This window comes from Lonchura striata, chromosome 5 (assembly GCF_050655825.1).
Source record: "Lonchura striata isolate lonStrDom1 chromosome 5, ASM5065582v1, whole genome shotgun sequence".
Classification (NCBI taxonomy): Eukaryota; Metazoa; Chordata; class Aves; order Passeriformes; family Estrildidae; genus Lonchura; species Lonchura striata.
In genome coordinates this window covers 56,413,072-56,485,160 of record NC_140707.1, presented here as the reverse complement: position 1 = coordinate 56,485,160, position 72,089 = coordinate 56,413,072, and the positions used below count along the sequence as shown (strand labels likewise).

The 72,089-nt window shown below is 44.4% G+C and overlaps 1 long non-coding RNA gene and 1 other non-coding gene across 2 annotated transcripts; both read left to right on the top strand.

Moving 5' to 3' along the window:
* The first annotated feature begins 29,285 nt into the window (after positions 1-29,285).
* LOC146767386 (uncharacterized) lies at positions 29,286-64,922 on the top strand. The gene is made up of 2 exons (XR_014955729.1): positions 29,286-59,569; positions 62,424-64,922. It is a non-coding gene; the product is annotated as an uncharacterized LOC146767386 (long non-coding RNA).
* TRNAT-UGU (transfer RNA threonine (anticodon UGU)) lies at positions 29,431-29,503 on the top strand. Its single transcript has one exon. It is a non-coding gene; the product is annotated as a tRNA-Thr (tRNA).
* Positions 64,923-72,089: the final 7,167 nt, after the last annotated feature.

The following is a 72,089-nucleotide window of genomic DNA, read 5'->3' as shown; positions in this document are numbered from 1 at the left end:
TTGTGGCCCACATGCAGGAGCCAGCCCTTGGTTCTGTCCTGATAAAACCTAGCAAGTGACCTGAGAGCTATACTAAGGGACCAGCTATGTGTCTTCAATAGCAGCTGGTGCTGTTTTCTATGAAATGCATCTACAGAAAGAGTAAGCAGTTGCATGTTGTCTCTGCAGTAGTGGTTCTCCCTGCAGTAGTGGCTATCTCTGTCAAGGAATCCAAAAGTTAAATTATTTCCTCAGACAGATATATTCAAGTCCAAAGCACCAGCTACAAAACTAGTCTATTGCAAAGCAGAGGCATTCCTCAATTTTCCTGTTGGAATTACTCAAGGCACTTAAAATAATTCATACCCCAAAACAAAAGAAGCTTGCTTTAGTGTTTTCATTTGCTACAGTATTATTGCAAACACACAACAGAACTCTGTTGAGCCTTCCTCCTACCATACCCCCCAATGGAGGCACTCCATGGCTCTTGGCTTTCAGTGCTGTTCACCTGCTTCTCACAGCTGTACCCATTGGGGAGGAGGCTTGGCTGCAGCCCTGTTGTGGCGCGGCATGCGCTCCTCTCGCCGCGGCACTCCGAGCCGTGCCGGGCTGGGCGGTGAGGGAAGAGAACGGGCGGCCGCTTCCCCCTGCAAGCTCTGCAGTCTCAGTTCGTGGCACGCGGGGACAGACGAAGGTGACACGGGACTTGGGGGTGAACAGGATGGTTTTATTCAGCAAGCCCCAAGACCCCCTTGAGAGGGGGGGCAAAGGTTTTATAGAAGAACTCAGGAGGACTGGTATAGGAACAGTAACCAATAAGGGAATAGCAGGGGAGGAGTTTAGGGCAGAACTAACATATCATAAACCTATCAGGGGAAACAGGGGAGTGGAATAGTACAAATGGATCAATAGAGTGTTGAGCCTCACTAAATAGACAGGGAAAGGTCTGGAAGCTGAGGAGGGGGCTAGGATGAATGACAGGGAAGGTTCCAGGGAAAGGGGCAGGGAAAGGGAGGATTGACCACTTGGAGATGAGGGGGTTAGGGGAGAGCTAGGGAAGACTGACACTGGGGAGAGGAGGAGACTGGGGGGTTGGGGCGGGGGGAAACAGATATTAAACAAATACTAAATGAAAGAAAAACACACCACCGCACAGCCCCACTCCCAATTACCACAAAAATCTCCCCCCACCTTTTTGTTTGTTTGTTTGCTTGTTTTTGGTTTTGGTTTTGTTTTTGGGTTTTTTTGGGGTTTTTTGTTTGTTTGTTTTTTGTTTTTTGTTTTTATTTAATAAATCTACTATTTCTCTACAGGACTCTTGCAGAAGAAATTGTAAAAATGGTACAAGTATCTCTTTTGTAGATTTCACTAACTCTGGAATGTGTCCATGTACTGACCTTGATTCACTCCTTCAGGACAGGAATTCAGGTAAGAAGGAGTGAACAAATCTTCCATCTCTGACTCCAGTTTTAAGCTCCAGTTAACCTGCTCTTGCTGTGTCTGGTTATAGCAATCAAATTATTAGTAAAAATATTATCTGGGCTTATTTGAATCAGTGTAAATGACTGATTAATACTGTTATAAGAACACAGTAGCTCCAGCAAGAAATTAATATGGGTTTTTCCCCATGAAGTACACAGGAAATTTACATGGATTATTAATCAAATAGGGAGCATTTGGCACCTTTCAGAAGGAAGCGAGGTTGGTAACAAAGCTCCTTTCACAGAACATGAGATTGATTTGAGTTGCAGGAATCAGCTTGTGAATTCTTGTTGGCATCATGAACCTGATAACTTCACACATACTTCCGATGGAAAGGTGTGCAAAAGCTGCACTTTGCACACTTGCTGGAAGCTGTACCAAGGGACTGAGGACTGAAAAAGAAAATTAGTGTGAAGGTTCAGATCTGGAGAGGAACTAGATTTGCCTGCATGGTGCATTCACAATTGTGACCAGTTTTGGGCTTCTGTGTACGCAACAGACATGGACTTACCGTGAGCCCAGCCAAGGGCCACAAAGATGATTCAGGGATTAGAGCACCCTCCATATGAAGGAAGGCTGGGACAGCTAGAACTGTTAAAAGAGAGGCTCAGGGGGAATCCATTTGGAAACAATCCTGTGCCATGTGCTCCAGGAAAACCTTGCTTGTGCAGGGAGCAGATGACCCACCGTGATCCCTTCAACCTGACCCTTTCTGTGATTCTGTGATCTTACCAGTGCATCTAAACACCTGATGGAAAGGAATGAAGGCAAGGGAGTCAGACTCTTCCCAGTAGTGCTCAGTAAAAGGGGAACATGGGCACAAGTTAAGCCACATCGAATTCAAACGGAACACAGGATTTTTTTATTTTTTTTTTTTAATTGTAAGGGTGGTCAAACAGTGGCAAAGGTTGCCCAGAGAGGTAATGAAACTCCATTTACGGAGAGCTTTGAAACCCAGCTGGACACTGTCCTGGGCAATTGGTTCCAAATGACCTTGCTTGAGCAGCGGGGTTGGACTAGATGATATCAAGAGGCTGCTCCAAACTTCAACCATTCTGTGATTCAAAACCTTTATTCAGTTGCTCTTTAAATTCAGCTGGTACATGCCCTGTCATCCTGTGTACATTTGCATCCAACAATCACTTTGCCTCTTTTCTCCTTGCAGTGCTGCCAGTGGAATGCCAGGAGCCCAAAGTGTGCTGCTCCTCCCTATGCACAGCATCTCAAAGGTACCTAGTTCCTACCTCTGCTGATGCACACAAGTGCTTCAGTATTCAGAAGCTTCAGAACCTGGGTACAGAAGATCACAAACACATGGTACACTGTGTTTTAAAAACAGGGATTCTTTTCTTAGCCCAGGGCACTGTTTTGGGGCCCCCAGCATAAGGCACGCAGGGATCCAAGCAAAGCTTCCTTGGAAGATGTAGGCAGGTGGATAATGCCCACCCCCTTTTCTTTCCACATGCCCTCAATCCCTGCTGGGACACTCACGCTTCCCATTCCAGCTTGGCTGGAGCTACCGGGTATGATCATCAGTCAATCTGCCCCTACGGGGATGGAATATCCAGAAAATAAAACAACAAAGTGAAAAAACAGATGAACTTTATTCAAATTGAATACTCCAAAAATCTAAAAATATCGGGTGGGAAATCTACATGGGGACAACCTAAGACCTAAACGAACTTGATAATATCTTAGAACTAGAAAGCTAAGGAAAACTTCATCTTGGGAAAAAGGTTTTGGGGAACTTATGGGTATCCTATGGGGAGCTATTGCTAACAAAGGGGATTCTCAATAAAACCTACAGTCTAAAACCTACATGCCCCAGCTCTGCTCTGCCAGCCGAGAGGTGAGCTAGAGCTGGGGACCTCAGAGCTGGGGGGAGAAGTGCAGCCGCCTCTTCTTCCACAGGCCCCATTTGGCTGTGGTCTTCTGCCGGCGCCTCTGTGGAGAGCTGAGGCGCAGGCACAGCCGCAGCAGGGCATCGTGCTGCCTCAGCAGCTGCAGCAGCTCCTTGCTGCAGCCGCGTCCCTGGCAGCAGCACTGCCCTGCGCAGACCGGGGGGCTCTGGCTCTTCTCCTGCAAGACACAGAACGGGGAGAGTGTGGCGATGAGCCATCTGGCCATCACTTGGGACGCCCCAGGAGACACTCTGGCCTGGCCAGGCTACCCAGGGCTGAGGCTGCAGGGAGAAGAGCTCTGAGCAGCTCAGCTTGGTGTCCCTGGGGCTCAGCCCCCAGCCCTGATTCCCTCCCTGGGCTGCAAGTCCCCCTCTGCCTTGGGGCCTTGGGCAAAGTACTGCCAAGAGGGCCAGGACCCTTGGGATCTGACCAGCTTTTCCCCTCCATGGCGGCTCTCAGGCCTCACCCGACGCAGGCTTGATTCAAGGCCTTCTTTCATGCTTACCCCTGCCCTCATCCCAGCTGCCTGACACCCTTCCCTCACCTCTCCCCACCAGCTCTTCAGCCTGCTGCCGAGGTGCTCCACAATCGCTGTCAGCAGCAGCTCCACAACGGTGGCCACCACGGCCTCTGCCACCACCGTGACCCACCAGGGGGTCGTCTCAGGGCTGGTGGCTGGCTGCTCCCTTTCCTCAGGGAGCGAGGCCACGGTGCCCTTGTGCCCCTCAGGGTAGCTGGACGGGCTGAGGGGCAGGGCCAGTATCAACAACATGCTGATGCTAAGTGACAGCCGGGAGCCGTCGCCAGCCATGGTGCTGCTGTGGCGGGAGCCGTCACCTCAGCACCACTCTGGCTGTGTCTCCCCACTGGCTACTGGGCGTTCTCTGGGCACCGCAGCGACAGGCTGGGGACAGTTCCACGCCACCCTGCCAGCCCCAGAGGCTGTGATGTCACAGAACTGTGGAATCAAGTGCCCTGGGAGGATCCATGCCCAACATGGCAACCCCAGCAGAGCCCTGAGGGCCACGCCCGCTCTTTCCTTGAGCCCCTCCCCCAATGGGGACCCCACCACTGCCCCAGGCAGCCTGTTCCCATCTTATTATGCCCCTCTCTGGGCAAAAGTTCTTCCGACTGTCCAACCCACACGTCCCATGTCCCTGCTCAAAGTCTTTGCTGGCATTTGCTCTCTCATGTCCTTCCCATCTCTGAGAATGCTCAGGCACCGCCTCATCAGAAATTGCCTCTAGGCAGGAGAAGAGGCTTGGCCCATGATTGCTGCTCAACCTTCTGGCCATCCCAAGGGGCTGCTTCTTCTTAATCTTTGATGTCTCTGCCATCTTGGCAGTCGGAGCACCCTGCAGGCCCAGAGACGGCAGTGGTGCTCAGTGAAGCCTTGGTGGCAGCGCCAGCTGGAGCAAGTGGCCCTGGCACAGGAGGGAGCTGGAGCCCTCACACAGAGCCCTGCAGGAAAGAAGGACTGGCCTGGAGCTGCAGGGGGTTCTTGTGGCCCACATGCAGGAGCCAGCCCTTGGTTCTGTCCTGATAAAACCTAGCAAGTGACCTGAGAGCTATACTAAGGGACCAGCTATGTGTCTTCAATAGCAGCTGGTGCTGTTTTCTATGAAATGCATCTACAGAAAGAGTAAGCAGTTGCATGTTGTCTCTGCAGTAGTGGTTCTCCCTGCAGTAGTGGCTATCTCTGTCAAGGAATCCAAAAGTTAAATTATTTCCTCAGACAGATATATTCAAGTCCAAAGCACCAGCTACAAAACTAGTCTATTGCAAAGCAGAGGCATTCCTCAATTTTCCTGTTGGAATTACTCAAGGCACTTAAAATAATTCATACCCCAAAACAAAAGAAGCTTGCTTTAGTGTTTTCATTTGCTACAGTATTATTGCAAACACACAACAGAACTCTGTTGAGCCTTCCTCCTACCATACCCCCCAATGGAGGCACTCCATGGCTCTTGGCTTTCAGTGCTGTTCACCTGCTTCTCACAGCTGTACCCATTGGGGAGGAGGCTTGGCTGCAGCCCTGTTGTGGCGCGGCATGCGCTCCTCTCGCCGCGGCACTCCGAGCCATGCCGGGCTGGGCGGTGAGGGAAGAGAACGGGCGGCCGCTTCCCCCTGCAAGCTCTGCAGTCTCAGTTCGTGGCACGCGGGGACAGACGAAGGTGACACGGGACTTGGGGGTGAACAGGATGGTTTTATTCAGCAAGCCCCAAGACCCCCTTGAGAGGGGGGGCAAAGGTTTTATAGAAGAACTCAGGAGGACGGGTATAGGAACAGTAACCAATAAGGGAATAGCAGGGGAGGAGTTTAGGGCAGAACTAACATATCATAAACCTATCAGGGGAAACAGGGGAGTGGAATAGTACAAATGGATCAATAGAGTGTTGAGCCTCACTAAATAGACAGGGAAAGGTCTGGAAGCTGAGGAGGGGGCTAGGATGAATGACAGGGAAGGTTCCAGGGAAAGGGGCAGGGAAAGGGAGGATTGACCACTTGGAGATGAGGGGGTTAGGGGAGAGCTAGGGAAGACTGACACTGGGGAGAGGAGGAGATTGGGGGGTTGGGGCGGGGGGAAACAGATATTAAACAAATACTAAATGAAAGAAAAACACACCACCGCACAGCCCCACTCCCAATTACCACAAAAATCTCCCCCCACCTTTTTGTTTGTTTGTTTGCTTGTTTTTGGTTTTGGTTTTGGTTTTGGGTTTTTTTGGGGTTTTTTGTTTGTTTGTTTTTTGTTTTTTGTTTTTATTTAATAAATCTACTATTTCTCTACAGGACTCTTGCAGAAGAAATTGTAAAAATGGTACAAGTATCTCTTTTGTAGATTTCACTAACTCTGGAATGTGTCCATGTACTGACCTTGATTCACTCCTTCAGGACAGGAATTCAGGTAAGAAGGAGTGAACAAATCTTCCATCTCTGACTCCAGTTTTAAGCTCCAGTTAACCTGCTCTTGCTGTGTCTGGTTATAGCAATCAAATTATTAGTAAAAATATTATCTGGGCTTATTTGAATCAGTGTAAATGACTGATTAATACTGTTATAAGAACACAGTAGCTCCAGCAAGAAATTAATATGGGTTTTTCCCCATGAAGTACACAGGAAATTTACATGGATTATTAATCAAATAGGGAGCATTTGGCACCTTTCAGAAGGAAGCGAGGTTGGTAACAAAGCTCCTTTCACAGAACATGAGATTGATTTGAGTTGCAGGAATCAGCTTGTGAATTCTTGTTGGCATCATGAACCTGATAACTTCACACATACTTCCGATGGAAAGGTGTGCAAAAGCTGCACTTTGCACACTTGCTGGAAGCTGTACCAAGGGACTGAGGACTGAAAAAGAAAATTAGTGTGAAGGTTCAGATCTGGAGAGGAACTAGATTTGCCTGCATGGTGCATTCACAATTGTGACCAGTTTTGGGCTTCTGTGTACGCAACAGACATGGACTTACCGTGAGCCCAGCCAAGGGCCACAAAGATGATTCAGGGATTAGAGCACCCTCCATATGAAGGAAGGCTGGGACAGCTAGAACTGTTAAAAGAGAGGCTCAGGGGGAATCCATTTGGAAACAATCCTGTGCCATGTGCTCCAGGAAAACCTTGCTTGTGCAGGGAGCAGATGACCCACCGTGATCCCTTCAACCTGACCCTTTCTGTGATTCTGTGATCTTACCAGTGCATCTAAACACCTGATGGAAAGGAATGAAGGCAAGGGAGTCAGACTCTTCCCAGTAGTGCTCAGTAAAAGGGGAACATGGGCACAAGTTAAGCCACATCGAATTCAAACGGAACACAGGATTTTTTTTTTTTTTTTTTAATTGTAAGGGTGGTCAAACAGTGGCAAAGGTTGCCCAGAGAGGTAATGAAACTCCATTTACGGAGAGCTTTGAAACCCAGCTGGACACTGTCCTGGGCAATTGGTTCCAAATGACCTTGCTTGAGCAGCGGGGTTGGACTAGATGATATCAAGAGGCTGCTCCAAACTTCAACCATTCTGTGATTCAAAACCTTTATTCAGTTGCTCTTTAAATTCAGCTGGTACATGCCCTGTCATCCTGTGTACATTTGCATCCAACAATCACTTTGCCTCTTTTCTCCTTGCAGTGCTGCCAGTGGAATGCCAGGAGCCCAAAGTGTGCTGCTCCTCCCTATGCACAGCATCTCAAAGGTACCTAGTTCCTACCTCTGCTGATGCACACAAGTGCTTCAGTATTCAGAAGCTTCAGAACCTGGGTACAGAAGATCACAAACACATGGTACACTGTGTTTTAAAAACAGGGATTCTTTTCTTAGCCCAGGGCACTGTTTTGGGGCCCCCAGCATAAGGCACGCAGGGATCCAAGCAAAGCTTCCTTGGAAGATGTAGGCAGGTGGATAATGCCCACCCCCTTTTCTTTCCACATGCCCTCAATCCCTGCTGGGACACTCACGCTTCCCATTCCAGCTTGGCTGGAGCTACCGGGTATGATCATCAGTCAATCTGCCCCTACGGGGATGGAATATCCAGAAAATAAAACAACAAAGTGAAAAAACAGATGAACTTTATTCAAATTGAATACTCCAAAAATCTAAAAATATCGGGTGGGAAATCTACATGGGGACAACCTAAGACCTAAACGAACTTGATAATATCTTAGAACTAGAAAGCTAAGGAAAACTTCATCTTGGGAAAAAGGTTTTGGGGAACTTATGGGTATCCTATGGGGAGCTATTGCTAACAAAGGGGATTCTCAATAAAACCTACAGTCTAAAACCTACATGCCCCAGCTCTGCTCTGCCAGCCGAGAGGTGAGCTAGAGCTGGGGACCTCAGAGCTGGGGGGAGAAGTGCAGCCGCCTCTTCTTCCACAGGCCCCATTTGGCTGTGGTCTTCTGCCGGCGCCTCTGTGGAGAGCTGAGGCGCAGGCACAGCCGCAGCAGGGCATCGTGCTGCCTCAGCAGCTGCAGCAGCTCCTTGCTGCAGCCGCGTCCCTGGCAGCAGCACTGCCCTGCGCAGACCGGGGGGCTCTGGCTCTTCTCCTGCAAGACACAGAACGGGGAGAGTGTGGCGATGAGCCATCTGGCCATCACTTGGGACGCCCCAGGAGACACTCTGGCCTGGCCAGGCTACCCAGGGCTGAGGCTGCAGGGAGAAGAGCTCTGAGCAGCTCAGCTTGGTGTCCCTGGGGCTCAGCCCCCAGCCCTGATTCCCTCCCTGGGCTGCAAGTCCCCCTCTGCCTTGGGGCCTTGGGCAAAGTACTGCCAAGAGGGCCAGGACCCTTGGGATCTGACCAGCTTTTCCCCTCCATGGCGGCTCTCAGGCCTCACCCGACGCAGGCTTGATTCAAGGCCTTCTTTCATGCTTACCCCTGCCCCCATCCCAGCTGCCTGACACCCTTCCCTCACCTCTCCCCACCAGCTCTTCAGCCTGCTGCCGAGGTGCTCCACAATCGCTGTCAGCAGCAGCTCCACAACGGTGGCCACCACGGCCTCTGCCACCACCGTGACCCACCAGGGGGTCGTCTCAGGGCTGGTGGCTGGCTGCTCCCTTTCCTCAGGGAGCGAGGCCACGGTGCCCTTGTGCCCCTCAGGGTAGCTGGACGGGCTGAGGGGCAGGGCCAGTATCAACAACATGCTGATGCTAAGTGACAGCCGGGAGCCGTCGCCAGCCATGGTGCTGCTGTGGCGGGAGCCGTCACCTCAGCACCACTCTGGCTGTGTCTCCCCACTGGCTACTGGGCGTTCTCTGGGCACCGCAGCGACAGGCTGGGGACAGTTCCACGCCACCCTGCCAGCCCCAGAGGCTGTGATGTCACAGAACTGTGGAATCAAGTGCCCTGGGAGGATCCATGCCCAACATGGCAACCCCAGCAGAGCCCTGAGGGCCACGCCCGCTCTTTCCTTGAGCCCCTCCCCCAATGGGGACCCCACCACTGCCCCAGGCAGCCTGTTCCCATCTTATTATGCCCCTCTCTGGGCAAAAGTTCTTCCGACTGTCCAACCCACACGTCCCATGTCCCTGCTCAAAGTCTTTGCTGGCATTTGCTCTCTCATGTCCTTCCCATCTCTGAGAATGCTCAGGCACCGCCTCATCAGAAATTGCCTCTAGGCAGGAGAAGAGGCTTGGCCCATGATTGCTGCTCAACCTTCTGGCCATCCCAAGGGGCTGCTTCTTCTTAATCTTTGATGTCTCTGCCATCTTGGCAGTCGGAGCACCCTGCAGGCCCAGAGACGGCAGTGGTGCTCAGTGAAGCCTTGGTGGCAGTGCCAGCTGGAGCAAGTGGCCCTGGCACAGGAGGGAGCTGGAGCCCTCACACAGAGCCCTGCAGGAAAGAAGGACTGGCCTGGAGCTGCAGGGGGTTCTTGTGGCCCAAATGCAGGAGCCAGCCCTTGGTTCTGTCCTGATAAAACCTAGCAAGTGACCTGAGAGCTACTAAGGGACCAGCTATGTGTCTTCAATAGCAGCTGGTGCTGTTTTCTATGAAATGCATCTACAGAAAGAGTAAGCAGTTGCATGTTGTCTCTGCAGTAGTGGTTCTCCCTGCAGTAGTGGCTATCTCTGTCAAGGAATCCAAAAGTTAAATTATTTCCTCAGACAGATATATTCAAGTCCAAAGCACCAGCTACAAAACTAGTCTATTGCAAAGCAGAGGCATTCCTCAATTTTCCTGTTGGAATTACTCAAGGCACTTAAAATAATTCATACCCCAAAACAAAAGAAGCTTGCTTTAGTGTTTTCATTTGCTACAGTATTATTGCAAACACACAACAGAACTCTGTTGAGCCTTCCTCCTACAATACCCCCCAATGGAGGCACTCCATGGCTCTTGGCTTTCAGTGCTGTTCACCTGCTTCTCACAGCTGTACCCATTGGGGAGGAGGCTTGGCTGCAGCCCTGTTGTGGCGCGGCATGCGCTCCTCTCGCCGCGGCACTCCGAGCCGTGCCGGGCTGGGCGGTGAGGGAAGAGAACGGGCGGCCGCTTCCCCCTGCAAGCTCTGCAGTCTCAGTTCGTGGCACGCGGGGACAGACGAAGGCGACACGGGACTTGGGGGTGAACAGGATGGTTTTATTCAGCGAGCCCCAAGACCCCCTTGGGAGGGGGGGCAAAGGTTTTATAGAAGAACTCAGGAGGACGGGTATAGGAACAGTAACCAATAAGGGAATAGCAGGGGAGGAGTTTAGGGCAGAACTAACATATCATAAACCTATCAGGGGAAACAGGGGAGTGGAATAGTACAAATGGATCAATAGAGTGTTGAGCCTCACTAAATAGACAGGGAAAGGTCTGGAAGCTGAGGAGGGGGCTAGGATGAATGACAGGGAAGGTTCCAGGGAAAGGGGCAGGGAAAGGGAGGATTGACCACTTGGAGATGAGGGGGTTAGGGGAGAGCTAGGGAAGACTGACACTGGGGAGAGGAGGAGATTGGGGGGTTGGGGCGGGGGGAAACAGATATTAAACAAATACTAAATGAAAGAAAAACACACCACCGCACAGCCCCACTCCCAATTACCACAAAAATCTCCCCCCACCTTTTTGCTTGTTTGTTTGCTTGTTTTTGGTTTTGGTTTTGTTTTTGGGTTTTTTTGGGGTTTTTTTGTTTGTTTGTTTGTTTTTTGTTTTTATTTAATAAATCTACTATTTCTCTACAGGACTCTTGCAGAAGAAATTGTAAAAATGGTACAAGTATCTCTTTTGTAGATTTCACTAACTCTGGAATGTGTCCATGTACTGACCTTGATTCACTCCTTCAGGACAGGAATTCAGGTAAGAAGGAGTGAACAAATCTTCCATCTCTGACTCCAGTTTTAAGCTCCAGTTAACCTGCTCTTGCTGTGTCTGGTTATAGCAATCAAATTATTAGTAAAAATATTAACTGGGCTTATTTGAATCAGTGTAAATTACTGATTAATACTGTTATAAGAACACAGTAGCTCCAGCAAGAAATTAATATGGGTTTTTCCCCATGAAGTACACAGGAAATTTACATGGATTATTAATCAAATAGGGAGCATTTGGCACCTTTCAGAAGGAAGTGAGGTTGGTAACAAAGCTCCTTTCACAGAACATGAGATTGATTTGAGTTGCAGGAATCAGCTTGTGAATTCTTGTTGGCATCATGAACCTGATAGCTTCACACATACTTCTGATGGAAAGGTGTGCAAAAGCTGCACTTTGCACACTTGCTGGAAGCTGTACCAAGGGACTGAGGACTGAAAAAGAAAATTAGTGTGAAGGTTCAGATCTGGAGAGGAACTAGATTTGCCTGCATGGTGCATTCAGAATTGTGACCAGTTTTGGGCTTCTGTGTACGCAACAGACATGGACTTACCGTGAGCCACGCCAAGGGCCACAAAGATGATTCAGGGATTAGAGCACCCTCCATATGAAGGAAGGCTGGGACAGCTAGAACTGTTAAAAGAGAGGCTCAGGGGGAATCCATTTGGAAACAATCCTGTGCCATGTGCTCCAGGAAAACCTTGCTTGTGCAGGGAGCAGATGACCCACCGTGATCCCTTCAACCTGACCCTTTCTGTGATTCTGTGATCTTACCAGTGCATCTAAACACCTGATGGAAAGGAATGAAGGCAAGGGAGTCAGACTCTTCTCAGTAGTGCTCAGTAAAAGGGGAACATGGGCACAAGTTAAGCCACATCGAATTCAAACGGAACACAGGATTTTTTTTTTTTTTTTTTAATTGTAAGGGTGGTCAAACAGTGGCAAAGGTTGCCCAGAGAGGTAATGAAACTCCATTGACGGAGAGCTTTGAAACCCAGCTGGACACTGTCCTGGGCAATTGGTTCCAAATGACCTTGCTTGAGCAGCGGGGTTGGACTAGATGATATCAAGAGGCTGCTCCAAACTTCAACCATTCTGTGATTCAAAACCTTTATTCAGTTGCTCTTTAAATTCAGCTGGTACATGCCCTGTCATCCTGTGTACATTTGCATCCAACAATCACTTTGCCTCTTTTCTCCTTGCAGTGCTGCCAGTGGAATGCCAGGAGCCCAAAGTGTGCTGCTCCACCCTATGCATGGCATCTCAAAGGTACCTAGTTCCTACCTCTGCTGATGCACACAAGTGCTTCAGTACTCAGAAGCTTCAGAACCTGGGTACAGAAGATCACAAACACATGGTACACTGTGTTTTACAAACAGGGATTCTTTTCTTAGCCCAGGGCACTGTTTTGGGGCCCCCAGCATAAGGCACGCAGGGATCCAAGCAAAGCTTCCTTGGAAGATGTAGGCAGGTGGATACTGCCCACCCCCTTTTCTTTCCACATGCCCTCAATCCCTGCTGGGACACTCACGCTTCCCATTCCAGCTTGGCTGGACCTACCGGGTATGATCATCAGTCAATCTGCCCCTACGAGGATGGAATATCCAGAAAATAAAACAACAAAGTGAAAAAACAGATGAACTTTATTCAAATTGAATACTCCAAAAATCTAAAACTATGGGGTGGGAAATCTACATGGGGACAACCTAAGACCTAAACGAACTTGATAATATCTTAGAACTAGAAAGCTAAGGAAAACTTCATCTTGGGAAAAAGGTTTTGGGGAACTTATGGGTATCCTATGGGGAGCTATTGCTAACAAAGGGGATCCTAACTAAAACCTACACCTAAAAACCTACATGCCCCAGCTCTGCTCTGCCAGCCGAGAGGCAAGCTAGAGCTGGGGACCTCAGAGCTGGGGGGAGAAGTGCAGCCGCCTCTTCTTCCGCAGTCCCCATTTGGCTGTGGTCTTCTGCCGGCGCCTCTGTGGAGAGCTGAGGCGCAGGCACAGCCGCAGCAGGGCATCGTGCTGCCTCAGCAGCTGCAGCAGCTCCTTGCTGCAGCCGCGTCCCTGGCAGCAGCACTGCCCTGCGCAGACCGGGGGGCTCTGGCTCTTCTCCTGCAAGACACAGAACGGGGAGAGTGTGGCGATGAGCCATCTGGCCATCACTTGGGACGCCCCAGGAGACACTCTGGCCTGGCCAGGCTGCCCAGGGCTGAGGCTGCAGGGAGAAGAGCTCTGAGCAGCTCAGCTTGGTGTCCCTGGGGCTCAGCCCCCAGCCCTGATTCCCTCCCTGGGCTGCAAGTCCCCCTCTGCCTTGGGGCCTTGGGCAAAGTACTGCCAAGAGGGCCAGGACCCTTGGGATCTGACCAGCTTTTCCCCTCCATGGCGGCTCTCATGCCTCACCCGACGCAGGCTTGATTCAAGGCCTTCTTTCATGCTTACCCCTGCCCCCATCCCAGCTGCCTGACGCCCTTCCCTCACCTCTCCCCACCAGCTCTTCAGCCTGCTGCCGAGGCGGTCCACAATCGCTGTCAGGAGCAGCTCCACAACGGTGGCCACCACGGCCTCTGCCACCACTGTGACCCACCAGGGGGTCGTCTCAGGGCTGGTGGCTGGCTGCTCCCTTTCCTCAGGGAGCGAGGCCACAGTGCCCTTGTGCCCCTCAGGGTAGCTGGACGGGCTGAGGGGCAGGGCCAGTAACAAGAGCATGGTGATGCTCAGGGGCAGCCGGGAGCCGTCGCCAGCCATGGTGCTGCTGTGGCGGGAGCCGTCACCTCAGCACCACTCTGGCTGTGTCTCCCCACTGGCTACTGGGCGTTCTCTGGGCACCGCAGCGACAGGCTGGGGACAGTTCCATGCCACCCTGCCAGCCCCAGAGGCTGTGATGTCACAGAACTGTGGAATCAAGTGCCCTGGGAGGATCCATGCCCAACATGGCAACCCCAGCAGAGCCCTGAGGGCCACGCCCGCTCTTTCCTTGAGCCCCTCCCCCAATGGGGACCCCACCACTGCCCCAGGCAGCCTGTTCCCATCTTATTATGCCCCTCTCTGGGCAAAAGTTCCTCCGACTGTCCAACCCACACGTCCCACGTCCCTGCTCAAAGTCTTTGCTGGCATTTGCTCTCTCATGTCCTTCCCATCTCTGAGAATGCTCAGGCACCGCCTCATCAGAAATTGCCTCTAGGCAGGAGAAGAGGCTTGGCCCATGATTGCTGCTCAACCCTCTGGCCATCCCAAGGGGCTGCTTCTTCTTAATCTTTGATGTCTCTGCCATCTTGGCAGTCGGAGCACCCTGCAGGCCCAGAGACGGCAGTGGTGCTCAGTGAAGCCTTGGTGGCAGCGCCAGCTGGAGCAAGTGGCCCTGGCACAGGAGGGAGCTGGAGCCCTCACACAGAGCCCTGCAGGAAAGAAGGACTGGCCTGGAGCTGCAGGGGGTCCTTGTGGCCCAAATGCAGGAGCCAGCCCTTGGTTCTGTCCTGATAAAACCTAGCAAGTGACCTGAGAGCTATACTAAGGGACCAGCTATGTGTGTTCAATACCAGCTGGTGCTGTTTTCTATGAAATGCATCTACAGAAAGAGTAAGCAGTTGCATGTTGTCTCTGCAGTAGTGGTTCTCCCTGCAGTAGTGGCTATCTCTGTCAAGGAATCCAAAAGTTAAATTATTTCCTCAGACAGATATATTCAAGTCCAAAGCACCAGCTACAAAACTAGTCTATTGCAAAGCAGAGGCATTCCTCAATTTTCCTGTTGGAATTACTCAAGGCACTTAAAATAATTCATACCCCAAAACAAAAGAAGCTTGCTTTAGTGTTTTCATTTGCTACAGTATTATTGCAAACACACAACAGAACTCTGTTGAGCCTTCCTCCTACCATACCCCCCAATGGAGGCACTCCATGGCTCTTGGCTTTCAGTGCTGTTCACCTGCTTCTCACAGCTGTACCCATTGGGGAGGAGGCTTGGCTGCAGCCCTGTTGTGGCGCGGCATGCGCTCCTCTCGCCGCGGCACTCCGAGCCATGCCGGGCTGGGCGGTGAGGGAAGAGAACGGGCGGCCGCTTCCCCCTGCAAGCTCTGCAGTCTCAGTTCGTGGCACGCGGGGACAGACGAAGGTGACACGGGACTTGGGGGTGAACAGGATGGTTTTATTCAGCAAGCCCCAAGACCCCCTTGAGAGGGGGGGCAAAGGTTTTATAGAAGAACTCAGGAGGACGGGTATAGGAACAGTAACCAATAAGGGAATAGCAGGGGAGGAGTTTAGGGCAGAACTAACATATCATAAACCTATCAGGGGAAACAGGGGAGTGGAATAGTACAAATGGATCAATAGAGTGTTGAGCCTCACTAAATAGACAGGGAAAGGTCTGGAAGCTGAGGAGGGGGCTAGGATGAATGACAGGGAAGGTTCCAGGGAAAGGGGCAGGGAAAGGGAGGATTGACCACTTGGAGATGAGGGGGTTAGGGGAGAGCTAGGGAAGACTGACACTGGGGAGAGGAGGAGATTGGGTGTTGGGGCGGGGGAAAACAGATATTAAACAAATATTAAATGAAAGAAAAACACACCACCGCACAGCCCCACTCCCAATTACCACAAAAATCTCCCCCCACCTTTTTGTTTGTTTGTTTGCTTGTTTTTGGTTTTGGTTTTGTTTTTGGGTTTTTTTGGGTTTTTTTTTTGTTTGTTTGTTTGTTTTTTGTTTTTATTTAATAAATCTACTATTTCTCTACAGGACTCTTGCAGAAGAAATTGTAAAAATGGTACAAGTATCTCTTTTGTAGATTTCACTAACTCTGGAATGTGTCCATGTACTGACCTTGATTCACTCCTTCAGGACAGGAATTCAGGTAAGAAGGAGTGAACAAATCTTCCATCTCTGACTCCAGTTTTAAGCTCCAGTTAACCTGCTCTTGCTGTGTCTGGTTATAGCAATCAAATTATTAGTAAAAATATTAACTGGGCTTATTTGAATCAGTGTAAATGACTGATTAATACTGTTATAAGAACACAGTAGCTCCAGCAAGAAATTAATATGGGTTTTTCCCCATGAAGTACACAGGAAATTTACATGGATTATTAATCAAATAGGGAGCATTTGGCACCTTTCAGAAGGAAGTGAGGTTGGTAACAAAGCTCCTTTCACAGAACATGAGATTGATTTGAGTTGCAGGAATCAGCTTGTGAATTCTTGTTGGCATCATGAACCTGATAGCTTCACACATACTTCTGATGGAAAGGTGTGCAAAAGCTGCACTTTGCACACTTGCTGGAAGCTGTACCAAGGGACTGAGGACTGAAAAAGAAAATTAGTGTGAAGGTTCAGATCTGGAGAGGAACTAGATTTGCCTGCATGGTGCATTCAGAATTGTGACCAGTTTTGGGCTTCTGTGTACACAACAGACATGGACTTACCGTGAGCCCAGCCAAGGGCCACAAAGATGATTCAGGGATTAGAGCACCCTCCATATGAAGGAAGGCTGGGACAGCTAGAACTGTTAAAAGAGAGGCTCAGGGGGAATCCATTTGGAAACAATCCTGTGCCATGTGCTCCAGGAAAACCTTGCTTGTGCAGGGAGCAGATGACCCACCGTGATCCCTTCAACCTGACCCTTTCTGTGATTCTGTGATCTTACCAGTGCATCTAAACACCTGATGGAAAGGAATGAAGGCAAGGGAGTCAGACTCTTCCCAGTAGTGCTCAGTAAAAGGGGAACATGGGCACAAGTTAAGCCACATCGAATTCAAACGGAACACAGGATTTTTTTTTTTTTTTTTTTAATTGTAAGGGTGGTCAAACAGTGGCAAAGGTTGCCCAGAGAGGTAATGAAACTCCATTGACGGAGAGCTTTGAAACCCAGCTGGACACTGTCCTGGGCAATTGGTTCCAAATGACCTTGCTTGAGCAGCGGGGTTGGACTAGATGATATCAAGAGGCTGCTCCAAACTTCAACCATTCTGTGATTCAAAACCTTTATTCAGTTGCTCTTTAAATTCAGCTGGTACATGCCCTGTCATCCTGTGTACATTTGCATCCAACAATCACTTTGCCTCTTTTCTCCTTGCAGTGCTGCCAGTGGAATGCCAGGAGCCCAAAGTGTGCTGCTCCACCCTATGCATGGCATCTCAAAGGTACCTAGTTCCTACCTCTGCTGATGCACACAAGTGCTTCAGTACTCAGAAGCTTCAGAACCTGGGTACAGAAGATCACAAACACATGGTACACTGTGTTTTACAAACAGGGATTCTTTTCTTAGCCCAGGGCACTGTTTTGGGGCCCCCAGCATAAGGCACGCAGGGATCCAAGCAAAGCTTCCTTGGAAGATGTAGGCAGGTGGATACTGCCCACCCCCTTTTCTTTCCACATGCCCTCAATCCCTGCTGGGACACTCACGCTTCCCATTCCAGCTTGGCTGGACCTACCGGGTATGATCATCAGTCAATCTGCCCCTACGAGGATGGAATATCCAGAAAATAAAACAACAAAGTGAAAAAACAGATGAACTTTATTCAAATTGAATACTCCAAAAATCTAAAACTATGGGGTGGGAAATCTACATGGGGACAACCTAAGACCTAAACGAACTTGATAATATCTTAGAACTAGAAAGCTAAGGAAAACTTCATCTTGGGAAAAAGGTTTTGGGGAACTTATGGGTATCCTATGGGGAGCTATTGCTAACAAAGGGGATCCTAACTAAAACCTACACCTAAAAACCTACATGCCCCAGCTCTGCTCTGCCAGCCGAGAGGCGAGCTAGAGCTGGGGACCTCAGAGCTGGGGGGAGAAGTGCAGCCGCCTCTTCTTCCGCAGTCCCCATTTGGCTGTGGTCTTCTGCCGGCGCCTCTGTGGAGAGCTGAGGCGCAGGCACAGCCGCAGCAGGGCATCGTGCTGCCTCAGCAGCTGCAGCAGCTCCTTGCTGCAGCCGCGTCCCTGGCAGCAGCACTGCCCTGCGCAGACCGGGGGGCTCTGGCTCTTCTCCTGCAAGACACAGAACGGGGAGAGTGTGGCGATGAGCCATCTGGCCATCACTTGGGACGCCCCAGGAGACACTCTGGCCTGGCCAGGCTGCCCAGGGCTGAGGCTGCAGGGAGAAGAGCTCTGAGCAGCTCAGCTTGGTGTCCCTGGGGCTCAGCCCCCAGCCCTGATTCCCTCCCTGGGCTGCAAGTCCCCCTCTGCCTTGGGGCCTTGGGCAAAGTACTGCCAAGAGGGCCAGGACCCTTGGGATCTGACCAGCTTTTCCCCTCCATGGCGGCTCTCATGCCTCACCCGACGCAGGCTTGATTCAAGGCCTTCTTTCATGATTACCCCTGCCCCCATCCCAGCTGCCTGACGCCCTTCCCTCACCTCTCCCCACCAGCTCTTCAGCCTGCTGCCGAGGCGGTCCACAATCGCTGTCAGGAGCAGCTCCACAACGGTGGCCACCACGGCCTCTGCCACCACTGTGACCCACCAGGGGGTCGTCTCAGGGCTGGTGGCTGGCTGCTCCCTTTCCTCAGGGAGCGAGGCCACAGTGCCCTTGTGCCCCTCAGGGTAGCTGGACGGGCTGAGGGGCAGGGCCAGTAACAAGAGCATGGTGATGCTCAGGGGCAGCCGGGAGCCGTCGCCAGCCATGGTGCTGCTGTGGCGGGAGCCGTCACCTCAGCACCACTCTGGCTGTGTCTCCCCACTGGCTACTGGGCGTTCTCTGGGCACCGCAGCGACAGGCTGGGGACAGTTCCACGCCACCCTGCCAGCCCCAGAGGCTGTGATGTCACAGAACTGTGGAATCAAGTGCCCTGGGAGGATCCATGCCCAACATGGCAACCCCAGCAGAGCCCTGAGGGCCACGCCCGCTCTTTCCTTGAGCCCCTCCCCCAATGGGGACCCCACCACTGCCCCAGGCAGCCTGTTCCCATCTTATTATGCCCCTCTCTGGGCAAAAGTTCCTCCGACTGTCCAACCCACACGTCCCACGTCCCTGCTCAAAGTCTTTGCTGGCATTTGCTCTCTCATGTCCTTCCCATCTCTGAGAATGCTCAGGCACCGCCTCATCAGAAATTGCCTCTAGGCAGGAGAAGAGGCTTGGCCCATGATTGCTGCTCAACCCTCTGGCCATCCCAAGGGGCTGCTTCTTCTTAATCTTTGATGTCTCTGCCATCTTGGCAGTCGGAGCACCCTGCAGGCCCAGAGACGGCAGTGGTGCTCAGTGAAGCCTTGGTGGCAGCGCCAGCTGGAGCAAGTGGCCCTGGCACAGGAGGGAGCTGGAGCCCTCACACAGAGCCCTGCAGGAAAGAAGGACTGGCCTGGAGCTGCAGGGGGTCCTTGTGGCCCAAATGCAGGAGCCAGCCCTTGGTTCTGTCCTGATAAAACCTAGCAAGTGACCTGAGAGCTATACTAAGGGACCAGCTATGTGTGTTCAATACCAGCTGGTGCTGTTTTCTATGAAATGCATCTACAGAAAGAGTAAGCAGTTGCATGTTGTCTCTGCAGTAGTGGTTCTCCCTGCAGTAGTGGCTATCTCTGTCAAGGAATCCAAAAGTTAAATTATTTCCTCAGACAGATATATTCAAGTCCAAAGCACCAGCTACAAAACTAGTCTATTGCAAAGCAGAGGCATTCCTCAATTTTCCTGTTGGAATTACTCAAGGCACTTAAAATAATTCATACCCCAAAACAAAAGAAGCTTGCTTTAGTGTTTTCATTTGCTACAGTATTATTGCAAACACACAACAGAACTCTGTTGAGCCTTCCTCCTACCATACCCCCCAATGGAGGCACTCCATGGCTCTTGGCTTTCAGTGCTGTTCACCTGCTTCTCACAGCTGTACCCATTGGGGAGGAGGCTTGGCTGCAGCCCTGTTGTGGCGCGGCATGCGCTCCTCTCGCCGCGGCACTCCGAGCCATGCCGGGCTGGGCGGTGAGGGAAGAGAACGGGCGGCCGCTTCCCCCTGCAAGCTCTGCAGTCTCAGTTCGTGGCACGCGGGGACAGACGAAGGTGACACGGGACTTGGGGGTGAACAGGATGGTTTTATTCAGCAAGCCCCAAGACCCCCTTGAGAGGGGGGGCAAAGGTTTTATAGAAGAACTCAGGAGGACGGGTATAGGAACAGTAACCAATAAGGGAATAGCAGGGGAGGAGTTTAGGGCAGAACTAACATATCATAAACCTATCAGGGGAAACAGGGGAGTGGAATAGTACAAATGGATCAATAGAGTGTTGAGCCTCACTAAATAGACAGGGAAAGGTCTGGAAGCTGAGGAGGGGGCTAGGATGAATGACAGGGAAGGTTCCAGGGAAAGGGGCAGGGAAAGGGAGGATTGACCACTTGGAGATGAGGGGGTTAGGGGAGAGCTAGGGAAGACTGACACTGGGGAGAGGAGGAGATTGGGTGTTGGGGCGGGGGAAAACAGATATTAAACAAATATTAAATGAAAGAAAAACACACCACCGCACAGCCCCACTCCCAATTACCACAAAAATCTCCCCCCACCTTTTTGTTTGTTTGTTTGCTTGTTTTTGGTTTTGGTTTTGTTTTTGGGTTTTTTTGGGTTTTTTTTTTGTTTGTTTGTTTGTTTTTTGTTTTTATTTAATAAATCTACTATTTCTCTACAGGACTCTTGCAGAAGAAATTGTAAAAATGGTACAAGTATCTCTTTTGTAGATTTCACTAACTCTGGAATGTGTCCATGTACTGACCTTGATTCACTCCTTCAGGACAGGAATTCAGGTAAGAAGGAGTGAACAAATCTTCCATCTCTGACTCCAGTTTTAAGCTCCAGTTAACCTGCTCTTGCTGTGTCTGGTTATAGCAATCAAATTATTAGTAAAAATATTAACTGGGCTTATTTGAATCAGTGTAAATGACTGATTAATACTGTTATAAGAACACAGTAGCTCCAGCAAGAAATTAATATGGGTTTTTCCCCATGAAGTACACAGGAAATTTACATGGATTATTAATCAAATAGGGAGCATTTGGCACCTTTCAGAAGGAAGTGAGGTTGGTAACAAAGCTCCTTTCACAGAACATGAGATTGATTTGAGTTGCAGGAATCAGCTTGTGAATTCTTGTTGGCATCATGAACCTGATAGCTTCACACATACTTCTGATGGAAAGGTGTGCAAAAGCTGCACTTTGCACACTTGCTGGAAGCTGTACCAAGGGACTGAGGACTGAAAAAGAAAATTAGTGTGAAGGTTCAGATCTGGAGAGGAACTAGATTTGCCTGCATGGTGCATTCAGAATTGTGACCAGTTTTGGGCTTCTGTGTACACAACAGACATGGACTTACCGTGAGCCCAGCCAAGGGCCACAAAGATGATTCAGGGATTAGAGCACCCTCCATATGAAGGAAGGCTGGGACAGCTAGAACTGTTAAAAGAGAGGCTCAGGGGGAATCCATTTGGAAACAATCCTGTGCCATGTGCTCCAGGAAAACCTTGCTTGTGCAGGGAGCAGATGACCCACCGTGATCCCTTCAACCTGACCCTTTCTGTGATTCTGTGATCTTACCAGTGCATCTAAACACCTGATGGAAAGGAATGAAGGCAAGGGAGTCAGACTCTTCCCAGTAGTGCTCAGTAAAAGGGGAACATGGGCACAAGTTAAGCCACATCGAATTCAAACGGAACACAGGATTTTTTTTTTTTTTTTTTAATTGTAAGGGTGGTCAAACAGTGGCAAAGGTTGCCCAGAGAGGTAATGAAACTCCATTGACGGAGAGCTTTGAAACCCAGCTGGACACTGTCCTGGGCAATTGGTTCCAAATGACCTTGCTTGAGCAGCGGGGTTGGACTAGATGATATCAAGAGGCTGCTCCAAACTTCAACCATTCTGTGATTCAAAACCTTTATTCAGTTGCTCTTTAAATTCAGCTGGTACATGCCCTGTCATCCTGTGTACATTTGCATCCAACAATCACTTTGCCTCTTTTCTCCTTGCAGTGCTGCCAGTGGAATGCCAGGAGCCCAAAGTGTGCTGCTCCACCCTATGCATGGCATCTCAAAGGTACCTAGTTCCTACCTCTGCTGATGCACACAAGTGCTTCAGTACTCAGAAGCTTCAGAACCTGGGTACAGAAGATCACAAACACATGGTACACTGTGTTTTACAAACAGGGATTCTTTTCTTAGCCCAGGGCACTGTTTTGGGGCCCCCAGCATAAGGCACGCAGGGATCCAAGCAAAGCTTCCTTGGAAGATGTAGGCAGGTGGATACTGCCCACCCCCTTTTCTTTCCACATGCCCTCAATCCCTGCTGGGACACTCACGCTTCCCATTCCAGCTTGGCTGGACCTACCGGGTATGATCATCAGTCAATCTGCCCCTACGAGGATGGAATATCCAGAAAATAAAACAACAGAGTGAAAAAACAGATGAACTTTATTCAAATTGAATACTCCAAAAATCTAAAACTATGGGGTGGGAAATCTACATGGGGACAACCTAAGACCTAAACGAACTTGATAATATCTTAGAACTAGAAAGCTAAGAAAAACTTCATCTTGGGAAAAAGGTTTTGGGGAACTTATGGGTATCCTATGGGGAGCTATTGCTAACAAAGGGGATCCTAACTAAAACCTAAAGTCTAAGACCTACATGCCCCAGCTCTGCTCTGCCAGCCGAGATGCGAGCTAGAGCTGGGGACCTCAGAGCTGGGGGGAGAAGTGCAGCCGCCTCTTCTTCCGCAGTCCCCATTTGGCTGTGGTCTTCTGCCGGCGCCTCTGTGGAGAGCTGAGGCGCAGGCACAGCCGCAGCAGGGCATCGTGCTGCCTCAGCAGCTGCAGCAGCTCCTTGCTGCAGCCGCGTCCCTGGCAGCAGCGCTGCCCTGCGCAGACCGGGGGGCTCTGGCTCTTCTCCTGCAAGACACAGAACGGGGAGAGTGTGGCGATGAGCCATCTGGCCATCACTTGGGACGCCCCAGGAGACACTCTGGCCTGGCCAGGCTGCCCAGGGCTGAGGCTGCAGGGAGAAGAGCTCTGAGCAGCTCAGCTTGGTGTCCCTGGGGCTCAGCCCCCAGCCCTGATTCCCTCCCTGGGCTGCAAGTCCCCCTCTGCCTTGGGGCCTTGGGCAAAGTACTGCCAAGAGGGCCAGGACCCTTGGGATCTGACCAGCTTTTCCCCTCCATGGCGGCTCTCAGGCCTCACCCGACGCAGGCTTGATTCAAGGCCTTCTTTCATGCTTACCCCTGCCCCCATCCCAGCTGCCTGACACCCTTCCCTCACCTCTCCCCACCAGCTCTTCAGCCTGCTGCCGAGGCGGTCCACAATCGCCGTCAGCAGCAGCTCCACAACGGTGGCCACCACGGCCTCTGCCACCACCGTGACCCACCAGGGGGTCGTCTCAGGGCTGGTGGCTGGCTGCTCCCTTTCCTCAGGGAGCGAGGCCACGGTGCCCTTGTGCCCCTCAGGGTAGCTGGACGGGCTGAGGGGCAAGGCCAGTATCAACAACATGCTGATGCTAAGTGACAGCCGGGAGCCGTCGCCAGCCATGGTGCTGCTGTGGCGGGAGCCGTCACCTCAGCACCACTCTGGCTGTGTCTCCCCACTGGCTACTGGGCGTTCTCTGGGCACCGCAGCGACAGGCTGGGGACAGTTCCACGCCACCCTGCCAGCCCCAGAGGCTGTGATGTCACAGAACTGTGGAATCAAGTGCCCTGGGAGGATCCATCCCCAACATGGCAACCCCAGCAGAGCCCTGAGGGCCACGCCCGCTCTTTCCTTGAGCCCCTCCCCCAATGGGGACCCCACCACTGCCCCAGGCAGCCTGTTCCCATCTTATTATGCCCCTCTCTGGGCAAAAGTTCTTCTGACTGTCCAACCCACACGTCCCATGTCCCTGCTCAAAGTCTTTGCTGGCATTTGCTCTCTCATGTCCTTCCCATCTCTGAGAATGCTCAGGCACCGCCTCATCAGAAATTGCCTCTAGGCAGGAGAAGAGGCTTGGCCCATGATTGCTGCTCAACCTTCTGGCCATCCCAAGGGGCTGCTTCTTCTTAATCTTTGATGTCTCTGCCATCTTGGCAGTCGGAGCACCCTGCAGGCCCAGAGACGGCAGTGGTGCTCAGTGAAGCCTTGGTGGCAGCGCCAGCTGGAGCAAGTGGCCCTGGCACAGGAGGGAGCTGGAGCCCTCACACAGAGCCCTGCAGGAAAGAAGGACTGGCCTGGAGCTGCAGGGGGTTCTTGTGGCCCAAATGCAGGAGCCAGCCCTTGGTTCTGTCCTGATAAAACCTAGCAAGTGACCTGAGAGCTACTAAGGGACCAGCTATGTGTCTTCAATAGCAGCTGGTGCTGTTTTCTATGAAATGCATCTACAGAAAGAGTAAGCAGTTGCATGTTGTCTCTGCAGTAGTGGTTCTCCCTGCAGTAGTGGCTATCTCTGTCAAGGAATCCAAAAGTTAAATTATTTCCTCAGACAGATATATTCAAGTCCAAAGCACCAGCTACAAAACTAGTCTATTGCAAAGCAGAGGCATTCCTCAATTTTCCTGTTGGAATTACTCAAGGCACTTAAAATAATTCATACCCCAAAACAAAAGAAGCTTGCTTTAGTGTTTTCATTTGCTACAGTATTATTGCAAACACACAACAGAACTCTGTTGAGCCTTCCTCCTACCATACCCCCCAATGGAAAGATAAACCAATAATGGAAATGAATACAGAAAAAATTAAATATAGGAAAATGCAAAATATACTTATTTTTATCGTGATGAGAAGCTACTAGACCTTTGCAGTCCCGTTTTGCAGGAAGTAGTCTTGGTCTGCTTTCAGGAAATTCCTTCTTTCCTCAGAAAACAGATTTGCAGAGTGAACTTTTTAGCTGTGTTATATAAGGTAACTAAATTTTACCCCCCTCCATGCATAAATAGATTAATTGTGAGTGATGGCTGGAAAATTAATTTAATGTTTTTGAAAAACACTGGATGATGTCAAAATCTTCTGTTGATTTGCTTCAGAAGAGGCATGTCCTCTTCCAAGGATCTCACCCCAACCAAGGATCAAATTGCTAAGCAGTGTGCAGGGCGGATCATTTTATTCTTTGGCTCATCTATTCCGACTGCCAGGAAGATTCGCAGTCAGTGCCAGCCCCAGTAAGTGCACACAGAGGTGCAACCACCCAACTTAACCACTTAGGAGCTGGTTCTTCCCTTGCTTTGGTGGGGAATGTAGGCAACTGGTTGGGGCAGATCTCTGGAGCCTCACATGCTGATCCTGTAAACGCATCCCTTTAGATTTGTGCCAGGAAACTTGCTGGTGAGACATCTGCAGCAGGACTCCAGCAGCACCCTTCTGCTTTGGTACCTCACTGTCTGCGGGAAAGGTGCCGGGAGAATGCAGTGTCACTGCTGCCCCACCCATGGCCCTGCGCTGGGCTCCCAGCCCAAGCCACGGCGAGCTCAGGCACAGGAGCAGCCCGTGCTCCACGGCACACAGCCAGGGCTGCCGTGTGGATAGCTGTGACTAGACCTAGGCTCAAAGCTTCCAAGAGCTGGAACACTGGCACCTCTGACACGATAAGGGCTAGCATGCTGCTCGTGCACAGGGATGCTATTTTGGCAGCATGTCGGGAGTGTCAGTTCCTGAAAAAGGTGGAAAACAGTAGAGACAGGTCCTCAGTACCTCCCTTTGATGTCTCCGATAACATGAAAGGCAGCCTGTGCCACTGTTCTGGTACAGTGACATTAAAAAAAATCAAAAAAGAAATGGAAATCACTTGCCGTAGAGGAGATCCCTGCAACTTGGCTGTGCTCCTGATCCACAAAGCTACTTTTCTGGTTTCTCCCATTAGCCCAGCTGCAATATGTGCAGAGGCAGATTATATATCAGGCCAAAATATTAACATTCACAGCATTAATGCTTTGGAGCCTTTTAAATGAAGAGCACTAACAGAAAAATCTTTTCAATCCTTTCATATAAAATCCCATCATTCTGAACGGACAAAAATAAATGCAGTGAACTTTCAGTGATATTGTGCCATATCAAAGGTTATTAAAAATGTATTTGAAGGACTAGCTTTGTCAATACTAATGCACTGAAGAAAGGGAGGGCTTCCCACTTCAGGCACTGATGTACAGACTTAGTGAGGGAGTGATTACTGCAATAAGAGATTCTGGTAGCTTTAAGTTAGACAGCATTTTTAGACTTCATATGCAAAGAATCGCCTTCAGTTATAAAAAGATGAGTTACTTAGTAATACTGAGGTTAAATCAGAATATGTGTTTAAAGAAATTCTGCCAAGCAGATATTGGTTTGGCTCTGAAAATGTATTTGAAAGATGGGGTGGGAGAGATAAAACATAGCAGTGTAGAAGAATAAAAGAGTACTGGTAGGAATGTAAATGATTTATTAGTTTATTTCTTGATTCTTATTTCCACAGTAATTGGGAGGGTTTTTAGAGATGATCTGTACATTCCCTAAAGTGATATGAACACAGCAACAAAGTGCCAGTGCATCAAAGTTTTAAAGCACAATTGCCTCCACTTTGAGAACTGAGTCCACTCTCTTATCTTGAATTCAGACACCTCCGACGTTGCCACTTGTTTTGGACTAAATAACTATTTAATCAAGATTCAGTATTACTCCTATGGGGTTTTGGTGCCTGTCTTCCAAGACCAAATGAAAACCAGTCAATCTTATTTCATTGACGCAAATGAGCCTAGAACAAAACAATAACAGAAAGAAAAGGCCAGTATTTCAAACCTTTACATTCAGTCATTTAAGATTATTGTAAGAGGAGAAAGAATTTATTTTGGATTATAATTGTGGGCTTTTTTTGTTAATGCTCCCTCTGAAGAATACAGAAATCACTCTAGTCCTCCCATTGGTATATGCTGCCACTTTCAGTTTTACTCTCCTCAAGTATCAAAGCTGGAGCCTTTCTTTTGGTGTTTGAGGGAAGATGAACATATTTGACTCCAGGAGTCAGTCACTGATGAAGTGAGAAGGTAAGTGCCAACTGCCTCAGCTGTGCTGACAGCTCTCTCACAGGTTCTGTACAGTCCTGTCTTTCTGAGCCTCAGCTCCTAAGGCAACTGTGTTCCGTATTGCTTTCTTTTCAGTGTACAGTAGTCTCCTTTTCCCAGGTTAATTGAATAAATGGAATGCCCATTAGTTCTTGGGGCCTGTGTATCTTAAGGATGCAAGGGTTTTAAATAATAAACCCAGTACAATTGTCCGTGTTCAAAGAGGCTCCCTTTGAACTGTAGCTGGAATGTCTGGCAGCTCCTGCCCTAGTGGTGAAAGGTCCATCCCCGTCAGGACTTAAAAAACCTTTCTGAAATATTTTCTGGCTGTTCTGCCTTAGCAATGATGTGAGGTAGCAGAAGAACACAACAGGTGTTTAGGAGAACAGTTTTCATAAATTAAATTTTTGGTTTGGGGCTTTTTGAGTGTTTGGGGCTTTTTAAAATTAATGTTTAAATATATTCTGGACTTCTGTGCATTGATGCACTTGCATTATAGTCTCATTGATTTTTCCAAGTTCATAGATAGGCATGTAGTAATTCAGGCTGAGCAGGTAGCATGGAGGAAAAAATGCATGGTCTTTTGCAAGACAATGGCATTTTTCTGTTTTCCAAGGTGTGACAACTAACATGACAATATTATCTTAATAGCAAATAATCTGTAGATCTGTAGTTTGCTACAATGTAGTGCTCTTAAACTTCCACTGTATTACACATGTGCAGATAGGACACATACACCATCTAGAAAAGCTTTAAAGCTGCAACTGGCAGTCATCACAGTTTTGAAGACTGAAGTCTGAACCTGGCTTAGTATCAAGCATGTCTCAGAGGAGACATGTCCTGAAAACAGCACAAAAAATAATGTATGATTAATTTGTAATTTTAACATTAATGTCTTTTTCATGATGACTAGAAATACAACTTACACTTTGTTATTTCCAGAGTAGAGAATTGAGATGAAGTGCTTAGTAGATTCAAACATTTAATCTTCACTGAATATTTTCACAAAACTTCAAATATACATACATGTAATGAGTGTCACTCAATGGAGAAAATGGACCTGCCCCCTGTTGTTCTGTTGTATCTACTATCCAGCTGCTGCATGGAGCATTGTTTTATGAGTCAGCAATAATTTTTCAGTGTTTATTTCAAATTTCACTGATGTCATTTATTAAAAACTATCAAGGGGGTTAATGTGAGAAGATAATTTGAAGGAAAAAAATTTTGGGGCAGAAATCACATATGCCCAGGATACTGCAGACCCTGATGCTGCTGTGGACTTTGAGGTTTATTTCCATAGTGCAACATTCTTTGATTCAAGATTTTATTAAGCCAAGCCAGGTTTACAAGCTCCCCCACTGTATCCCTTTCGCATCCGCTGATCCAAGTCTGAATTCTATATAAAGAGATGTCAGTACAAAATGAAGACAGGGCCCTGAATATAGCTTCTGAAAAGTATATGGCTGCAATAATTTTATCTGCCATGACGTTTTAAAAAAATGTTCAGGTCATTCACAAGTGATCATAGACCTCTCGCTAATGTGTGCTGTTAGCAGTGATAACACCCAGCACCAGCACTGGACACCAGCAGTACACTTAGACGGGTCCAAACGCATGGCTGCTTCCACCTTTTAGCTGAGAGCTGAAGCTTCTGAGCTCCATAACCTCTGTTAAAATTGATCTGCAGGCACCAGGTGAGAGAATTACCTAGAAATCCTCTCTAGGGTCCAGGCTCAGTGCTGCAAGGCGTCATTCAACAAGTGATGCTCAGAGGCCCCGGGTAGCACCTCTGCCCCGCAGCAGCCACGCTCAAACTTCCTAAGAACACCCAACCTCTGCAGAGAAAAAACCACCCTCTGTTACGACAGGGTTTTTTACTAATACAGATCAGGCTGTATGCCAGACATCCGCCCACCCACCCCATATTTCTCCTCCGGTGCCTTTGCAGACTCGGCCAGACGCGCTCATTCCAGCAGCTTTATTTCCTCTACTGCAGCGGGCCCAGGGACCTCCCGCGGCCCGGGCCCTCCCCGGCAACCGCGGCGGCCGCCGGGCAGCGCCGGGAGCGGCACCCCGGTGCTGGCGGGCGAGAAGCGGGGCAGGGAGCGGGCGGCCGCCGCGGGCAGAGCGCGCGAGCGGGGCGGCGGGCGGGCTCCCGGCGCGCTCCGGGATTTCCCGGCGGGCCGCGGGCTCCCCCCGGCGGCGGCGGCCGGGCCGCTGTGCAGGGCGGGCGCCGCAGGGGCCAGCGGAGGGCGGGGCCGGCGGCGCGGGGCCCGAGGCGGCCGGCAGGGGGCGGCGGGGAGGGCCGGGACCGGACTTAGACAGAGCCGGGACAGCCATGCAGCGGCGGCTCCATAGCTCAGTGGTTAGAGCACTGGTCTTGTAAACCAGGGGTCGCGAGTTCGATCCTCGCTGGGGCCTGAGGATTTTGTTGGGTTTTTTTTTTTTTTTCTTTCAGAGTGGCACAGGTTTTTATTGCATCGCGACCAACGAGCCTGATTTGGGGTATTTTGGTGGTGGCGGACTAGAGCATGCGTGCAGGCTCCGGGGCGTCCTGTTAAAGGAAACGCTTTGGAAGCAAATGCCTGCTGTAAAACCTGAACGTTAATGTTACCAGCGGCCGCCAAATTGACTGATGGAAGTGCTTCGTGCCGGGAGGGGAGTGGGGGAGGAGCAATAACCTCTTTGGGAAGCAGCGTGGGAATGGCTGAGTAAATATTTGCACAGCTCATGTCACAACTTTCCTGATGGCAGCTTTGGCAACATGCTGTTAGGGGTTTAAAGGGAACAAATTGCCCTTGGGTGGAGAATAAACTGGACAGGATTATCTGAATCTTCACAGTTTGTCAGGGAAGCCAGGCTGTTAGGTTGATTTCTGTGTTGGAGGCTGGACAGCGGAGGTGTTAATGATTCTTTGCCCCTTTCCCCCCCCCCCCCCCCCCCACTTTCTAGGTTATAGGAAGAGCTAGAAAGCCCCACACAAATCGCTTTGAGCACAGCACTTCAAAGATACGCATTTGGGTTTTTTTCATGCACCTTGTCAGCAGGGTGTTTGGTTTCCAGCACCGTAATCACGGCAGCGATCGTTATTGCCATCAAAGAGGGCAATTAATCCACGCGCTCCGGTGAGGAGGAAGGCGCCCGGCGGTGCGGGGCTGCTGAGCGCAGGCAGCTGCCGCAGGCTGCGCCTCAGCGCGCCGCAGGCGTCGCGAAGATGCGTGGGCTGCCTCGTAGCACTGCAGCCCGTGTTATACCCTCACAGCTCCTAGCACAGCTTCTCTCCAGCCTCCTTACTCTGCCGAGCGGAGATCAAAGCCGTGAGGATAGGATGTAGACGGCTGGGTAAGTTGCCATTGCCGTGGTGAGAGGAGTAAGGGGCTGACAGGCTCTTTCTCCCTTATGACTGAAGTTGTGCTATGCCACGAGGCACAAATTTGAATCTGCAGTGCTTTGGGGTACTTACACGGTACACTACCTCCCCACCCCATCTGGGAAAACAATGCTTGATCCCAATCTCAGTTTTACCAGCTGACTACCATCCTACACAATTCCTTGGTTCAGCAGTCTTCCCAGAGTCCTTGTGATAGATCCATGGAGGTGGTGCTAAAACCCATTCCTTGGGAGGATCTGTTCTCTCCGGGGAGTCTGGTAGGGCTGGGTACAGTGCTGTTTCTGCGTTATCTGCGTTAGGGCACTAGCAGATCCCTGGGATGGTACAGACGGCCCGCAGAAGTCACACGCGTACTTCAGGAGGCTGCGTGGACTGCTTCGTCTCTCGCAGGATCCTCCAGAACGAACATGCAGGAGCTCCTCAAGCGCTGGTCCCGGCGCAACCCAGGGCGTCAGTGTCCGGCAGCTGGGCTTCAGCCACGGGCGGAAGACCGTGCACCGAGGCTTGGCTGCAGAGTTCCCCACGTCGGCGAAGCAATCACACGAACAGGGCTCAGCTATTCCCGTTCGCTGGAGCTACACGTGTGAGCTGGCGCGGGTGCTTTCCGGAGTGCTCGGTGTGCCCTGCGAGGCGGGGCTGAGCCCCGTGTCCGCACTCGAGCGGCGCTGCCCGCGCCAGGCCGCCCCGCGGAGCCGCGGGCGCTGCCGGGCCCCGCGTTACATAAGCGGCGGAGCGCGGCCGATGCCGCCGGAGGCCTCCAGGGGGAGAGCCAGCTCCTAGGAACGGGAGGGAGGGAGCGGAGGCGGCTCCTCCGAGCGGGAGGAGCGGCGCCGGGCCGGACAGCGGCGCCGGGCGCGGCGGCGGCGGGAGCGCCGGGGCGCTCTCTACCCCGGGGCGCGGGCGCCGCCAATGCACGGTTTCTTGCGGGTGCGATCGAATTTTCATTTCCAAAGATGTTTCTTCACAGTAAAACAGGCCCTGTTCTAACAGAGCAGACTTCAGAGTCCTGGCGGTATTCTGCCGCCCTTGCAGAGCGCAGACCGCGAGCCGCGCTCCTGCCCGCAGCCCCGCGGCCGACCGGGCTGAGCGCTCCGCTCCAGCTTCCCCTGGGACCCGGCAGTGCTGCCCACGGCAAGAGCCGGCGGTGCCGCCTCTCCTGCCTCCACTGCCTCCACGCGCGGGCATGAGGGGAAAGCAGGAGATGCACCCGGGCCTTCCTCCGAGCTGGTCTTCCCTGCCTTCTCCATCCTCCAAGGGACACCTGTATACCATTCCCTGATCCCTGGTCCCTGCCCCCTGTTGTTCTGTTGTATCTACTATCCAGCTGCTGCATGGAGCATTGTTTTATGAGTCAGCAATAATTTTTCAGTGTTTATTTCAAATTTGAGTGACCTCAAAATTTCCTTCATCCTCTATGTGTGGTGTCATCTGCACTTCATTTCTGCCTATAAAGGAAGGTTTATTAGTAGCTGTTGCTACTGAAGGTGAGAAATGTGTCAAAGCTTTGCTCAAAAACAATGAGGTGACCTTCACTAGGTCCAGTGATGCAGTCATTAGTGTTGTCATTAGAAAATATCTGTACAGTTTGTTTCTCCAAGCTGTGATGAGGAGCCTGGATAGTATTAATTGTGTTTCCATTTTAGACTGCTAGCTGAGCCCCTGAGAATTACCACGGTGTCTGGAAATACAGATACCTTGCCATCGCTGCAAGGCATTCTGAACTCGACGGAGATATTTCTTCTTGTTATGTTTTTTCCAGGAAATTTATACCCATCTGCTCAGTTCAGCAGGTGGTCTTAGACAAGAAGAGACTGTTTGCTTCACGAGTCTACTATTTTTCTTTCCAGATATGTAAAAAAAAATATTATATATCTAAGCATATTTTACTGCAGTGTGTTGTACTTTTTGACAATGAGAATAGGGAATTAAAGTCAATGGCTAGTGAAACTGGTTTTGTCAAAATGACATATAATTAAATATAAACACTTTCAATATTCCACATGATTTAATATTGTGCAGATGCTGTCAAAAGAACACGAATTTCTGAAGACCCCTAATAACCTCTCTCATATCCAACTTCAAGCACTTTCTAAACCCAAGGTTAGTAAAGAATGTTTCTATTGAAAGGAACTAAAGAAATGCCCTCTAATGTTTCTGTATTATTATTCTGTGTATCTAAAGCACTTTCTGTTAGTGTTTTAGTTTGGTATCAGAATTTTGATTTGTGCCAGTGAGGTTAAGCCAAAAAGGAAAGTTCAGAGTTTTTTGTTTTTGTCTTTGTTTTTGTTTGTGTGTTTGTTTGTTTTCTCCTGACCTAATGCAAATACAACCATGAAGAAAGTCTTCAGTGAGCAGTAAGAAATGTTTATTTCTACTAACCTAGGGTGTTAACAGTAACACCAAAAGGAAAAATGTGTTTGTCTTCTAAAGATACAATGTTTAGTTAGACATTGCTCTTTTACTTTTCTTGTAATTGCTACAAGAATACAAGCTGTCCTGCTTCTGGTCAGGTTCTTCCATGATGTTCCACACTTTGATGCCTGACCTCCCATCTTTACAAATTTAACAACCCTGTTACTTTGTATAGAGTTTTTCATAGGGTGTCATTAACAAATTTGCAAGAGTTGTTTGAAGATCAGTAGAAAGAAGTCTGCACACCACAATCACCAAGTACAATATTGATCCAGTGTGGTTCATCCTCACCTCTAGACTGAACTGTTTCCTTGAGCCTTTTCCTCCTTGTCTGCCAAGGAATTTCTCCCTTTTAAAAGGAAGTAACTAAAATAGTGCTGTTCAAGATGAGACTCGGGCCAAATGCATCCTCAGATGAAGTGGGAGCTAAATGCAGTAGGAGTTTGATGATGCAAGGCCATCTTCACAGGGGAGTGACATTAAATAAATCTGTGGTTACTGGTATTCTTGGCAAGAGGCTGTATTTTTGAGCCAGTTAGCTATGGATGGAGAGACAACGAATGAACTCACCTGGCTTCACGGTATTTACTGCAAGGATGCTTGAAAATAATGGGGGACTCTGGTAATGAAAAAATGTATGCAAATTAAATCATTCACTCTTTGCCGGGGTAGTGACTATTTTGTTTTAAAGAAAAGCAGTGTTTTATTTTCAGGAAGTCTTTCCTAACACTTGAAGAATAGAAGAAAAGCAAACAGAAATGTCTTGTTGCAACTCCCCAAAATATTTAACTAACTGCATAAGATATGATACTAACCTTGCATTTACTTTAATATTGGTGTTTGTCTTTAGATTTTGATGGTGCACTTCACTAGAGAGATTCTGTCTTAAGATAAAACATGGCCTTTTCCCATGCAGTTTATAATCTAATGATGGAAACACTGGGTTCTGGCACTACAGAATATAGGCATGATACAATAGGTTTGAATATTAAGAAATGCATACAGCAGTAGAGGGGATGCTCCTTTAAAAATCTTGTGTGTGTGTGTGTGTAATTTATAATGACTTGAGAATGTCTGAAAAAGAGCAAGAGAGCTTGAGTTCAGAAAGGATGGAGTAGCGTTGATTTAGAAACTATGTATGTTATGTATAGACAAAAAAAAAAAAGTCCCTCCTGACCTCACTTAATGGACTCTTCAGATTATTGCAGTATTTCTGGCTTTCAAGTGACAAAAAATTAGCATGCAAGTAGAATTATTCTTAGGGACAAGTTGAAGTTTAAATAAAATTTAGAACTGCTGCTTTAAAGTATTAGGAAAAAAAAGAACAGATAATTCAGCTCTCTTGCCTGCTTCTCTTGGACTGGTTCTCTAAATCTATCCAGTTCCAGCTTACCTTAATATGAACATAAACTAATTCAGAGACTGTAAATGGAGAACCTTTATTGTAAAATAAAACTGATATCAACTGTGTCAACTTCTGTTTGAAGCAGAGAGGCTGCTCTGCTGACCACAGAGCTGTCAGAACACTACCTAATGCTCCTTGTATCTGACTGTCAATCTGCATGTCTGATTACCTCTCAGACAGACCCAGTACATAAGTAAAGCATATTTGTTCCTTCTGAAGATAAACAGCGTTGAGTCTACTCACCAAGTTACCGACTATTTTTGGACAAGAATGGTGTTGCTTGCAATCCCTGCTGTGTTTGTGAGACTTGTTAATGACCATGGTGCCTGCACATGTAAACAGGCACAAATTGCAATATGTTTATTCCCTCCTGACAAGAGGTAATGAACACATCTGCTCATTCCTGCCACAGAAAGGACCTTAATCTATACCCAAAACTATTTCTAATAGAAATTAGTACAGAGCAAAACCACAAGGATGAGTATTTCTCACTGCATGTAGCAGCTATATAGAGATAGGTCTCTACCAATACGCTAATATTTTGTTTGATTGAAAAAAACACATAATTGAAAACTCATACAATTGACCTATGCAATTATATGACTATAAGTATGACTGCATCCTTCTGAAGAGTCCTCAAGGCAAGAAGACTAAGGGGTTTGTTTAAGTATTTGATTTGCAAATGAACAATAGTATTTGCATCCAGCTATCAGTCTGGGTGTTATTTGTAGTATAACTTCTTCACTACTTTTTGATAATTATTCAGTTAAATGGTAAATGTTTTTAGTGAGTTAAGAAGTAGTTTCGCTTCCTGGTACAGAGGACCTTTAGTAACAAACCCTTCAGACAGCGGGCTGCTAAGAAGAATTTGAGAAACCTCTCCCTGCTGCTCTTATGTGTTGAACATATAGGAGTTTTCCTATTATTTTTATATTTTCCCTTAAATTTAATGAGTTTCCTGTGCTCTGCAGATCCATTGTCCTGTGAAGCTGATAGAAATGCTGGTATATTTTGGTCCTCTTTCAATGAATAATAACCCTTATTCAGTGTTAAACTTTACAAATGGCAGCAGATCTCCAGGGCAATCAGATGTGTGTGTGTGCCAGCAGACTGTTCACGTCACCTTGCAAAAAAGGGCTGTTTGAGTCTACTAGATTTTTTTAACTTCTAGTCTGGATTTATTGGGAGAAATAAAAAGCTTGTTCAGATATTATAATTAGCCTGCTTAATAACTACAGACTCCTTACCAGCAGGACAGCAGGAACAAAACTGGAAAATGCTATCATGACTGTTACAAAATCATTTAGTTGCCCCTTGAAGACATTTCTGTTCAGTGCTGTCTGAGCAGTGTGTCTGCTGCCTTCTCTGTGTAGTTAGAGGGTACAAGCTCCTGGAGTTTAGGAGCTTGACATCTTCAGTGTCCAGCACCACGGACTGCTTTTTTTTCAGCCAAGCTGACCCTCTCAACTTTGCTCCAGCTGTAACTTATGGCTACTTTATGGAAGTTTGAGCTCACTGAATCCAACGTGCAGACTCTGAGCCCGAGGTGGTCCTTCTGGACTCATGCTTCCCACTTGCTGAAGTGGTTTACTTGTTCCAGATTTGAGCCATGGAGAAACCCAAAATGTGGACCTTGTGGATGATGGAGTTAATATTTGATAGAAGGCTTGAGTTCTGAGCAATCACCGCAACAGAGATGTAACTAGAGACAGTTTGGTAGCTGGGACATTCTGGAACACCACTGTTGCTTGTTTAGCTTAAGAATGTTGCTCAGCTAATTCAGTGAATCATAGAATCATAAAATGGCTCGGGTTGGAGGGGGCATTAAAGATCATCTAATTCCAACTCTCCTGTCATGGGCAGAGATACCTTTCACTCGACCAGGTTTCTCTCAGCCCCATCAAACCTCTCCCTAAACACTTCCATATGTGGGGCATCCACAGCTTCTTTGTGGTTCTCTGGACAGTCTTTGTCAGCATCTTGCCATTCTCACAGGAAAACATTTCTTCCTAATATTTACTCTAACTTTTAGCTTAACAAACTACTCTTTTAGCTTAACAACAAGACTTAATGTCTTGTCCTGTAAAAAGTCCCTTTTTAGCCTTCTTGTAAGACCATTTATGTACTGAAAGGTACAATAAGTTGTCCCCAAGCTGAACAACCCCAACTGTCTCAGCTTGTGAAGCTTTTCAAAATATCACCTGTGAGATTATTATCATTACAGTGCTAACACAAATAGCCTACATTCCAAATTCTGAGTAGCAGAGAAGAAATCTCAGCATGGGACCATGTCTGGACCTTATAGAAACAGTGGAGATAAACCCTTGACATTAGAATCAGGGATTTTTAATGTATAGTTTTCAATGTGATTGTCATCTCTCTGCCCCATTCTGCATAACTTGATTGGCATAACTGTCTGTATGCTGAATTCCCCTCCAGGCACTTGATGAAAAAGCAGACAGCTGAACATTACAGGTAATGTAATAATATGTAATATTACAGGTCCATTATGGTTAATGTAATAATGCAACCCTCATAAACTGTGGGTGTTACAGTGCACAGCCTCATAAAGCATGGACAGGCTGTGTTCCAGCTGTGCTTCAGGGGAGGGGGATGCTTGCTGTGCAGCTGTGAAGAGGAATTAGTAACTGCATTCGAGCACAGTAGCATCAATCATGAAGAATCAATTCTTGCTCCTCCCCTCAGAGCTGCAAAGTGCCAGGGGCCAGCTGCCCTCAGAGAGAGTTGATAAACACATCTGAGGAAATGTCAGACTGGTTCAGGCAAACCTAATACTCCTAAACCACTACTGACAGAAGCCTGTATCTCATCCAGCCCTCAGTGGTGCTGCTGTAACAGCTAAAACCCTCTGATCCAGCATGTCTTTTATCCATTCTTCCATCCTGCCCTGGGCTTTCCACACATCCTTGCTCTCTTGGCTTCATGCTGCTTTGACCCTTCATTTGCATTTATCTCTTACTGTTTCTAATCTGCTATTTAAAAGCCAGTCTTGAATTTGTACCTCTTGTTTGCTTTATCCCACCATAAAAGCCATTAGATATGCTTTTTCAACACACTCTCACAGAGAAGTATGATTTTTTTAAAGGGTCCCCCAAAAGTAGATAGATTTTCCTGTGATGATTTTTCAGTTTCCTTTTTTCTTCAAGACATTTATATTCCACTATTTCAGCATTTTCAATGCCATTTAATATTCGGTTTGGCTTTTGTGCTTCCTCGGGGTTCCAATTTCCTTTTGGCTAAGAAAAAGAAACTAGGTGAAGATGTAATGCAGCTGGACAATTAGCCACTAAAAATAGTTTGCTAAAGGTCTGGGCAATACAGAGACAACTATAAATATCAGATTTGCAGATGATGTGGATTCAGGCTGAGTGGTGTGCTTAATCCTCAGTGCTCTGCTGAACTATTCACTAAGGCTGCAGTTTAATAAACATTTCTAAACCAGATATAGTCTCCTGCTATCTGTAATCCCCAAACTTTCAGTTGCCCACCACAGCCTACAGAATTCAAATTAGAAATAAAATTGTAAAACAAGATTATTTTCTCAATTGTTTAGATTCATAAAAATGATGTAATATTTTCTTAACTCAAAACTCTGTCATCATCAGCTATGTAATGGTAGTTGAATTAGAGTGCAGAAAAATTAAAGCCCAGTGGAATTTGGTAACTAGGATTGGAGATCTGTTTTGTCTGGCCGCGCCTCTTGGTTAATTTCATTCAAATGAAGGCCATGACAATTCACTTAGACTTTGTGCTCTGTGGCAGCATGCTCAGTCAGCATTTTACTCACACAGGACATCATCCTGAGGAAAGGCTGCCTAGATGCTAAGTAAGGGCTTCAGCATTTAGCTCACAGTGGTGACAAGTCCATTTGTGCATATGTAAATAGTGTAAGGATAGAACTGCACTGACACAAATGTCAGTGGAGTGCAAGGCTAAGGGCAGGAACAAGACCAAGAGCAGGAAGTACGCTGCAATTCTACTGTAGTTCTACACAAGCTTGATCTTTAAGGGTAAGTTAAGAGTTAACTGCTTTTTAGCTTGTGACATCAGAGTGGGAAGTGAAAAATTTCAGTACTACAGAGTCTTCATCTTTAGCTATCGCATGCCCTGAATTTCTGATATGTGGTTTTGTCAAAGCTGCAGATGACTTCTAAAATTGTTGGATTTCTAAAGCTCCCAAATAAGAATGATTTAATTAGTGAAACTGTTGGTTTTGGTTTTTTTTAAGCAAGGTTATTTTATGTTTCTTAATTAATTCATTACCTTGTCATGCACAATCATTCCTGCTTCTCTTAATATTGCATCTCAACTTCCTCTAATGTTTAGGTGTGCCCAAAAAAACGCCACCCAAATATCCCTTAGAACATTTATTTGCCTCCATTTTCTGATCCTACAATGTGAAATCATGTTTTCTAATGCTAGCCAAGAGATTTTGTCCTGAAAGAAGCATGAAGTTTCTGATACATCAGAATTAACACCAAAGAATTTTGTGATAGGAAAGAGTGATAGTAAGAAAAGAGGGAAAACAAAACCTTGCAGTATGTTTGCTCAAACCAGGTTTTTTTCCCTGAGTCTTCCAAAGCCCCATAACAATGCAATATACCTCCTAATGCAAAGATCAGACCTATTATCTTGATAAGGCTTACCTGTTGAAAAATTACTGAAGGATCTAATTACAGTGATTGCAATCTGCATTCTAGATTATCTGTCACAATAAATTATCAGTTAATCTTTAAAAAGTCAGTCAACTAATTCATTCAGGAGAACTATTCAAAACACCGTCCTTGAGGTCATTAGAATTAAATTCCTAATATACATAGCCTGTATTTCAAACTTAAATTCTAGAGTAGCTTGCTCCACACAAATTGGAAAATGCCAGGACCTTGCAGTATTTTAAAGAGTAGACCAGAGCCCTCTTGCCCTGAAGTTGGTGAAAGAGTTCATTGTAATTTTTGCCAGTCACAGGAGGCAATTGAGGTTGAGTGGACAAAGAGAAAATGCTAGAGAGCAATGACTGATGAATCTATTACATCCAGACATCAGACACACATTCACACTAATACATTTCTGAGCTGCATGTCTTCCCTAATGAGGTCTCAGCAGTGGTGTCATCAATAGTGAGCTCTGCAGTGCCTCAGGGGCTGCATCTCTCTATTGCCTTGACATTCAGTCAGTACACAGCTCAGTGGAAAAAAGTTACCTGTCACTTTTTTCAGCTTAGTCTGTGGTACAAGCACTCACAAGCTGTTTTTACATTAGCACTTCTGTCATTGCTATCAACAAATGAAGGAGAACACACCAGAGAAGATTTCTTCAAAATTCTAGAGGTTCACAGAAGCAGAGGCTTATTTTTCCCTTTCTCCCAACCTTTTGACTGCTTTCTAATACCTTTCTGCTGAGCTACTGCCTCATCTGGTGCAGTTCCATTCTAAGAACCACTTTGGCTGATCAATAACCTGGTATAGAAATTTTAGACTCCTGTCATTATTATTCTTCCCCTCTGAGCCCCACAGAACCAATTATATTTTATGTAAAGGTGTTTTGGTAACACAGGTGATACTTCTTTGATGAGGGATGCAGAAGCATGTTTGGTACAACATCTTGTTGTTGACTCAAACGTAGTGAATATTGACTGTAGCTTGGACCCATGATGAAGATTCCTCCTTTCCTTGCTTTTCACCCTCATCAAGCTGAGGGGAGGAATCTAAGCTAAAGATGTCGGAATATTTACATTCTGTCGTGGGAACTTGGAATCTTAGAATCATAGAATATGCTGAGTTGGAAGAGACCCATCAGGGCCATCAAGTCTAACTCCTTGCCCTGCACAGGACACCCTGAGTCACACCATGTGCCTGTGAGCATTGTCCAAATGTTTCTTGGACTCTGTCAGTCTGGTGCTGTGACCCCTTCCCTAGGGATCCTGTTCCAGTGTCCAACCACGCTCTGAGTGAAACACTTTTTCCTGATATCCAACCTCCCCCCAGCTCAGTTCCATGCTGCTTCCTTGAGTCCTTCACTGGTCCCCACCACAGAGATCAGTGTCTGCTCCTCATTTTCCCCTCATGAGGAAGTTCTAGACTGCACTGAGGTCTCCCCTCAGTCTCCTCTTCTCCAGGCTGAACAGACCAAGTGATCTCCACTGCTCTTCACATGGTTTCCCCTCAAGGTTCTTCACTGTCATCATGGCCCTCATTTGGATGCTCTCTAATAACTTAATGTCTTTCTTATATTGTGGTGTCCAAAATTGCCCACAGGACTCGAGGAAAGTTTCTGCCATGACACTTTAGTCTTAACTCGTTGTTAATTACAGGCACACTTCCTTTGTGTTGTTTAGGATGAAATCTTGTCCCTTTTTTGGAATGTCCCCTGTAGACAAGCCCTTAGGTGACTCTTGCTAATAACCTAATTTCTGTGACTTCACAAAAGCCCCAACCTGTAGGTCAGTTTCTACTTGAAGTTAGAACCAATAAGGTAAGTTATAATTTAAAACCCTCATGAGGGAGAGATGACTCTTGCATAGTCTAGTAGCTGTCCCTGACCTTGCTTATTGAAAGAAAATGACCCATATGAAAGCTGATAGAAGAGGAAGCATTTTAGTCACAGAATATTTATTATTAAAGATGTAGTTTTACTTCATGGTAAGAATAGAACTTACAATTTGATCTCTTGTTTGTAAGAGGAGAAAAGAAACAGTCTTAACTGCTTTTATTGTTAAAATACTATTATTGTATAACAATAAAAAAGCTTAGAAAAGTCTAAGAAAAATACATAAAAATATAGTGAACTATATCCAGATGTAATACAGGGCTTAGGCACATGTGAGCCAATCCAATGTGATCCAATTAACTATGGCAGCCTGTCAGCTGAAGTTACTATAGGGGACTGCGTGTATGCCTCAATTGCTCAGATAATTGCTCAGTTCATGTATGTCAGTTGATAAAGATCACTAACTGAGCAATATAATAAGTAACTTACCGATATTCTGTGTAAACAAATGTACATCTCTTTTTAAACAAATATACATGTGCAAAATAATGCATGTTGTGTATTCAAAAAATTTCTTCAATCTTCCCAAGCTATCTATCTTATTGTAATTTCATATATATCAAAATTTTGGACTTGTAGTTAATGACCTGAAAGTATCAACTCACTGTGGATTTGTATAAATATATTATTGTACAATCTGTGAATTGGTGAATATTTTGATAAAATTGCAGTGATTTCAAATTCTAAACTGCAAAGACCAGCTGGGTGAACTTACATCAGCATGTGCCTCTGCCATCTGGGACTAAGTGTTACCAGACATTCATCACAGGGCTGGTACAACCAGATTGAATTTGTTTGCTGTACCTCAAGGACATGAGGCAGGTATTTGTGTCCTTCCTTTCTATTGATGTGTCAAAAAAGATGCTTTTGAAATAGGCATTTTTTTCCACCTGCCAGAGTAATAGGACCTTCAGGCCAAAGGGTACCAGGAAAGAGAAACTCAAGCACAGCCAGATGCCACGGGGATGTAGCACAATACCAATCACTATTTCCTAGGAACAGTTTGGTTTACTGATGGGATAAAACTGCTAATTACATTGACAGTCACTGACAATCAGGAAGACAGTCGTGGCTGCTTCACTCTGCCCTGACAGCAGCAGAGAACTGGCTTAGTGGCTGTTCTCTGCAGAGTTGTCATTGCTTCCAGATGTACCCTCTGCCTCCAGCTTTCCCAGCTTGTCCACTGATAAGCACAGATAAGGTCTGGCTTCCTCTGCACAGGGCTGCTTTTGCTGCTGGCAGGAAATCAGCCCTTCCCATTACACGTGTGCTGAGAGCAAGAAGGATATCAGTATTTCAAACTGGAATTGAGAATATTGACTATTCTTGAAACAGGTATTTTCCACAGCTGGTGGAGTTATTTTATGGTGATGTAATAAAAGCCAAATTCCCTGTGCTTGTTTGTGGAGGAAGTTGTCCGAGACTGCCACAACTTCAATAAACTGAACATCTATTTTCTCTACCTTCTTCCACCTAAAAAGGCAAATTATTCTGAAAAGCCAAGTTATTCACTTGGAAAGAACTTTGCTTGGTTTATCCCTCTTCATTCTGATAAATACAAGATGGCTGTTTCTTACCATGTTTATGTCCCTAGATGTTTATGCACAGATTCTTTCACATTTTGTTGTGATATCATTCCAGGTAGTAAACTTGGACTGACTAACCTACAATTTTCCATTTTTCTTTTTCCTTTTCTGAGGGACAGCACTATAGGCATTCTGATTAGCCCTCTGTGTGTCCTCAAAGTAGTTCAGATTGTTTCAATTATTTCTTAAGTTTCCAAGGTGGATTTCGGCAGGGTCCATTATCATGCACACGTCACAACTAAATATCTGCTATTTGTTCTCTCCTAATTCAAGCTGGTGTTCCATACCACTGAAATGTGTTAAGAATCTGATCACAAATACTCTTTTTGTGAAGGCTCAGGCACTGAACACTTCGTTCTTTTTACATTGCTTCATAAATTTTTCACTATTCCTGCTTAAGACCAGTGAAATATTCTCAGTCTTTTTTTCCTGACTGTATTTATAAAAGCTTTTCTCACTTTCTTTTATGTCCTTTGCTGGTTACATCTCATTTTATGCCTCAGATTTTCTGATGCTGTCTGCAAATCACTTTATGTTCAGTTAGCATTTGTGTTTCCATTTTTGAGCAGTTAATTTCTGATTTTGAGGTCATTAGTAAGCTATTGATGTTCTTGATACAAAACATTTACAATATATCTTATCTCTCCTCTGCAGAGGAATAACCTGTGATTCTTTTAATATAGAAGTGCTATATTTTATTCCAAAACTGGCAAAAGAGTACTTCAACATTGTGTGGACCCTTTTGTTTAATTTTGTTTTATAAAACCGAAATTGTAGCAAATCTATCCAGTTTCAGAAGAACCTGGATTTTAATAGACTGCATACAAGACTAAAATAAGAGTTCATCAAACTTTTCCTCCAACTGCTATTTTAATATTAGTGCTCCAAAAATGTACAACATCTGCAGGAACAGGGGAAAGAGGAAATAAAAACAGTCTGAATATATCTAACATGACCAGAACATCAGATAATGCTCCATTACAACAATGCTATTGAAGACTTACTGACAATAGATATCTGGTAGAGAAAGCCCTTCTTGCCTTCTGCAGGATAAAATTGCATGTGGGAGATTCATATCAAGGAACAGTCGTTCTGCCCTAAGGCATTTCCATGGGGAATGCAGATCATTAGGCCTGTGGTACCAGATGGCATTGCTGTAAAACCTCTTCTAAATGCCCTAGTTAGCCCGAAGAATCTGCCAGGCCAGGTTTATACTGAACTGCGTACTGTTTTTCTGGACAACTCAGGTTTTTTTTTTCTAGCTAAGGTGATGAATTTTCTTATGTGAGAAAGTCTAACTACTAACAGATCAGACAATGAGAACTGTAAAAATAATGGAACATGCTTTTTTTTTGTTTTTTTTTGAAAGAGTAGAGCTTAGGCCCAGTAGATGTATATCTGATTTTTACATATTTATTATGTGCAAAATTATTTCCTGATATTCTTCAATTCTTAATTTGGCTAGACTGTTACTCTAACATGTTATAATCTGTGTTAGATTATTATTCTGGAGGTTTGCTCTACTTCTAAATTTAACCACAGTGATGAAGCAGTGTCAGGGTCTGACCCACAATGGACCCTGCGTCTTAATTTGGCATGGCAGAATATTGGATCATTTGCTTTCCCTTGTGTATGTGGAGCCCCAAGTCCAGCTGTCCTCAGCCCTGAGAGCTGTGCTGACTCTCCAGCTATGTTAAGGTCATCCACCCACAGAAGGTCTCTACCCTCAAATTCATAGATACTCTGATTAATAATTGCATCTTTCAAAGATTGGAAGTTTCATTTGGTTTTGCACATCTTTATAAGAGCTCCTTTAAATTCAAACCATTTTGCCAATAGCTATAGTATATGAGATGGACAGCTCTAAAGACATCCCATGGCCAAAACCTGCAAAATCACCTCTAAGTTTTGCTGTCTCATTTAAGAGAACTTTTAACTCTATTAATAGTCTTCAACAAATTAGAGCCCTACTACTCCTTTGGCTAATTCCAGGAGTTTGTCTAAGACTGATTTCCCTGAGGATTTTCTTCTCACCACTCTGCCACTTCCAATTCTTTGGATGGTTACAGCAGATAAGCATCCTTAGCAAATCAGTCGAGTTTGGCAGCCTGTATTCATTTTCCTGCTAGGGCAGCATTATGCTGTCACCAATAGTCCATCAGTTTTCTCAGATTTCACAGCAGACACCGAGGCACAGCTCTAATCTCTTCTAAATGAATTATGTGATCCAGCTGGATCCAGTCTTCTTGAAAGAGCAGATCCTGTGGCTCATTTTGGTGCCGGGGCGGGGGAGGTGAACACCACCAACTCTGCTGATGCTCCCTCAGTCCTGGCAGTGACAGAAGAAAATGAAATACATATGGGCACTTTTGCTGTGCAGCTTGGCAGGGCAGGGTGGGGTTAAGGGCTCAGGGCAGTGCACTCTGGAAAGCTCTGGCAATGGAGAGCAGTACACTCTGAGCAGGCTCCAATGGCTTAGTTCTCCTTTCAGGCTGTACACAGTATGTGAGCCAAATGCTGAGCTCTTCTGATGTAATCAGAAGTATAGAGTAACAAACCTAAGTAAGCTTATAGCCGTATGGAGAGTTGATAAAGTCAGACCAAGTATATTGGTTTATACAGATGGCTCAGACTGTCAGGAGAACACTGCATGACTGACAGAAAGCAAATTATATTCTTCTCACAGACAATCGTTTGTTTGATAAAAAATAAATACTTCCAAAACACACAGTAAATATATTATGTGTCTAGCATTAGCTAAAAGGAATCTAACTTAACAACTGAAAATACTTGTATGACTGAGATGTGAGCAGTAAGTGTTAATGTTACTGATGTACAATTCTTCTAATTATCAGATTAGTTATATGCTGTGGATTGTATCTCTAAAAATACAGAAGAGATGTTCTCAGTCAGCTTGATGAGATGATGGTACATAGCTTCCTGTAATTCTAAGAGGCATTCCAGGAGGGGATGTGTTTGAGATGTGCTTTGCTAAGATGAGCCAGAGGAACCTGCGAGTCGCGCCTCTTCTCCTGAGGTGGTCCTGCCTCCCATCAAAGTGGCAGCCCCTCATCCAGCGGCAGCAGCAGGGACAGCTCCTCCGATAGCGACGGCTCATCGGACAGCGCGAGGAGGAAGGAGCACGGCAGTTCCTGGAGCTCCAGGAGCAGCTACTGCATCTGGCATGGTGAGCTGGGGATGTCCAGTGTGTCCTTCTGGAATGTGGTGGCCTCAGTTGGTGGCTCAAAGCCATGGACTTTCCAGCTGTGTAAGAGTGACTGTCAGCTGCCAAGGGCTCCAAAATTATTTGGTTTCAAGAAAAACACAAGGAAATTGGTGCTTTTCAGGCTGGTCCTTCCTGCTGGGACACAGGAGATGGTTCCCAATGGTAGAAATTTGCTGCCTGCACTTGGGTGGTGTCTTAACAGTTGGACTTGGAACACACTTGGGTGTGATGATGGTGGTGTTGGGTTGATGTTGGACTCCATGGCCTTGAAGGTCTCTTCCAACCCAGATGATTCTGTGATTCTGTGACTCATGTTATGATAGATACAGTCACTTCAGAGGGCATTTGGTTTTTATTCAGGCACTCAGCTTTGTGGATGCACGTGAGGCAGACTGACATGCAACACAGCTCATGATGTGGAGTGTCTTAACTCTAAACTTTAAACCAGCTGTGTCAGCTCACTGCTCAAAGCAGCTGAAAATATCAGACTGCCTAATAGTTTGGTCCAGATGGGACTCAGATGAGTTTCTCTTCTCTGACTGTAGTGTATTTACTTTTCTGAGCTACCTCAGATTGGTTGGTCTTTTTTTATTATACTGCACCCCAAGCCTACTGTGTGTTAAAATACTTAGCTATAAATATATATATATTTAGATATAAACTTTATTGCACAGTAAGTGCATAAGAAAAATACCAAGGTTGCATGCAGAAAGGTTCTGTCTGATTGCCAGAGTTCCACATTGTGGAAGCAAAGCTAAATTGGGGATTAACATGAGAGCAATGTGAGCATAGAGAGTAAGGTATTGAGTGAAATGAAAAGGACAATTACATAAACTTGAAAGATGTTACATTACTGAAAACATTTGTTATGCCTAGGTCAGTATCTAGAGCTTATGCTGAAGCTAGTCAGAGTCATCTGGTTCTGTGAGTATTGTGCAGTCTTGATTTGAGTAGCACAAGGTTCCACTGCTCTTGATAAATTTCTGATTTTGTAGATTATTGACTTTGCTCTTAGTTACACTTGATTATTTTCTAGGAGAGATTAACTGTGGCTGTGAATACAGTTTAATGCAATGCTGTCAAATTTTTGTGTGCCTCTGCCAAAAGCTGCATTGTGCTGCTACTGAAAAGGTCTTCCCTGGATCCAAACAGTCTCCACTCTCCAAGTGGGCACTTTGAACTTATTGTGATGGTGCTCTGATATCCCTGGACTGTAACTGGAGATCAGAAAAGTGAAGGAAAGTGTTTAGGCATGGTTAAATACAATGTGCAGAATATGCCACATTATAATATTTCTACTAAAAACGTTGGAGTGTGGGTCTCCATTGGCTATTGAAAATCAGCTACAATAAACAGGAACAGTGTGCGTTCTTGGCTCTTTCTGACTGGAGCCATCAGCTTTCCACAGATCTGTATTATACTTGTCATAGATAGAGCTCCTCAAAATGAAGTCCACCAGGCTGTGCAAGTGGTACATAATGAAACCATAATAGTTCTGTTAAGCTTACAGTCACTTAATTTAATGTCTGAGATGTACTCAGGGTTGTATGTACTACTTCCTTGTTCACAAATTTCAAAGTATACTTGTACTTGCAAATGTCCATATAATGAGTTTTAAATCTGATATCCATTGCTGCTACTCAACTTGATTCATTGCCGTCATGTGCAAAGGTAAAGAAACAAGAAATAGTGACTGACCTAAAAAATATCCTTCATGATTTGTATAAAAACCCTGTACCTCCTTAGTTATCACAAAATTTCACAGGGAAATAAATAAGAATACTTCAAATGGATTTTGTTACTTGAAAGAACCAAACCTCTTAGGATTATCTGACTGGATTGGCTTTCCATTGCTTTAGAATCTCTAGAGCTGAGGTTTTTTTCAGTTTGTAGCTGTTAGATGATTAGCCTTGATCACTTCAGAAAGCAGTGTGAGACTTTTCACCACAAAGCCTGTCTCCAAGTTTTTTGTTCTTTTTTATTTATAATAAAAGATGATAAGAGCTACACTTGAAGGAAGAAAAATAATGAATAAATAAAATAAAAATGGATTATTTAGATTTTCTTTGCAACACAAGTTTGAAACAATTTTTACAGAGCATTTAAAGACATAGGAAATAAGAAAGTGGAAAATATTGAAAATATTTTGTCCTCAAGTTATTTTTGACTTAAATGTAAAAACAAGGAATAAATCTTGTTTATAGGCTAGAAATTAATTTTTTACTCTACTATGCATTTCCTGTTTTTTAATAAAAAGTACTGGCTGAGTAAGTGAAAGGACTTGCTTTGTTTTTTCGTTGGTATTTTTTGTTGCCTGTTTTCAACATGTCACAGAATGGGTTGGGTTGAAAGGTCTGGTCCAGCTTGCCCACTCAAGCAGGGTCATCCCAGAGCTCACAGCACGGGATGGCATCCAGGCTATTCTGGAACATCTCCAGTGAGGGGGACTCCACAGCCTCTGGGCAATCTGTTCCAGTGCTCAGTCACCGATGCAACCAAGTCCTTCCTCAGGTTCAGGTGGAGCATCTTGTGCATCACTTTCTGCTGCTGCCTTTTGTCCTATTACTTGGCACCACAAGAAGACCTTGACTCTTCTAAAACAAAAACATAAAGCTGGGGGAAAAGGTCCAATCCATGCTTTCACTGTTAAAGGCCCAACATTTCACCCCATAAAGGAAAATGCTAAAAAATTTCCCCCAGTTAGGTAGGAGGGGCAGTTAGAACCTGGCAACTTGATATGTTCACGGTAGTAATAATATCTAATACCTTTGTTTTATTTGTTGTGGGAAAATGTTACTTCCCAGTATTTTATCTTTCACACTTAAATATTTGAAAATGGTAACAAAATATTTTTTTTGTCTTTTGCAAATCAGTATAAAAAGCCTACACTCTCCACATTAAAATTACAACTGTTTATTTGGCTTTTCCTTGCCTCTTCAGCATGAATTAGGTGAAACATGCTTGCTGGGTCTAGATTCTTGTTAGTTATCACTAGATAAACAAGGTCAGGTATGATTAGCTCTTGATTAAGATGCAGTTAAAGAAAATGTAAGATACTGCTGAAACTTTACTAATGTTGTGGGTTTTTTCTCTTATCAACTAGTTTCAATTCTCCAGAATACTGGAGAATATACTCCACAAGGCACCAGAATACTGAGGTCAGTAATGGCAGGCTCCAGAGGGCAACAAAGACTACCTGTCCTTCCCTAAGAGCAGAGCATTCATTTGATGCATGGTCCCAGTACTAATTTCTATAATTCTGTCCTGCTTGTCAGCACTTCCCACTATTTCAATAGATCACAGTGTTGTTTTCCCTACCAGGTAACACCTTGTGGAGTGGCAATGTGAGCTCTTATATGGGCTGTTACTTTTCATCTCTGTGGGAGCATCGTACTAATTAGATTAAGTTATTTGTGAATTTATGGAATGCATTGGAATCCTTTGGGAGTATAAATCTCTCAAGCATTTTAAACATTTTTGTGACTTACTGGAGTCTGACATCTCTGATGCAGTTATGATTATTTACAAAAATATCTACAAAATAATATTTCTCTGAATTAGTCTTTCCTCTTAGTTCGAGCTTATTAAAATCATACTTTGTCATAAAATTTTATTTTTAGAATTTCTAGGCTTTATAGATACCCTAGGGTGATATCAGTTTGTACTTCTGCAGTTTCTAACAGTGTTGTTGTTCCTCCTCTTGAATTCCCCTACTACTCCAGCCTCTGCTAAAATTACATGCAAGAGATCTTCAAACAAATTACTGACCAGACTTCTTGAGGCAATGTGTCTCGGTTTTTTGGGTTTGAGATAATATTTTCTTTCCTTAGGTTTATCCCAATAGATGAATGCCTCTCCTATTTTATATTTTTCTTGAGGCTGATTATAGTCTGTATTGTATCCTGGTGGGATGGAGAAATGTGCTGTAAAGTGCAAGATACTGGTATTTTCTCTGCTGGTTTTTAGCTATACCCAAGCTGATGGAAGCAAACAATATTTTTTTCCCTTCCAATGACTTCCATCCTCTAACCCCTTCCCTACTAACACTAGGCTTCTTCCTTGGCAGTGTGTAAGCTGAGCTTCTCAGTGGCTGTGAGCAGCTTCAGGCTCTCAGACAGTGAAAGCACTCTATAATCTCCCAAAGAGCCTGCACATATCCTGGCCAATCCAGCCTGGTAACACTGTTCTTTTCAATATTGTCAGCAAATGATGGGAAGTACTTATTGACTGAGAGAGAGAGTTAAATTGTTCTAAAGCTCTACAAGCTGTTCAAAAGCAATTTCTGACCTGCTACTGCTCTGAGTGTGGAAGCCTTACCCATATGAGTGAAATATATGAGCCTGTGGAACAGCACTAAGCCTTATAAGGGAATTTGTGTATTTCTAATGTGGACAAAAGTAGCCTAGAATATTTTCTGGAGATGTATCCATAACCCAGTGTCTCATCTGCATTAATGTGCATCAGGAGCTGAAGCCATTTTCTTGTGCACTTTGTGCAGTGTGTTAAGGAAGCTTAGCCAGTGCAAGCAGCTAGGCTGGAGTGAGCTACTGGCCATCAAAAAGATTTAAGTTGCTTTAAATAGACTTGTGGGGATCTGAAATAGTTTAATTGCCTAGCTTGAAGCAAAGCTTTAGCAGTGTCTGGATTTATTCATATTCTCCTCACATCCTCTGGAGCAAAACATAATGATAACATTTCCTTCTACCCCACTAACTTCGCATGATTATTGAACAAAGGTTTTTGCACATGTGCCCAGGCTTAAAGCATGGTGACAGGACTACCTGTGCAGCACAGAGAATCTGTTCATTAGAGTAAATAGGAAATGAAGAGTCAGGATTAGATACATAGTTTATGAATAAGCAATATGTGGAAAATAATTACTGTTGTAAAAGAGTAGGTAGTTCATTAAATTTTAAAGTTAAAGAATTTGAAAGTGCCCATTAGCTACAGCATGGTAGGTTTGTCCTGGCCTTGAACAAGTGTAATGGCAAGGTGGAAGTCTCCTTGCTGTGAGGAAGGCACCAATGTAATAGACATTTTCTAACAACTGCCTCTCTAGTGTCCACCCCAACCTTGTTTTGGCTATTTCAGTGATCTTGTTGAGATCCCAACTCAGTTGCTTTTGTTGTTACCATGATTTGAACTTGAACTGCCTGATGTTTGCCTGGTATAGGAAAGGGTTGGATGGAATTCTGATTGACCCAGATTCAGGGTGCCAGGGTCTGAACTCTCAGTAAAGCACACACTGCCCCGCATTTCCTACTCCCAAATGTGGATTCTGAATTTAGCAGCAGGTAAACATGGATGAGGAGCTCTTTGTCTGGGCATTAATAGGTGTTACAGGCTCCAGTCTACCCAACTTGGGGTCTCACTCATCCTACCAACAGCCCATGTCAGCCCCCTGGGGCTGTCAGTCCCTGTCCCAGTGATGCCACAACTCTGCTCTGCTCAGCCACGGGTCCTGCTGAGCCAGGGCTGCTCCTGGTGTCCCCAGTGTCCTGCCTCTGGCTGGGGCAGTGGGATCAACCCTGGCTGCCAGGCTCTGCCCTGCTGCCCTGGGACTCCCCACACCACAGGAGATGTCAGCTATGGCTGCACCCCATTATCTGCAGTTCCACTTCCAGCTCACACTGGGTTGTCTTTAAAAAATGTGAACTGCAAATGGATATTTCTTTTTACCAGAAAGGTCAGCATAAAGCACATTTAGGAATACTCTTTCACTTGTTACATGAAGAGGACGATAAAACTGCTATTCCTGAGGGGCTGGTCCCAGTCTTTATTTGGGTATCTGTATAAAATATGTCAATGTCTTATTTCAAAACCCCAAACCCAGACCATTCCTCCATACATTTTTTACTTCAGTGATCTTTAGGTTTTTCCTAAGTTTATGACATCCACAAAAGTTTGAACTTTTAATCACCAAGGGGCATCCTGGAGTGAGACACATCAGGCTCCTGCTGACAATGAGGGAACAGCTGGAGTTACTGATTGTCTTGGTCTTTTTTGCAGCTTTTTTGGTGACATTTTATCCCATTTTATCAGTAATGGGACCTAGCTATTTCCTAGATTTTTTCTCAATGTCTCAGAGTTGTGTTAGGTTAACAGAATTTAAAAAATAGAGCAGCTAACTGCTTTTCATTCAGCTACAAAAACCCAAATGTAGTGTTAGAAAGGATGAATAGAACTCACATTCAGCTACTACTTGCTTATTAATTGTCCATAAGGAAATAAAATTTTATATGCACTTGCAACAACAGGAAAGCATTAAAAAAGACTTCTTAGATTTCCTATGTTTATTACCCTTTTGCCAAGATTTTTAGAATATGCAGTGCCTTTGTTCAAGATACAGCAAGTGGCCTTTGTGATTATCATTAATCCTCTTGAAAGCTGGACATTTGGAGTGTCCATGGTTAAAAACTCTCAGTATTGTCCTGTCTATTATGTTCTGTTTCTCAAATGGCTGAGGTTCACAGAATTAGTATAAAAGCAAACATCTGCTGGTCTGATACAAGCTGGGACCAATAAGTCCTTCTCACAGTTCTGCACAAAATTCATAGAGTTTGGTCTTTCAGTGACAAGTGAAGCTAGAGCCATCAGCAGCCATTCACTTGCCTGACCCATCTGTTTTATTCACCATTCAGTGGGGAAAAAAATTAAAATAGCATTGTAAAGACCTGGTTAATGTATTTATTGATCTGAGATACCTGAAAGCATCCAGGGCACGTACAGCTTCTGTATGAGTGTGAAATCATCAATATGATAGCTCTTCATTTGGAAATTGGCATGGGTCTCAGCTTTGTGTCTGTGTAAGCACACGTGCATGTTGCATCTGCAGTGTTGTACATGCAGCTGATTAAACATTTGCCAACATTTCTCAATACTGAGATTATTAATTCGGGACCATGAAGAATAAAGAGGTAAATCATGGCTTAAAAGCCTCACAGCATGGTGTACACTGCTTAAAATGGCCTTCTCACTGTTTGTTCATTTGACATAATACTGATAGAAATTCTCAAATATGATTTGTAACAGAGAGAAGTATTAGGTGTATCATTATAAAAGGTAGATTTCTTATGCTACATTTTTATTCAAATTTATTTAAAAAGCCTGAAAATATCAATGCTTCTGCATATGTATTAACTTTTAAGAGTCAGATGAGAATTCTGTCTGGCTGTTCTGACTTAGTGCACTGAATGACTAATGGGATGAAAATCAGGAAATCTGGGCTTTCATCCACATTTTGCTGTTTGTCTGATTTTTTAAAATCTCTTGCGCCTCAGTTTCTCCCTCTTTAAAAAGAGGAACATTTCACTTGTCCATATTTGTAAAGTATTTTATTACATCAACTAAATTTGGTCCATCAATGGAAAGTTTTATTTAACATCTCTTATTCAATGCCTGCTGCACATGGACATTTGGGAAATGGATTAGTCAGATGGAGATGCACTGGTGCATTTGTGAGATTATTTCTGTGCTAGAACTAATTTAAAAACCTCAAAATATTTCTGAAGGTGTTGATGTTGTAAAATTTAACAAAGGACTAAAGTCTCAAGAATGTAATGAGCAAATCTTGAGGAATTTAAAAAGTTAAATACACATGAGAAAGTTGAGGCTTTACACCTCAGTTTCTTTGTCTGCAGAATGGGATTAAAAAATTAATGGCTTCCCTATTAAGCAGTGAGAAATCAATCATAGATACTCTGTATGTCAAAGATGTAAAAAAATTGATAATCATCTCTTTGGGTTTTTTTAAACTCACAATAAGATGGCAGTAAGGAACTGAGACTTCCTTTAAAAAAAGTGGCTTCAAATACATGCGTACTTACAAAACTATTGTTGGCTTCTCCAGGTGATTTCTTCGCCTTGATATCCATGACAGAAATTAGGTAGACTGTTCTGGAAATAGGATCAGATTGTTTTGCTAATGAATCTAAATCTAGTTGGTTTTTGGAATTCATATGGGTAACAGTTGGCAGTACTCAGACAGATTTATGGACCCTGACAACACCCAGATGTATACCAGGAACAGCAGACAAGCAGAAAAGGCTGCAAGTGAATATATAATGAAAGCCAGAAGATACAGCTCATGATAGTAGTTGAAGATATTTGGATGAAAATCCAGTGACCTTCCTGCCATTGGTTCCTTTAGACCAGTGGCAGACTTCTGTTCATGCCTCCTGCCACCTTGCTGCATGTCTCACAAACACATGTTGAGCCGTAGAAATGGAAGTGTCAGGGAATTTCAACCCAATCCATTTAGGAGTTAACTCATGGGGCATGTGCATTTTATTACAGCTAGTTTCATGTAGTGATAATGAGCAGCCATGTGGCATTGCAACCTACTCCTTATTTAGAGCATAAAACAGCTTTATTCCTGCAAGGGCAGAGCCAAATGTTTTACAAGGAAACAGTCTGCCCATTTCAAATGAGCTGTTTCTCTAATTCTAGCACTTTATAGTAAGAACTGAATAGTGTAATTATGGGTAAGGAAGTGGTAGTGTTGGGAGGAGATGATGGAAATGTTTTTCAGTAAACAAGCAGAGCTGAGAGCTTGCATCCTCCTGCTGCTGGAGCACCACAATGTCCCCCAAAGCCTTTGAAGGAAACCTTTGAAACTTAACACATGATGAACATATCCTAGACAAAAGCATGTAACATAAAATGGAGTTTGAGTGTGCCTGGCCCATAATTAGCTTAAGAGATATGGACAGGAGTCCTCTGACTGGATCTCAAGGCTGGCAGATGGCTGCAGTCCTCTGCAGAGTAAGTAGGTCTGCATAGATTACTTTGGAAAATGAAATAAAAATCAGTAAGAAGTAGAGAGAGATAGAGTTTTTCCTTTTTATTTATTTATTTTTTATGCTACAGCAGTTCTGGTTTAAATTGATAAGATATCTACTGAGCTGTTTTCTTCTTTTCACACTAAGGAAAATTTGAGGAATGCTGTTCTGTGAGCCTGCACCGGTGCTATGGGGGTCTTGTCTTGCACCCAGTAAGAAATATTTTAACAATCACTTGCTTCTGAACAATGTATAGAAAGGCTTTTTGTTTATTTGATAATACATATTTATATGGAGAGCATAAAACTAGAAACTGTTATTTGGATGTGTCTCAAGCTATGCTATGTAGACAGACAATGTAATATATTGCATAAAATATTGCACTAATTGCACTGCAACCCATGGTACTTGTCTCTGAAATTATTTTTTCTCATCACTATCTCCTGTCTCATTAGTTAGAAGTTAATATGAATATGTTTATAATGTGCAGAAGGGGCTTTTCAGTGGTGTGAAGTAATTATGTATAATCCACATTGCACTGGGCGTTTAGCCAGCCAGGGTTGTAGGCAAGTGCCATATGTCATTTCTCAAGTACATGATACATCATTGCTTGAGACCCAAGCATATTTCACCACACACATTGCCCATCCATTTCTTGTTTTTATCTGTGTTTTCTGCATGTTTCTCATTGCAAGCTCTCTGCCTTCTGTTCTCATTGGGAATCACTTTGCTGATTATGGGTAGATAGTATCAGCACAACCGAGAGTGGAAATGATGCCATATCCTCATTTAATGTAAAGTGAAGGTTATGCTTCTGAGATTGATCTGTTATTAGGATACCCAGGAGAATTCTGCAAACCCAAGGAACAATACAGCTCCTTTATTAGCAGATTATAAAGAGTGTCCTTCAAAGCAGCTGTTGAAAAGGATAATTTTCTTCCTCTGGTCTATATTTTCAGATGTCTGGTATATTCTATAAGATAAAGACATAACAGTTCTGGTTTATCTGCCTATTTATTCCTCTTGCAAAATTCCTCTTTAAGAAAGCTTCGCAGTTCATATGAAGGTTTATTACATTATGAATGACCAAGTGATTATTTACTTCTCAATCACCAAATAAATCCATGAAAATGGACCTAAAAATAGGACTACAACATTTGGAAATGGAATTGCTTCACATTGAATTTCTGCATGCAGTGTTCCACCGAATCTTCTCTAAAATGCACTAAATGGATATGCTTGACTGAAAAATTATCATTGCAATTTTGGAGACTGAAGCCTTTAAGCCAGTAACTGTGTGGTAAGTATTTTCTGCCAAGATACTGGAAGTTCAGATTCAGTTCTATCCTTTTCAGCCAGATCAAACCCATGTTTTTGGGTTTCCTCCTCACTGTTCAGGTAAGCCACTGACTGACCTGTTTCACTTTGCACAAATAGTTATCCAGTTCCTGAATCTGGGATTTGAGGTGCTTTCTTGAAGGTAGAATGTGATTCTTACAGTCTGGCTCCATGGCTAGAAGATCTTCTATCAACCAACATCACCTCCCAGCTGTGCTATGGATGCAGCCATAGAAATCTGACCAAAATTAGCAGGTTCACTGGGCGTGTAGAGGCAGTCTAGGGAATGGCTGAGAGCATGAACTGTCCTTATTAGGCAACTTGTACAGATTTGGTGAGTGAGGGGAGATGCCTATGTTTGAGATTGCTGCTGATGCTGCCAATTTTACCAGTTGGCAAGGCACAAGTTACTTGAATGAAAGAAAGAAATGCTAATGAAGTCTTACTTTGCAGGTTTGAAGGGGCTTTATAGTAATCATAATATTGATTTGTAGTAGTTTTCTACTAAAAATCTCTGGTACACTTTTTAAAATCAGGTTCAAGCCAAGTACAGATACAATTGGAGAAAGAGTATTATAATTAGTACCATAGTTTCAAAGCAGTTGAAAGAGGCTAGATTTTTGATCTGGAAGTTCCATGTAATACAAATACAATTCATTTTTAGTAGAAAGATAATTGATAGACCACTGATTCTCTTCTTTTTAAGTCACTGTTCCATGCTTTGCAGTTGGAACTATATATGTGCTGGAACTTTAAAACTGCCCCCACTCCTGGTTTTGCTTGAGGCTAAATATGTTCAGTTTAGGACACTCTTTAGAACAACACTTTTCCTTGTCAGGGTGTCCTTAGCTGTAGGTTGAGAATGATAGATTTCCTTTATTTCAGTATTACAAAAATACATTCCTTAACATTCACTGCACTTGGGCTGAAGGTGCTATAGAAGTGTAACCCTTGCCGCAGTCATGCTAAGGGATGGATGGTGTTTGCTACTGTGCATGATGGGTTTTGTGCATTTTTAGGCAGGATGTGGTTCCAGGCCTGTCCTCTCAGCTGGACTTGGCTGTTCTTCCTCATCATCCTTTCCCTTCCAGAGTGCCTGGTTGTGAATCCTAGTCTTCACTCCCGGTCTTTTTCCCCATTTATAGGAGAGGAAATGTAGCTCACTGAACTCAGTTCTTGCAGACAAATGTCTAAACCACTTCACTGAGTGTGCCCTTACATTCCCTGCTAATTCACTGGTTACCATCAGCTCCTTTTCTAGTGTAGTGTACCACTGCTAGGAAGGGGAGAGAAGTAGCAAATCTAAGACAATATCAGCCAAAGGCTCCAAATTTTATATTGCTGCTTCACTGCACAAGAGCAAGACACAGCCTTGTTTTAGTCAATAAAGGCATCTTGCAGATGGAAATTCAGTGCTGGTGATATGCTGTATTGTTATCCTTAGCTGAATTTTAAATTCATAAACTGGCATGTCAAAATGTAAGTATAAGCAAGATCTGCTATTATTAGGTTTTTAAGTCTATCTCCTAAGTTTGAATTCAGTGCAGGACAAAAGATATCCAAATCTAAATATATTAGTGTTTTACTTGTCATTGATTAAAACGTCAGACACTTTCTTTTCAGAATACAGGACTGTGCATCAGTACAAGTCATTAGCTGTAAACTCTTTTATGCAGTGTCATTTGCTGCTGGATTTACATACATTTTTCTAATGACTTTACCTGTCAGCTGCCATGGTTTCTGCAGTATTTTCATATTTCACTGTTTAGAGTTAAGAAGGCTTATGAGATCTTGTATCATTTATCAGTATTCAGTGTGGAATTGCATTATTCCAGGATGGATTATAAAGGCACAAACTGTTATTCTAATGGCTTCATTGCAAGTGACTAACAATGCCTTATCAGGGACATTTTGTGTAGCTGTACAGTATGTTTAAAAAAATATGATGTGGGGTGTGCAGGGGACAAGATACCAACATTTGTTTTATTTGTATTCTAGGACACAAGGGTATTAAGGAGAAATGAAATGGCAGCTGCAGCTGTTGTAGGCATTCCCCAAAGGGATAGAGCTAATAGGATATGTCTTCATCCACAGCTGAGTTAATTTTGAAAGCGGAGGATGAAAAATGAAACTAAATACATACAACAAAATCTTGGATAACGGGGGTGGGAGGAAGTAGCCGCCCTCACTAATCTGTGGCATCATTGTGATAAAAAAGGAAATCTTTCCACTAGAAATCCTAGAAGAGAAGATTTTGTGAGGCAGCTGAAGTATTAGTCTGTCTGAAGAAAAAGAACATTTTGTGGAACCGTATGTCTAATGGACAGTTTGAAATCTGCAGATACTATAATCTAGATTACTGGAAAAGCATTGCTCAAAAACTTTAAATCTTTTTTAGGTCTGGCATCAAAGGTTGTGTTTTCTGTGTTTATGCCAAAGATGAAATGTGGTGACAGAAGTGCAAAGCCACAAAACCTACAAGAGAAATTTATCCTTTAGTCAGGCCCTAGCTTCATTCTGACTAGGTATATATTCTGCCTTTCTTCAAGTATGGTGTCATTTTTTTAATGCAGTGGAATGTAACTTTTCATTTTTGTCTTTGAGAAGCTTTCATTCTGTCTCCTAGATCTCATGGTTTATTTCTTTCTGGAAATTTGCCAGGTGCAATACTGTAGAGAAAAATGCCTCAAACCTTTCTTTAATCTTTACTTATCACTCCCACACAAAGTGCATGATTCACAGCAAAATGTCCTCATGTGCAATGATTTCTCCCCTGTACACTGATGGACTGTAATGTCTTGAAGCTGCTTCTTTGCTGGAAATTCTGAAAAAAAAAAACAAACAAAACAAACCCCAAAGAGGAGATACACAAGTGGTGATGATGTCATGGGTGTAATGTAGGCAAGACTCTGATTTACCACTTGGTACAATAATATGACACAGAAGAGGTCTAGAAAAAAGCATGTCTCTCTACAGCCTGGCTCTCTGAGGCACAGTCAGCCTAATGCACCATTCATTCACCATTCCCTAAATTCCTTTCTTAAACAGACTGATACTGAAGCAAGGAGCACAGCAACCTTGTCCTCTGAGGTTTCTTACTAAAGGATTTCCTTTTCATCTTCATGGTCTGTCTCCATAAACCTATGGAAATGTCATGTTCTGCAACATTCAGGTCTTTACAGAGAGCTGTCCAAGTGGTCATGGGCAGAATCAAAGCAACAGAAATATTTCCTGAATCAAATGGCAGTTGATTTTGTGAAATATTCCATTTGTTTGCTACCGTGAACAAAAAATATTTGCTCATGCTCATTTAATTAAACTATGGGGTTTTGGTTTTAATTGCATTTTTCTGTAGTATCAAAAATGGGTTGCATTGATTCAGTGGCATTTTGGGTCAGTTTGGGTCAGTTTTCTTTTTCTGTTTGTCCCTGAGGAAATAGTACAGAAACTGGTGCTAAGAGCTTATAGGAAGAGAGGTCATGCTGGACAAGGAAGCTCATCTTTTCCTTTGGTTCCCCTCCAGTCTTGGGAACATGTCATCTTGGCTAATAGGAAAGTTTTCCATTTATATAAACATTTTCCATTAATATTTTTCTGCATCCTTGTCACTTTCCCCATCAGCATAATTCACTGTACTAATTACTATATACTTATCCTAAGTTCCATATTAAACCCACATCCTTCTGTTCTGCAGGAAAAAAAAAAAAAGAAAAAAAGGAAAAAGATATGCACCTTAAAAGTAATCTCTGAAGATCTGAGGCAACATTCTAATGGATCAGCAGGTACAGCTGCAGAGTGGGACTTACCCAACAGGGAAAAGAGGGGGTGTTTCTGATTTCACTGAGGCATGCGCAGAGCTGCTCTGCACCATGGAAACTCTTATCTCGGTGCCTGCAGTGTAAGCAGTGAAGGATGAGGCTGTTTAAATGACACAAATTATCTCTCCACTGGAGTGCGAGGTTGAGTATTTCAAGCCCAGTGATCAGAGGTTGCAGTAGCTTGGTGTCAGCAGCAGCTCCTGCAGCAGTACTTGACATTGGATGGACAAAAGCTCCCAAATGTAGGCACTTTCCAAGGTAACCACTTGTCTTTCTGCAGCTGGATCAAAGCTTTTTGCAGGGCAAGAATGCAAGGGAGAGAAACAAAGCAACCAGTAATCCTGAAATATTTTCCTTGTATTCTGGTAAATCACCTCTTGAGTTTAATGGGGCCAAATCTGGATTCTGAGTAGCAAGAGAATTGTTCCCAGATATCTGAATGTAAAATTCAGTCTCATGTGATAGTAAATTGAGAGCAACATTTCTCATCATGCTGCAATCACTGTTCTTAAACATTCTTGTTTACAAGAAGGATGTATCAAGACCAGTTACTGATATAGCACCCTGCTTAGTTCAAGTTACTGTTTTATTAAATCACTGTAATGAGATAATGGGAGATCATAACAACCATCCACTTTTGGCACCTCAGGCACTTCTCCTGTCCTAGTGGAGCTACACAGGTAATTGATAGTGACACAGTGTCTTCGAACAGTGTCTTTGAACTTGTTCAGGCTAGAAAGCACTTTCAAGAGAAGAAGCCCTTTGATAAAACCTACTAAAATTAAGATTTTTTTTTCCCTTGGGAAAATGGAGGAGCTCGCCCACCTTGCCTCATTCTCAGTGCTACACTGTCTGTGCTGCAGAGGCCAGGAACTCTATCAAACAATATATGCTACAAGACTGGAGCCAGAGCAGCCATCTGGAATGAAGGTGTAGTGCTGGCAGAGAGGATGGTGAATCCTACTAGATACTCATACAATTCTGTAGGATATGGGAAGAAAATTAATTGAGGAGAGAGTGATTTGAGCCTGAATGTGATCAGTTCTCTTCTTTTCCCCACTAATTGCTGAATAATTTGAACAAACGTTTTAAAGCATGAGGGGGTTGGGGGTTTTTGTTGGGATTTTTTGTTTTCTTTTTATTAGCTAGTGACTTTAAAAATTAACATTTATGGCTAAAGCAATCAAGAACTCTTGTCAAAATTTCTCTGCTTTACTACTGGTTCAACCACTGGCTTCATCACTGTGTTTGACACGTGTGATGTCAAGAAACAAAACCCTTTGAATACTGCAGGTCATTCATAATAATTATCATCCTGTGAAGAAGTGCATAATACAGTATAGCTTCCTGGAAATCATTATGACCAGACTTTACTCAGAATGAGAACTGATTATTTACTCAAACAGCATGCCTGGTGAAGTAATCTATATGAACCTTTTGTTTTAAATAGTCTTAATTTTATGTTCTGTTTAATATTCTTGCTTTTCCTTTAGGGGAAGTATAAGGAAAAAGAGTTTTAAAACTGATAAACTCCCTCTAGTGTATTTGGTGATAGCTAAGATTTTCATAGCTAGAAATTATCTTTGTGCTCATGGCAGAAGGAATCAGGCACATCAGCTGCCAGATTTATCTAGTGCTTGTTCTGTTAGTTTTTCCAAATGACAGTAACCTAGCATTTTAGAGAATGGTTGTCTTACTAAATAGTGCAGCATGATGAGAATGGAAGTCAAGAACAAAACTGCTGATGCTATGGATCAGCTGTTCACACTATACACCTTTCAGGGCATTTCACTCCAGTCTGTTTCTAGACCAGTTTGAGAGCTCAGTTTGATTTGGTGGCTCACCCATTGATCTTCCAGATTCCAGGCTCTGTGCGCCAAGACAAATTTCTGGTGTGACCAAAACCACAGTAAAGTGAGCATTACTAAGAATTCCCTTCCAAATGCCCTCCTGATCTGAACTTAAAGACTAATGTAGATACACCCTTCAGTTGATACTGAATTAGCAGTAAGTATTTGTGGAATGTACCAATTAGAGTACTGCGCTTTCTCTGCTAAGTGTGGAGGAAATATCTCCAAAAACAGCCTCTGCACTCGAAACCTCCCCTAAGGCCTCTGAAGCAGAGGAAATCTGCATTTATCTGTCATCTCAGTTAACTCAAACAGCAGTTATTTGGAACAAATCGTAATCACTCTTTCCCGTAATAAACACAGATATTCAGATTGCCAGATGGATCTGAATGAGCAACAGCCTAATTATGCCTTACCAAGATAATAATAAAAAGCTTAAGTGGAAATATTTCTGCCCCTCACCTACAGTTAGGGTTAAAAGGAACAACATATGAGAATATGATGAATGAGACCTAAGACCACTCTGTAGCATTTGAGCCATGGATTGCACCACATTGAGCCTTAATATGGTGTAGCAGAAAAGTGTGATATTTGCATAGAAGATGTATGCTACAGGATTCTCTATCATGTTCATGTATGTTCAGTGTTTATACAATTTCTCCTTTGACTAAGTAGCCTTGATTAGAAGTACCTGCTCACTGACTAATTGCTGGTATTTATATTTAAAATACATCAATTCTCATAGTGATAAATAACCAAGAATATTTATGGAGTATAAAACATGACCCTTTCCTAATAAGTGGAGCTACAACTGCAATAAGCAAAATGACTTGAGGTTAGCTAGAAATCTGCACAAAATCCAGTATTGCTAATGGCTTTGCATCTTTATTTGTCTGATTTGACAGAGGGTTTATTTGCATTCTAATGATGCAGTTCTCAGCAGCTTCTGTTTCTGTGTTTGCCTTTAGATAAAAAAATCTGGAAATATCACTGGAAATCCTTTGTATTCTGTCAAAATTACCACACTCTGAGACACACCAAGAATGAGGGAAACTTTCACACTCACTATGGACCACCATTTGTGATGAAGTTTTCAGAAGAAGAGAGGCGGAGAAAAACACTACAAACAATGGGCCATTGTGTGTCTCTGTGTTGTTGAACTGCACAGAAACCAATGAGGAATACTACTCTGAGAGCAAACTTTCAGACTGATCCAAACACACAGGACAGGGTAATGCATGGAAAAACAGTCAATGAGACTGACTGAATATTCCAAAGGGTTTGGGTTTTCTTGCAAATTGAGTATCTGTATCATGAACTAAAAACATTATAAAAGTCACTAAAGTACATCTTCAAGGTGCTGATACATAATAAGGCTGTATCTAAATGCAGTACTGATGTCTATAGTGTGTAACTGTGCCTAAATAATTAAATAATCTCTCTGTCTTGTCAAGCGGCGCATGTATTGCTCTTGGCCATATTAACAATATGTGTAGGCTAGAGGAAACTGCTGCTTCTGGATAACCCTGCTGTACTTCTGAACAGGGAGAGCTTTCCTCAGAGGAGATATTATCACATGCTCATCTCAGCACTGTCTTTCAAGCCTCAGCGAGCCCTAAGGCTCCTCAAGAAGGAGCTGACAATAAAGCACTGGTTTCTTAGGTGAGCTCTCTTTCTGTCTTTGCTATCTTACCTGCACACCTTAATTGTGTTGCCATTTCAGGAATAATTCCTTTTGTATAATTCAATTTCAGGTGCTGTCTAGGTATGGGAAATTGCTGGTCTATATATAAGGAAACCAAAATGCCCTCTCTGGTCTAAGATGGTAGAAAGAAATAATGAGTCATCATTTGTCTCTTCAGTTAAACAGAAGTTAAGAACTTCTGACTTCAGGGGTTTGCAAAGACACAAAACTCTTATCTTTTTTTTTTCCTCCTTTATTTCATATTTCCAATTTGTTCTTTTTATCTTAGTTACATGACAGCCACTTTATGCCTCAGGCTCCTTCATGTCTCTGCAAAACAGCTATAAAAAATTGCAGTCTGACTTTTCTCATCAACAAAAATCCCCTTCATCAGACAAATTACTACCTTGACCAGTGCTCTGAGTGACAGCCAGCATCCTGGGAGCACAGAAAAGGGGACATTTGCAGGGGTAGGGTAGATTCTTCATATAATTTACCATCCACCTTGCCTTGCTGACACAGCCCTCTCCATATTGCAGAAGACAGCTCTGCTGTAGTTTGCCTAACATGGGATGGAACATCTTGAGAGCCCCATATCCCAAGGTCACAGCAGTAACAGACATGAACCAAGAGCTTCTTTCTGTGTCTCTCTGCTATGCTTCTCAGGGTGGTTTGCTAATAGAACTTTTCAGTGATTTACTAAGGTTTCAACATCCTTGGGACAGTGCAAGGAACAGTGCAAAATGCCTTGCCTATAGCTATAACCAAAATCCATATCTCAGAGGAATTCTCAAAAATTACACATTTCACTGAATTATATACTTCACTCTAAGAACAGGAGACTCTCACACTAAGTGAGGACACAATCATGCTCCTCTTGCAGCTTTCCCCAGTTTCCCAGTCCTCAGGCATAGCAGCTCAGGCCCACACATCTGCTAATCAGCCCTCTTCCTTGCTGTTCTGTGCCCCAAACCCAGAAAATAAAAGGTGCAAAAAGGGCAAATTAACTCATCAGCTCAGTTTCTATAGGCGAGGTAATAGAAGGGCAGAGGAAGGGGAGCCCTTATAAATGAATTGTGGTTGGCAGTGCTTGTGCTGCTGCTGCTGCACAGGGAAGGTTCTGCCAGCTCTTCCTAGGCTATATACTTCAGTGGTGAAAAATTGCTAGAGGTCAAAGTATGTCATCAGAAAGCTAAGCCTGCAAGGGCAAAGGTTTAGTTGTGAGGTGCACTGTGGTATTTGTCCATCTGTACATTAAGGGTCTCTAGATTTTGAAAAGCTATAGGTGTAATTCCTTATGATGTTGGACACCCCCACAATATTTAAATGAATTTGGAGGAGAGATGTAGTGATACCCTATGACTCATTCTCCAAGTTTAGGGCATAACCATGATTAATCATTTTCAACACCCTTTGCAATGCATGCTGTGATGCCATTTCAGGTTCACTGCTTTTGTCCCACCCAATCAACTGTAAAGTCCCTGGTGTTGGAAGATCTGTGCTCTCTGATAGGCAAGGCACACTCTTGGGAAGGCACTGGAGAGTGCCCATTGTAGTAGCTGGGGGGACCTGAGAAAAGTATTTAAGATTTATTTGTCGCAAAATTTTTAATGATGATTCATTTCTATTCCTGGCATTCTTCTATAAGCCTATCATAAATTGAATATGAGGATGCAGTAAAAGTTGTTGACTAACTCACTACATATCTTCATGAACATAAGAAAAAAATGTACTTCAAAGATTCTGAACAATAAAAAAATGCATGTCATTTATTAGCTATTCTAATGAATTGTGTTGCTATGTGAGTTCTGAAAACACATAAAATGTCATCTGGTTTAAAATCAAGAATATTAAGATATATGAGGGCTTGTTAGTATATGTGAGCACAGAAATTTCAAATTGTTTTAAGAAAAGGAAGTGCCGAATCTTCATAAAAGATCTTCATGGTAGGCTGCTTTTGCCAGTTACTCTGGAAGGAGAGAAACTGAGGAGCAAGAGAGCAATGCAACTTGCTCATTTGCTTAAGTCTGAAGAGAAAGATTTAGTCTTGTGTTTTGACCACATGTAATTCCAGCAATTTTAAAGTGGAGTCTGATGTACCCCACTAGCATTATGGTATTGTCCTGTTTTACAGATTGAGGAGGTATAAGTTAGGGCAAGGAAATTCAACTCCCAGGTTTAGTTGTGGCTGTCAATTTGTGGAACATTTGTGTTCCAGAACACTTCTGATCCCTGCTCTAGAGCAGAAAGCCAACCACATTCTAGGCTACATCGAAAGCAGCATGGCCAGCAGGTCAATGCAGGTTATTTTTCCCCCTCTAGTCCACTCTGGGGAGACCCTGACTAGAGGACTGTAGCCACCTTTGGGACTCCCAGCATAGGAAGGGTTTGGTCCTGTTGGAACAAGTCCAGAGGGGACCACAAAGGTGATCAGAGGTGATCAGAGCACCTCTCCTCTGGAGACAGGCTGAGAGTTGGGGTTGTTCAGCCTGGAGAAGAGAAGGTGTGGGGATGCCTTATAGCACCTTCCAGTACCTAAAGAGGCCTAAAAGAGAGACAGAGAGGGACATTTTACAAGGAGATGCAGGGACAAGGACAAGAAGTAATGGTTTTACACTGAAATATGGCAGCTTAAGGCAAGATATTAGTAAGAAATTCTCTACAGTGTGGGTGGTGAGGCACTGCCACAGGTTGCCCAGAGAAGTCAGTACCCCAACACTGGAAGTGTTCAAGGCCAGGCTGGTTGGGACTTGGAACAACCTGGTCTGGTGGAAGATGTCCCTGCCCGTGGCAGTGGGGTTGGAACTAGAAGATTTTTGAGGTTTCTTCCAGAGCAAACCATTCTATGTTTTTCTGAGGCTTTGCCTGCTAAACCAGTCTTTCCTGCTGAGTGGCCGTGCCCCTTTCCCCTTGCAATTATGGTGAAAAGAAAATGAAAGCAATAAGAGCCATATAGATGAACTTATGAATGTTTCCAAGTCACCATGTCCAGATGTGAATCTGAATGTGTCATCTCAGGGTGACCATTCCTGGTTGTTTGCCAGTAGATTTCCTCAGGATTTCCAGATAGCATTGGCTGCACCCCAGCCTCACCACCTGGGCTACAGGCCCAGTACAGATCCCCTGTTTTCACTACTGCTGTTCTTAATATTTTATTCTTAATTATCCACATCTTCTACTAAAGCAAGTGGGAGGTGTATAGGATCAAGACATATGTTCTTCAAGCTCTAGAGCTGGAGCACATGTTAGGTACATTGAGAAATGCTATTCATGCTGCAGACCATGAGGGATGGGCCCTGATGAAGGTATGGTAAAAGAAAAAATCAAAGAAACTTTGTAGAGACATCTTATGAAATTATTCTGATATATCAAGGACAAGGAAAGCAGTCCTACTTAAACCATATCTGAAATTGTAAGGGTGAGTCAAGTTAAGAAATTAGGAAGGTTACAGGTCTGTGTTGTTGTTCCTGACCCTGACCCTGTGTGTTGTTCCTGACCCTAATTCTGAAGGACTTAAGGACTTACTCTCCTTCCATGTTACTGTCCAGCAACAGCAAAGCTGATCACCTCTCAGTCAAACAGGACTGATGCTTCTCCCTTGTTTCCTTCAAGGAGCATCACTTTTTAAGGTACCTGGGAAGAGAAAGAAAATTTAATATGGCCCTGTATAATTTTCATTCTTTGGAACTGTCGGCAGCAAACATGGTCTGAATTAATTTTTCATCTGGATGTCCACAGATCGGCTGAGAAATCCAAATATTGATTTTATATTTCATGAAGATGTATGTCCTCTCTAGTGTTTGGACCAAAGCTTTGTCTCTTTCTCTCTGATTCTTTGAATAAGAAAGTTCTAATTCAGTGCTTATCATCCAACCAGAGCTGTACATCTCAAAAATCACATTTTCTGGTGCGTTTGTCATGCTAAAGTGTCATAGAAATAAGAATAGTTACTGAATGACAGGTCAGGAAAATAATTCTGGACAAACAAAACATTTTTCTATTTTTTTTAGAGATGGGACATCCTGATACTGTCATTCAAATCCTTGTAAGTAGGGAACACTCAGACATACTATTTACTGCTTGTGTCATGTCTGAATCTTCCCATACTGAAATGATCCTGCTCGAGCATTATGGTTCATATGGCAGTTAGTTCTTACACTTTACTTACCTGGCTGGAAGAGCTATCAACTGACGTTATGGATGAATAATGTAACAAACTGAAAACCATGCCCTCTGGCAAAACTTTCCAAGGCAAATGGGATGAATCATCGATAAAATTGTTTGGAATATTTAAAAGTATGCCTGAAACCACCCATGCATAAGCTTCCTTTAGCAAATCAGAAGCTATAGTAGGATTATGAAAGCTAGGCCATGTGTCTAAGTTCTTCAAAGGCAGATGTTACTGACTGCTACTTGACTAAATGACATCAAAATGACTTGTCAAATGGATAGGGAAAGAAACTAGGGAAGAACTGGAATAAACTGACGTCTTTGTACCTGCATGCTTGTTCCAGGATAGAGAGCTAAACAGCATATAAACTTGGTAGTTAGTGCTTTTTAGTGTATTTTGATGGCCATTGGCATTGCCCAGAAACTTTAATGCCCCAACAAGCCTCTGTTTCTCATGCACATTTCTGTATGTGAGTTCTGCTGGCAAGAGATGAATTCTACCAGGTATCAGACCTCACCCTGAAAACTGAAGAGGTTGAATTAATTTCTTTGATCTTGCTTTGCTTGCCATCCTTGCAACACTGAATAAACTGGTATGTTGTAGTTATCTGTAGGATGACACAAACAAGACTGCATGAGTGGATAGGTCTTTTTAAGCACTGAATTTCTGAAAACCAAGAAGAGCAGCAAATACCTTCTCTCTGTACTGTGCACACTCTTGCCTTTGAGGAAAGGAGAAAAGAGTCAGCACAGCATCCATTTTATTAGGTAAGCTTATTTCACTGTCAAAAATATTCAAGTCATGATGATGTTATACAATCACATTAAGAAAAATATTGTTCCTATTTTAAAGACTGTCTCATGAGGATGATCAATTGTAAAATCCTCTCTGTGCTTTTTCAAGGGAAACTACCCATGCAAGAAGGAAGAAGAAAGGAGTTAGTTGCACTAGTAGCTGGCTGCAGTTATCTGTTGTTCTCCTGGAGATGAAGAGGTTGGCAGTGGGGACTGTTGTTTTCTGTGCTCTAAAGGGACAGTGAGCATGATGTGCTAACCTGGAGAAGCCATACCAGCTTTCATATATACTTCACAGAGGTTTTCTTCATCAGCAGAAAATTTTGAACAGTTTTCCTGATGTTTGAATTTATGGAGAAAATGTCTTGCTCATTCTGAATCTATGGAACATGCACAATAATGTGCATTTGTTGGGCAGTTCGTGGCTGCTGCACAAAGGTTTCCTCTTCCCTTTGCTGCACAGTTGAAGTATGATGCTATGGTGGAAAAAGTCACTGATGTAGATGGAAGCTCCAGCAATAAATATTGAATATTCTTTATACTTTGCCCAGAAGACAAGGTGAGTTTAAGTGTATTTCTTGAAGCATGTGGAAGCACTTCAGCACAGCACCAGTACCCATCATCATAAAGCTGCAGCTTTAGGCAGCACTTTTTTCTTGATGATCATAATTCAAAGCTACAAAGAGTTTTTTTAGACTATCTGACAACAGTAGCAAAAGCTTAGCAGGAGCAGGAGCTCTTTCTTAGATGCCCTAGAGCTTTCTTTTGAGCAGAAAATCAAGAAAGGTGCCATGTCACAAGCTCCTTGTGCTTGGTGATTTCCCTGACCTTGCAACACAGTCCAAGAGAAGACATATCAGCTGTGTCCATGTGCAAGATAGCGTTAAAGGAAATAACAGGGATACATTTTTTTAGCAATGACATATGTAGGATGCAAATTATTTTGATACTTACCAGTAGTAATGCTGTGTTCCTGTGATTCCACAATCACTCTTCTGCCCAAGTAAATAGGCATAATTTCTGGATGTGTCTGCAGATAGGGACAGATTTTCAGAACGTGGGATAGACCTTGTACCTTCTATAAAGAGATATGTATTTTGCTAGAGTTGATTTGATGGGATTTGCATCAGGGCTTGTGCTATTGGGTCAGTACTGAAGCAGCACTGTCCACTTTGATGTCCTCCTGCTTTGGCCTCTGGGGTTTCAGAACAAATTAATGCATCTCGTCAGCTGGGAGAGATGTTGGGCCAGAGTTTTGTGGGTGGATTTCCTCTCAGCTGCTCTGAGCTGATATCTTGTGAAATTTGCTGAGTCTCTGAACTGTGCTAGAATGTCTGTGCTAAGAATGACTACTAAATTCTAGGCAAAAAGTACAAGTGAGGAATCCCCCCCAGTCCCCAGAGTTACAGGGCTGACAGCAATGGGTTCATCATGTCAATGCACTTCATCTAAGCAGTATTTGGTCTTTTTCTCATCTGGGCATGCAAGAGGGTCAGTTTTTTCCTGTTTATGTAAAAAATGTGTCAAAGCCAAAAAAAATTAAAACTGGACTGCACATTGAGTGTGTTGGGTGCATGTGGTTGCATTTGGAACATGACCACACTGCATTCATGCTCTGAATGCTACCCAGCATGCTCCTCCTTCTGCCAAGAAGCAGCTAGAAGCAAACTTTTTCTCAGGTATCGGTTTTCTTAATCATACTGAAGATATGTGGATAGTTTCTGAAAATATTTACTAAAGCCCATTGAAGTGGGACAATTAAGTTGTTCAATGCCAGTGAGATATTGCATAAACAAAGCAGCTGTGGTGGAGAAGAGGATCAACATCCCCAAAAGCTGGAAGCCCAGGTATCTTGTCCTCTCCAGAATTAACCTGTACTCCAGATTGCTATACTGAAGGAAGTGGTAATGTACAAATAGAACATCATTCCACATTTTCATCATTTCCCTTTTCAAGTGTGTTATATGTGCTTGCTCTACAGTCCTAGTTCAAAAGCAACATATGTGCAAGACACACCCAAAAAGCAAGAGTTTCCATCTCCTAACTGTGCTGTAGAAGATAGCTCCTTTGGGATTTTCATGCACAAAATGCAACTGAATACACTGGGATTCCTATCTCGTGCCCCCTACAAATCCACAGGCTAGGAATGAAGAAGGAAGGCATAATGTGATGGCTCATTGCAGCTCTGGCTGCCTTGTGCTTCACTTGTGATGATTCATGAGGTCTTTCTTGGTGATGCAGTTCTAATCTAGGGGTTCCAGACAAAACCATAAATACAGGCACTTGGACAACTGACCCCATAAGGAGAGGTGGAGAGGTGATAATCTCCAGTGCCATGGCAGTAATTGCCAGCTGGTTTGTTTTTTGGTTTTTTGTGGTTTTTTTGTTTTTTTTTTTTTTTGTTTTTTTTTTTTTTTTTAGAAAAAACATATATATAGACAATGCTTTGTTTGACAACAAAAGCATTTAGAAACCTGCCCAACATGACAACAGCATTCAGCATGTTAAAATAATCTCCTTCTATTCAGTAAATTGTCATAGATCTTATTACCTACTGCATCAGGTCACATCAGCGTGTGCTGCTTGACATGATGTGGCACAGCGTGACAGCAACTGACACAGCATTGCCTCTCCCCAGCACAGAGATGTACATTGGAAGCTCAGGCAACCACTGGTGCATCTATTAAATCCTCTCTGTTGCCTGCAGTTAGGCAAATGACCAAATTCTCTGAAGAACCTGCATTTAATAGCAAATTGTTATTTTTGTGCTGGCTTGAGGACAGTTTTCTTACAGGGCACCTCTACTGCCATTGCATTGGAAAGTCACGTTGGGCTGCTGAGGGCTGATGCACAGCTGAGTGCTGCAGAGACAGCCCAGCAGTGAGTGTGGCAAGCATTCACACACTGCAGGTGTGCAAGGCCATTCCCACTGATTTAGGCAGTTATAGTTCTCTACAAAAATACTAACATGGCAGGTATAAAAACAAAAGCTTCATTGCCTATCCTCAGATATTGAGAGATTTGCACTAACTTCTTAAACCATAATGTTAAACCATTGCAGAAAATAATTTTTCTGAAAACTGGGCTAAGAGGGCACCTTTCAAAAATAAAAGGCTTGGGAAACTCATTGAGATAATGAGCTGTAGGTGATTAACCCAATCACTGTTGAGGTCACCAGTAGTATTAGAGCCATAATCCCATTGATTTAGATTATTGTATAGTTTTGTATTTCAGTAACTTCTATGTTGTATGTTTTATGTTATGTCTTACTCTTGCTTGATGGTGTATAAGACCTCACCAGAAATCAAGGGTGAATATTGCTCAAACAAAGAAGATTGTACCTGCTCTTATCACATAAAGTTATTTCCAGACTGTAAAATTTCAGACTCTGTAAAGTTTCAGACTGTAACATTTCTGGAAACTCTGGAGAAACTGTGGTGAGATTGGAAAATACAAAAAAAGGGGATCTCCTGCTGTCCTCAGGCCCTGTGTATTTGCCTCTCCAGGCAGCGTGCATGACTCTCTGTGCAGCTCCTGCTGCCAGCCCTTGTTTTGTGCTCTGGAGGTCACGAAAGGATGTTGGTATTTTTCTAATCACGACCACTAAGTTCAGAGCAGGGGAAGGACAAAGAAGGGGAGCCATTGGAGAGCTAATGTTAAGCTACTGCAATGGCTCTGATGACTATGTTACATTGAAGAATGAATTGAGGCTTCATAGTTGGAAGCTGGAAGAGGCTTGTGGCAGAATTGCTCTGAAAGCCTGAGGAGACCTAGTGACTGAATGCACATGTAAAGCAGAGTAAAGATGCAGTCTCCATGGCAGCATCTCAGAACTGTACAGTAATATTTTGAAATGTAATATAGATTCTAATTTTTCAGTCTTAACCCATCAAATCAGTTTTACTATAAATACCCACGCTATCCAGTCTCCAAAAGAACTAAGGCTGACAGTTATTTTAAGCCTGCCCAACCAAAGACAAAAATG